Here is a 72,089-nt window from a genome sequence, read left to right as displayed (position 1 = left end):
AAGAACAATGAGGTGGGGAATCTTTGCAGACGACTTGGAGCTAAGAGATTGAGGGTTCTATTGAAAATTGAGATACATAGACAGATGTTTCCGTAATAGGGTTGGGTCTTCGGAATATAAACCCATGTCATGATCCATATTTATCAAGGAGTTTTTGGATTTTCTTTGCAGCAAATTTTGCATGTTGTTATGTTTCTTTCAGCAATGTATTGATTATACCAAGATGAAGCATTTGAAAGTCTATAATACTATTTTGTGCATGGGTAGGAAAAGATGAAGGGGAGATAGGGAATTATGCTCTAAATGTGGTCATATTTGGTGGGGTCTTGTGTGTAAATTGTACACACTACAGAAAATTGCATTTCAAGTGGTGTTCAATATTTATAACATGAATTGTTGCTCATATGTTTAGTCAATATTCGTGTTCCCTCATTTGTATAGGGATTTGAAGAATGAAGAAGTGGGACTTGATCAATGAGTTGGAGGTTGAGGACCCAGAAGGAATGACAGAGTTTTCAGTGGAAGATTTGACATGGATGGAAGTAGCAGGAGACCAAGTCGCAATTATTCCATATTGTCGACTTGAGGATTTTATAAGTGGGGAGAAATTGAGGGAAAGTACACCTACTCAATTTGTTGCTAAAACTCGACGAATTAAAGATGTGAAGGATATCAAGAAGACAAATTCTTCAACATATCTAGAATATGTTGTGTGAGTCCTATATATATATATAATTTTGATTTTAAGTTCACTATGTCAAACATGCATAAATATTTTATTTATTTTTTTGTAAATTCTTGATCACCAGATATTGGTGTGCCTATGGTCCAAATCATGTACAAACCAGCAATGTAGTTGAACCTCGATCTACAACTAAAAAACGTCTTCCACGTCACAACATTAAAGTTGGTTGTCATTGTCACTTTATTATGCGACAACTTGCTCTTAGACCAAATGATGATGTTCTAATATATACAGCATGTAGACATATTGATGACAAAAATGTGGTTTGTCATGGAAATGAGGCAAATGACATGCCCAAGAAATTCAATTATGTGCTGCATTTAACAGAGAATATACGAACCATTGTTGAAGATTTGATTCGTGATGGTTTTAATGTTACGATGATCTGGGACAAATTTATCTTTGATTTAAGGTATGGATCTAGTGAGTTCTTCACAGGGGCACCTCGAGATTCTTTTATGACAAGAAAGTATGTGTCAAACATGTACAATAATATCAAGAGGCTAGAGTATGTGAGACATGAAAGTGATCCAATGAGTGTGGATTGTTGGGTTAGTGAGTGCCTAGAGAAATTTTTCTTCTACCAACAACAAGATGTTGTTAAAAACATCCCTTTCATTATAGGCATACAAACTAAGTGGACGCTTTCAATGATGGTGAAACACTCACACAACAACATGTTATCAATGGACACCAATTTCAGCATTAATAAATATGGGGTAAACATATTTACCAAAACTTCATTTATTCAACTTCATTTCAATGTCGACCTCTTATATGCTTATAATCTTGTTTTCTTATTGTAATGCAGTATCAAATGTACACCATAATGGCTTTTGATGATCATCACAATGGGATTCCAGTGGCATGGGTAATATCATCACGGAATGGTACTCCTGATATTTGTAAATGTATGTCACAATTATTTGCAAATGGGAAAAAGGAAAACTTAGATTGGCATGTCCGAGCTGTCATCACAGATGATGCAGCAGCGGAAATCGAGGCATTAAGGTGAACCAGTTTTTTCTTTTTAGAAGAGATAAAAAGCAATAATGTTCAAGGATATTCTCTTATAATGTTATATTATTTCAGGACTTGCACAAACTCTACACTATTATTGTGCATATGGCATGTCCGTAGAGCATGGTTGAAAAATGTTGGAACTAAGGTCAGGGGAAAGGAAAATAAAGTTTGTATCTTCTGTGCTTTAGGATTAATCATGCATTCGTGTAAAGATGATGAATCTGTGCAACATGAAATTCAAAGTTTCTTTGATGAATTCAAAGAAGAAACTATTTTTTTGGATTATTTTGCGACCAACTGGTTAGGCAACAACAAATTATGTAAGTTCCTTAAAGTTGCATTTTATCAGTTTATTTTGTAATGGACCATTTTCTATTGTTTCTTTGCATCTAATATATGTTTTTTTCCAGATATGTGGGCAAAAGCATATAGGGACTTCCCACATTCCAACTAGGATACTAATAATTCTATCGAATCTTATCACCGGTATTTAAAGCAAAGGTACCTTTGTGAGAAGAACAATGCTCCCATAGAAGGGTGGATTGGTTGTTGCATCTGTTATTGAAAAAGGTTGAGTTGTATTACATTCACATGCAACGTCTAAAAAAAGTTGGTTTTGTCCGAGCTTCAAAAACTGAGCAACAAATAAATTTAAGTAAATGCAAAGCAAAGAATATCCTAGATGAAGATTGTGTGGCTGATGGAAACAATGAATGTGAGTATTTGGTTCGTAGCCAAACTATGGCGACTCGTGATACATGGTATCATGTTATCTATAAAGGGCTGAACCTAAACTTTTGTAATTGCAAATGGGCCCTAAATGGCAATATTTGTAAGCATATTTTAAAAGTTGAGATGGTAGTGACTAGCAATGTTTCGGGGGGCAATGAATTGCCTAATGTCTCTAGGTCTATTACAGAAAGACCTAGTTATTTACTTGATTTAAATGAATCATTTGTAATGACCCTAGAAATTGAAATGAACCTTCCACCTTCTCCTTACACTGATTCAACCATTGTAAGGCTAGATAGTGCCCTAATAATCGATGAGGAAATTAAACTTTTGATTTCATCAACTCATAATAAATTGAGGGGTTTATTACAAATAACACCCACAACTTTGGAGCAGGCATATGCACTAAATCAATTGGTAGAAAATGTAAGCCAAGAGTACAATAATCAGAAATTCGATGTTGTAACTCCATCCAAGGTCACTAGCAAGAGGCGACATAGTTTCTTGAGCCCAATAAAAAAAGGGGGCAAAGTGTTCCTACATTGAAATCAAGAAAAGATGAACCACAGTTTCTAAAGGTTGGACGGTGTCGTGGAAGGAAAAGAAGCATGAATGAACAATTGGAGATCTCTTCTACAAAAGAAATCAATCTGGACCACACATCTAGAAGGGTAGAAGGTTTTATTTTACGAAATACTGCTATGGAAATATCAATTGATGTATCATTTTATGTGAAATTCAAAATATAATTATCTTCATCGCCTTCAATGCAATTGTGTAACAATGTGTTTTTTTTTGTTACAACTGAAGATTCCACATCTCATAATACTTCAAGTTGTCAAGTTCATTTATTTGATGAGAATAATGTGGATCCAAATATGGGGAGTTCATTGATTCCTTTTCCATTTGATTCACCACATCCACCTCTCTCGTTTGATCATCGAACCCCCTAGTTGTTTCCACCATTTGCACCAAATTCATTCATTGGGCACCCTACCTCAACCCATAACATTTCGGTTCCACACCCTAGGGTGATGCCCCCTATTGTACAACCAGTCAAATTGTATCGTCGCTCGCACTCTATACCTTGTTCATTTATGACATCCAACATGCCTCAATCCATTGCCCCGAAACTACACAATTATTACACACTTCCAATCAACAATTTACCTACAGTTGCTCCATCTATAGAGGAGGGACAATCTACTCACATGCCTGCAAATTTTATGGTAAGAAAAGTTGGTTGATGAAAATGTTATAACTTTCATGAATGAAATTTTGTGTGAATGAAAATCTCTATTTATATTTTAAGTGAACCTATATTGGTAATTTGTTTTGTAATGGATTAACAAAAAACAATTGACAACATTCTTCTCAATTTGTTTTACAGGAAATAGCAGGTGAAAAGAACAATCAAAGTGCCAGCAATCAATGGCAAGATGACAAATATTCGAGCTGATGAGTATTCATGGATATAATATGGGCATAACCCTATAAAGGGTTCTCTTAATCCAAGAACATGTTGTGTGCATGATGGGTTGAACATGTCTCTGGATATGTACAACATTATGAAATTTCAATTTTGTACGGTTATCGTATTGAGCTATTGAAATCTTTTTGTTGAACTCAATGCATATAAAATCTCAGTGTAAATGTTGGCTAAACTCTCACAAACTCCAGAAAATGGTTATTTGCCTTTTTGCTACTATAAGCTTGATACATCCTTTTTGGATAACAGTATAGTGCATTGTATATAAAGGCAGAATTGGAACTCTTATATATATCAGGTTGTCTCATTATTGTAGATGTGATTTTGGCATGCTGCTTTAATACAAAATGAATTTCATTGAAAATTGGTCTTTTGTGAAAATTGGTGAAAATTATTGACATGCTCAAAGTCAGTCCTTTGGTGTCTGGAAATGATTGAAAATTGTGGAGTTGGAACCCATCTATGCATACTCAATGCTATGTCCTTCAAGTCCAATGTGTCATGACTCATGAAGGAAGGATGGACCTAGTAGGATGAAAACAATTATTGTAGAGCTATGTTGCAGTAAATGTACCCCCTGCGTACCAGCCACATTTCGGTACAAAAACTCCAAAACACGGTTGAAACACGCCTAAAATACATTTCAGTGGGGCTGAAACACATTTCACATTGTTGAAACATGTTTCATCCTAGGCTGAAACACATTTCAGTGCGGCTAAAACACATTTCACATTGTTGAAACATGTTTCATCCCAGGCTGAAACACATTTCACATTGTTGAAACGTCATTCACCAAGTTTCAAAATCCATATGACATATGTTAATGTTTGTACGTGCGTAGGGCCATCCAGTGCACTTGTGTGGCCTATTGTTTCACATTGTGGAAACACATTTCAGCCCAGCTGAAACATGTTTCAGGTGCTGTAGACCAAGTTTCAACATCTGTGTGATGTGTTTCAGCATCTATACAATGTGTGTTGGCCCATACAATGCGCTTATGTGTCCTATTTTTGGCCCACAACCCACTAAAATTCATTTTAAAGTAATTAAATATTAATTCTTTTAGTAATTAGGTTTTAATCACATTTTTTGGAGATCTCTAGAAGCCTCTAGAAATAAAAAAGTATCTTATTGCTTATTACTTTTGGAGTAAAAACTACGTGACCAGAATTTTGGATCTGAAATAAAAAAAAGTATCTTTTAAATCATGAATCTATATTCTAAACCATAATGTTAAAACTCAAAATTTCCTTGTTTCCTAATTTGAGGGGTCACATTTCCATTAATACAAAACATCAATACTTTATAATAAAAACATGATATGACCATTAAACTAACATTCAAGAATCTCATGAGGCCATAGAAAAACACCCCTTACAATGTGTAAAACTACAACACCCACAAATCAGTAGAGCTCCTCTTCAAATATCCGAGATTATTGCCATGCACATTCCAGACCCATGTAAATACACAAAAACAAATTCTCCATGCCTTTCTCAAACAGTGAATCGAACTTTCTTATTAAAAGAGTTTTATATTTTAATTCCCTCAATACAAATACTAAGCATGCCTTGGGGGACTTTATGGTGATCATTAAGCAGTGATAAAACTTGCAATAGTTGTTTTCCAAGCTACAGCAACTGAAGTTGTTTCCCACATCACAGAAACTCCTTTATGACACGGGCACAAAACTATATTGTCATAAGCTTTATTAAGTATGCATTTAAGTTCCTCTTTTACAACTAGTTGAGAAATGCCTTTGTCACTCAATTAAAATATTGCTCATATTTAAATGCTATCAGATCTAAAGTAACAGCCAAGGAGTGTGCCCTCTTGGCTGACATAACTCAAGTAAATAATGACTTTCCAGCAGGTCACCCTAATGTAACTCCTCATTGAGTGTGCCCTTCATGTAATCAGTAAAGTTAACTCCCTCATGAACCTCTAACACTGGTTGTAACTATTTATACCAACAAGACTGCAGACCGAAAAATAATTGAAATAACCATCTCAAGTACTGTGCCTTCCTCTGTTGTCATAAATGAATGTGGACAGGTCCAAAAGTAGCATCAAATCAGCACCTTTCCTCTGTTGTTAAGTTATCCCTGCTGCTGGTTATAACTCCCATCACAAGCACGCCCAATTTCTTGTTGTAGATACTATGTTTGGGCTTCAAAGGAGTGCCCCATATCTTGATATATCTCCTTAAAAGAACACTCAAACTTCTGAACATAACCCACAACCACATAAACATTTACTTTTACTGCAGTGCCCTATATTATGAAAATCTACCCTGGAAACAATGGGAAACATGCAGGAATGTGGCACAAATGTCCATGATTGAAGTGGCCACAAATCGACTTTGATTTAACTTGAGAGATATTATCATGAAACGTATTATGTCACTCGTATTAATTGTAAGAGTAGAATGAAGAATTATTTTCAATTTCTTCAACTCATCCTAATCTTTCTTGTTATTGATTTTAGAGACACTGGAAATTATATTCTTAAATAATTAGTTTGATCATGGTCCTAAGATTCATGGGATTTATATTAGAACAGGTCACATCCATAAAATAACTAGTTATCATCGTTTAGGATCTCTTTGATGAATTAGAGGCGTCCCAAAACATGTATGAGCTCTTACTATAGCATATATTTGATAGAAAAGTACATAATCCTCTAATTTAAAATGACCATACTCAAAAAATTATCTCTCTTCTTGCAAAATAGTATACCATCTAATACATTGTTTGGAGACAGAGTTTAGTCCAATTCCTAGCCTGTCCATTTTTTGGTTGGCAATGGCTAGGAGGCCAAAAATTTTGGCTCAAACAAAGGGTGTTAGAGCTAGCAATCTACACCTTTATATTGAAGAGGCAAGGATTCTCAGCCCAAGGCTAGGTCCTGAGTTTGATCCCTAGTCTACCCAATTTTGAAATACATCAAGGAGTTATCTCATGTTGCAAATCAAAGAGATATCAGATAAGGACCAAATATTCCACTTTATGATTATTGAAATCAATGACACATAATGAACTGTCAAGACAAGGAGTTAAGACTCTTACAATAGCTACCATGGAAGCATATAAACTCCTATATTCCAAGAGTGAAGCTAAGGGTGGACTAAGGGGTAATTGTGAGTATGCCAATACACTAGATGTAGCAAAAAGAGAAGAAGTTGCACCATGTTGGATCTGCGTGAAAGAGAAATATGCAAAGAATTGCATGTTCACACAGAGGATGGATTCCATTGAGCAAGTGGACAACCCATTGGTGGGAGTGATGTAGGTTTTGAGTATTATCGTGGAGTCAAGTTTGGTAACAACACAAAATGAAGATGTGATGAAACTAAGCTTTGTGCAGGAAAATGTCAACAAAGGCCCTTTCTTGTAATATTGGACAGTGGTTCGATGCATAAATTCATGAAGGAAGATGCAACAAGGAGACTCAGGTTGCATATTCAGTCAATCTCTTCATTTTCAAGGTATTCAATTTCAATAAGAAGAAGGTTATGTTCAAGCTCTATACAAGGTTCATATTCGAAGTATGAACTCTTTAGTTGGTCCGAGCTGCCAATTAGTTAATTGTCCATTTTCCAATGTGTAATATCACTGGTCCAAGTTATTCATAGTTTTTCCAATCTGAATGTTATGATCCTTCACAAAACATTGACCAAAGGAATTGCCCAAGGCTATAGCAGGTCTGAGTTTCAATGAGTCTCTAGTCTTCACAACAAATCTAAGCTCTTCAATAGGAAACTGATCACATGAATTGAGGTTAACATCTAAGCTTATATACTTTCCACTGTCTGAGATATGTAACATTTCTACAATTCCACAGTCCAAGCTTGATTAGGACTATCCGAGGGTATCACAGTGGCTTATCAAAACTTCTATTTCTCTTTCCAATCTAGGCTTCTCATGGATTTTGATCTTGAGATTCGGGCCTATAAAACTGATTTCTCTCAAGGTTATGAGGCTCACATATATTATTTCAATTCTATATCCGAGCTTCTAACAACAAGTCCTAGTTTGAAAGGATCATAATAGTATTTTCCCAAAAAAGTATTCGCTTTTATCTCCTCAGCTTATGTCATGCTTGAATCCCTCTTATCTATCTTCTTGTGATGTTCGCTCTTGAGGTTGATGGGAGGAATGACCAATTCCAACTTATATTTATACTAGTTTTTTTACCTTTAATGAAATGACACGTCACTTGGCCAAGGAACATGAGCCTACACAATTCATTTTACCAATATTGATTTTTTTAATTTATAAATTCAATTTCTCTCAATCTAAGAGGAGTTAGAAAGCGAGTAATAGCTCATTCAAAAGGGGAAAGTGTCCTCTACAAGATGGTGTCATTTTCATCCTTAACTAAGATCAGTATTCCATCAGTAAAATTATAGTTTGTGAACTGTAATCATTATTTTATCTGTGGCAGACTTTAGGATTTTATCATTATGTTTTCGACAATGTTTAGGGACTCCATATTTTTAATCTTTTAGGAAATTTTGAAAGATGAGCGTTTCTTCACTTGTGTTCTTTATTTATTAGGATTAGGGCATCTTCAAAGGAATCATGGGCATGTAGGGCTTCATTGATATATGCGTACATTGCATCATTCTAGGGCAAACCATGTACCTAAGAAAATTCACTTCATACTAGGTTAGAGTTTGTCATTATTATGCATCAATGTTCTTAGGAGGGTTTCATGGTATGAGCTTCTTCATCTCACATTAGATCATGCATCAACTATTTCCGGCTTGTCATCATATAGATATGGATATAGCTAGGGTTTGCATCAGAAATGACTTATACTTCTTAAATGTTGTGAAAACCAACAAACCAGATGTAAATAACCCTATTTTGTTACTTTCATTTATTCCCATGGCATCCATCCAGGTGGAAATCAAGACGGTATTAAAGAGGCAGCATCTGAAACTTGAAATTAAAATGAAATTCAAACAGAGCTACAATAATCTTGGTTGAACCACTAGTAGGTTAAGAATAATTAGTTCACCTCAAATATAATGTATATAATTGAACACATGAATTCAGTTATAACATGAGTAGACATTTAAGGTGAATGATATTACAAAAAAAAAAAAAAGTACATCAATAGGTTCTTTACTGAAAGAACCACGGTATGAGAATCCCAAGAAAAATGACAACCATGGTGTATACACATAGTCGAGACCTATACTGATGCTGATCAATGTTTTCCAGTGGAATGAATGGTGATCCTAAATCATCTCTGGCACCTACATCTACACTTGAGATTGCTCCAACCATTAGATCAATAGACATTTTATGGATCTTCGCAAGGTGCTTTATCATAAAAGAATTAAATCGAGCACTCCATATTTTTGCCTCTCTGTAGAGGGGCTTCAAATTGTCTACGCAAACATTGTAGATGCTTTCCATGTGATTACAGATTAAATTTGAGTTTGTCAGTACTGTTATGTAATTCACCCCATTGTGTTTTGCCTCTTTTAACCCTGTAACAAGTGTAATGTAGTATGCTTCGTTATTGGTTGTCTTTCCCTGCACTTCCCATATTCTATAAACCACATGATTTTTTGCCCCATTGTGAAGGACAAATTTTAAATATGCTCGACCTGGATTTGGGCGACATGATACTTCAATACACAGTGTCCACTTTTCCACCATTCTGTGAGCTTAGAAGCACTGCATAGTGACAACAACAAAATAGATTCATGTTAGAATACTTTAATATGATAAAATATCCTGATTGAAATTGATTATTTTTATTCTACCTCAAGTTTGAATGCACATCCTTGAAAAATAATAGAAAATCAAATATCAGTGATAAGACTTTGGGCATAAAGAGAGCATCTTTATTTTTCTATTAGCATAAAGAGTTAATAATGCACGCTCATGTTAATAATGCATGCATGCTCATGAAAATGAGGATGTAGCATGACAAGAAGAAATGAACCATTTAAAGCAAACCTTGTCATGCTATCAAGGATTCTAAGGATTTCAAAATATCATCTTTTAGTAAGATTGACTAAAGAAACCCTGGAAAATGGTTTTTCCTATTACATTTTCAAAAACATTGCTATATTCAGCGATTCTGATTGCAATTCATTGTTAGTGTTTTCCAGAGCTACTGCTCACATCTTGAAAGAGAGATTGCATTGGGTGGAGGGTTCCGAATAGAGAGAACACTCCTATGCTTATCCAGATCTCCATCAACAAGAGGCAATATCCAGGAAGTCAAATCATGTGTGCTAAATGTTTCCTCCTATGGCCACACAGTGTGAATCATCAACTGGTATACTTATTTGACAGGATTGCATCTATGATTTCAACAAACATTTTTGGTTGAAGTGATTCTAATGTCTCCACAAATAGTTAACACAACTTTCTCTTCTTCCTTTTGATTCTAGCCATTCCAACCTATGGATGGTCTCCATATTTTTTAATTCTAGCCATTCCAACTTATCAGTGCTCCTTCTGCTAGCTAATGCTCTTATATGATGGACGAAAAATAGTAATCCTTCTGCTCCAGGGTGCTGAACCAACATCTCTTGCAACAACCCTAAACCCAAGTGAGTTTAGTTGATTGTGTTTTTCAAAATGCCCTCTAGTATGTTGGAATCTCTTGCTTATAACCTCTACTTTTCATGGAATTGGTAAGAATTTTCTTATTTCTTTCATCTAGTTAATCAGAATAAGATCTCTATTGGATCTAAGTAATAAGGTCTCAACAATCAATTTGATTTGAGGAGTCAGTGTGATCAATCAATGAGATCTAAGATGGAATGAGTTACATTTATTTAATGTATAAATCTGTGATTCTGAATTAATAAAAAATGAGAGTGTGTGTTTGGTGTTCTCCATTTTTAAACTCTGTCCTTCAGTATTCATGTTTTTGTTTTTCAGCTCTTCATTTTTACATCGTATCAGTGCATATTCTGACCATGCTTCCACTACAGTGGTGGTACCAACATTAGCAACATTAACATCAATTTCTCCTTTTATCTTTTTTTTGGATGAGTGAGCATCTATGGTTAGAAGTATGTCCAACTCATACATGTTTGCTGCAGCTTTTTGGAGGTGATGCTTTCAGCTTATGAAGCTACAAGCTGTCAATGTTGCTCAAGGAAAATGGGTCATGGAGCATTGCAAGTAGTACTAAGCCCAAGCCTTTACCACCACAAGATGTTGTAGAAACTGAAAGGTTAAGAAGTGAAAAGCCCATGCAACTACTGTATTGAATATTGAAAATTCGATTGTAGCTCAAGTAAAAGGGCAAAAGCAGCATATGACAAATTGAAAACTTTCTATGAGAACAAAGATTGGCCCGTTAATTTTTCAAGTAAAAATGGTAGTAGAGAGCATGTTGGCAGATGTCATTGAGAAACTAGTAGATGCTAGGTCCAAATATGAGCAACTAGTAGATGCTGGGACCAAATATGAGAAGGAATATAAAATTTTAATTCCACTTTTCATGGAATTTGTAAGAATTTTCTTATTTCTTTCATCTAGTTAATCAGAATAAGATTTCTATTGGATCTAAGTAATAAGGTCTCAACAATCAATTTGATTTGAGGAGTCAGTGTGATCAATCAATGAGATTTAAGATGGAATGAGTTACATTTATTTAATGTATAAATCTGTGATTCTGAATTAATAAAAAAAAAGAGTGTGTGTTTAGTGTTCTCCATTTTTAAACTCTGTCCTTTAGTATTCATGTTTTTGTTTTTCATGTCTTCATTTTTACATCATATCAGTGCATATTCTGACCATGCTTCCACTACAGTGGTGGTAGCAACATTAGCAACATTAACATCAATTTCTCCTTTTATCTTTTTTTTAGATGAGTGAGCATCTATGGTTGGAAGTATGTCCAACTCATACAAGTCTGCTGCAGCTTTTTGGAGGTGATGCTTTCAGCTTATGAAGCTACAAGCAGTCAATGTTACTCAAGGAAAATGGGTCATGGAGCATTGCAAGTAGTACTAAGCCCAAGCCTTTACCACCACAAGATGTTGTAGAAACTGAAAGGTTAAGAAGTGAAAAGCCCATGCAACTACTGTATTGAATATTGAAAATTCGATTGTAGCTCAAGTAAAAGGGAAAAAGAAGCATATGACAAATTGAAAACTTTCTATGAGAACAAAGATTGGCCCGTTAATTTTTCAAGTAAAAATGCTAGTAGAGAGCATGTTGGTAGATGTCATTAAGCAACTAGTAGATGCTGGGTCCAAATATGAGCAACTAGTAGATGTTGGGTCCAAATATGAGAAGGAATATAAAATTTTAATCCTCCCAGATAGTCCAATACATACAAAGCGAAAGAATGGATATCAAATGCAACACATACAATGAATTGGGAATTTAGTATTGGCAGTTACAATCTCACAAGAATGTAAAATGCAATCATTTTGTCATATTAAGTCGACATCTAGACAAGGATTGTAGGAAAAAGTGTACATGAGAAGTAATGCCAAAGCGAATCAAATTAAAATGCAAATTTTACTCAACTCATGGAAACAACTTTCCCTTTTGCTGGATGCATTGGAACCTATAAAAGCTATATTGTTCTATAGGTTCTTTTTAATGCTAAAGTATTCTTTATGTATGATTACTAATTAGCAAGGCATCAAGTTTTGTATCGCGACTCTGTTCCCGAGTGCCATTCTGCCCTTGTAGCTGATTTCTTTTCTGTTACAAAATCCCCCTTGAATTGACCCTTAGCTGATGACGCGTTGAACCTGTTGAGTGAAAAACTCGCAGACTAAACAAAGAACGGAAGCCGCACTCTAGAGGCAATAACAAGACATATGTTGATAGTTGATCGTAGGCCAAAGTGATTTAGAAATCTATTAGTTCGTAAATGGTAAACAGAATTATTTTCGTGTGAGTTTTGACAAAAACATTAAATTATTTACAGTGGAGGGCCTCCATTCAGTGAAATATTTGAATTTCTGAACATTTGATTTGGCTCAAAAGTTTGGCACCATTTCGTTTGCAACTATCTTAACCTCAAGCCCACGCCTATATCTTAGGGCAACGATTCTTCTCCCAGCGCACAACAAAACTTTCTTTGTCGCTACCATGGCTTCTTCACCCTTTTGATCCAAATCAATCAGCTGAAGCTCCGAGGAAAACGCGCGAGTCTGTCGAATATCGATTAGCGTCGCCCTCAAACATATCTCTAATTGTGGTCTGGCTAAGAAACCATGTTTTGTATTTAAGAAATATGTTTATTTTTTTTAGTAAAATAAATTTGATATAATAGGTTATGATTTTTTTGGATTTTACCAGTAAAAAATTGGTGGCTAAATCTTGATTTGTGGTTGGAAAATCTAAAATCTAAAATCTGATCATGGTATGCGTAATAGATTAATGCACATTGTCACAGTTTTGTTTCGAATGGTTCAACAGTTCAAGTCTCATAAGCCGAAGGGTTCTTTTGTTCGATGCATAAATTCATAAATTCAGACGAATTTAATTTAAGCACAGAGGTTAATTTACCTTACGCCTGGGGACGCACAGCCTGTCGAGATTGAGCATCGTGAGCGAACCTGCAAGGTGAGCCAACACCGTGAGCAGGAGCGGTGTATGCTCGAGAGGGGTTGCAGAGGAGCTTCTTCGACGGGAGCGCGAATGGAGCAAATGGCTCTTTTGGCGCGAGCGCTGGTTTGAAAATGCGCCGGCACAACGGGTGCCAGCTTGGAGGTGGTGGGTCACCCATTCCCGGAAAAGGTATGATGCAATGGGTTGTCCCGCTGCTGGATAAACGATGGATGCGGGTATGAAAGGCATGGGCATGCATGGTAAAGGGGGCCTCCATACGGGCATTTAATGCCCTATGGTAGGCTAGTTAGCTCTTGCCCTTAACAGGCACACACTTAACACTCTGAAAACTTACAGGTGTGCCTTTCACACCACTGTCGCATCGTAGATGATGTCCTTCAGTCTTATCAGTCACAAACCTAACACTATGAAAACTTGAAATCTGTTAATCCAACAGTGTACAGTCACATCAAATACAATAGGGTACTTCACCAATTGTCAATACAATACAGTGTACAGTCACATCAAATACAATAGGGTACTTCACCAATTGTCAATACAATACAGTGTATAGTCACATCAAATCATGTTATAAAACTCAGTACAGTGCCAGCATTAAATATTTTAGAGCCGCCACTGATTGTCCTTGGGTCGGCCCAATTCAAGTTATTCTGAATTGTCGGAGGTTTCTCGGCCATTTGTGTAACGACCTGCAGTTCGGTTGATATGCGACCGCGGGTGAAGGCTGAACGAGCGCGCGGGTGAAGGCTAAACGAGCTGCGGTTTAGTGAAAGGTGCGAGCTCCTTGGGTGTGCGATAGTATGTTATGCGCATATGAGGAGTGGGCGAGCATGTATATATGCGTGGAAACATGGGTTTGAACGTATGGAGGCCGACCTACGAACATGAGCAAGGCCGACACATAGTAGAGGCATTTGCGATGGAGTAGGGGCATTGGGCAAGTCGGCTGGGTAGCCAAGACTTCGCCCTGCCTTGCATATATATTGAGGAGCGTTGAAGCTCATTTGATCATCACACAACCATCGCTCAACATGTGAGAAGTGTGCAGAACAAGGTGAGGACACAGCAAGAAGAAGGAAAGGCGCAGTTTGGGTAATGCGCCTGTTCTTGGGCGAGGCCGCACGGAGGTGAACGCGTTTCTTGGTTTGGGTGAAGGGCGCGGGTAGAGGAGCGCCCGTCGGTTGGAGTAGGGCATGCATGGGTGTGTGGCGCCCGGGTTATGCGACGGAGCGCCCGACGGTGAAACGTTGGTGGGCGCCCGGTTTGTGCGACGACTTGGCACGGGTTCTTGGGTGACTCGGGTGAGTGCTCGCCCGTCGTGCAAGTGTGCACGGTGTGACTTTTGGTGAAGTGTTGAGATTGTGAACGGAGGTGTGTCTCGGGTAGAGGCGCCCGTGTGTGGCGACTTGGAGGCGCGCCCGAGTTTGGAAAACAACACGATTGTGCGACAAGGTGAACGAAGGGTTGGTGAGTCGTGCGGCGACCGTGTGGAGGTGCCGACGAGCTGGGCAACCGAGTTTGCCGAAGTTGTGAAAATTGGCTAAGTGTAAATTTGGGGTTTCCCAAGATTTAACTTGTAAAGCTTTGTAACATTGAAGATTGTATAATATATTGATTTGGGCAGACTCATATTGCAGGGAGTTGCCCCTCCCTTTATACTGTTATGCATTTCTCTTATATAATGATGTTTATGTGAATGTTATGGGCTTTCACTTGTATAAAGGAACACATTAATAATACTTGGTAACAAGAAATAAAACTAAGTATGGAATGTTAGGCGTAGTCTACAATCTAAGTATTGGTGAAAAGAAAACGATTGGTAGTGCCGCACCTCGCTATAAGCGGTTGAAAGACTACCGCAGATGTAGGGGCGTGACAGGTGGTATCAGAGCAGGTTCACAGTGGGTGAAGCCGGTGCATGACGAAGAGCTAGTGCCGGGGAGCTGGTGCTGGTGTTGAAGCGGTGAAGCTGATACACACCTGCACTTTGTGACAGTTGGTATCAGAGCTGGTGAACTAAATCAAGGAGCTGATTCTACGAAGACCGAAGACTTGGCAGGGAGCTCAAGTTTTGCAGGTAACAGGTGGAATATCAGGGTGATTCAGGTGAATGGTGAAACAGGTTTAGCAGAGGAGAAGCTTAGTGCTTGGACCAAGCTGAACGACAAGGCATGGCAAGTTTGGAAGAATGCGAAGGGAAGCTCTTGCTTACCTTATACAGGTTGAAGCGGATGAAAGAAGAGAACCCCCGAATTCGAAAGGAACTTGAAGTCTTGGAAAAGAATGTTGAAGACGAACTTCTTCAACTTGGTTGGACAATGGAGCAGGATGAAGTTGCAGATTGTGCTGACAAGGAAGAGGAAGTCGTGATGACCAAGGATGTTGCAGATGTGACAACGATGGAGGATGAAATTGAGATTGATCAAGTTGAACCAGGATCGTGCAGTTTGCAGACATGGATGGATGAGGATACTCACATGGAGGAACCTCATGATGATGATGTAAGTATTGTTGATACTTGTGTTTCACTTGAGCATTTGGTAGATGGACCATATGCAGGGAAGGGCAAAGTCAGTTTGCCAATGCAGGGGAGCATCTTACCATGGATGCCTATGATGAGACCTTGTATGGAGAAGCAAGGATTGTTGATTGTTGCAGGACTTGTTGGGGTTGTTTGTGACCTTATGCTAGAAGGTGCAAAGGCCCGTGACAAGGGAGGAACATGATGATCATTGTGGAGGATTGGGTCATGCTTTAGCCACATAGAGAATTGGCTAAGTGTCCGGCATGACTCATGAGCAGATTGAAGGGCACACACTCGAGGTATGATGATACTTGGGTGGACTTCTCATGGCCGAGACCAAGAGAGATAGTCTTGGTGGAACCTTTAGTGGGGGAACTATGATGGAGAAACTCATGTGATGATGATATGGTTGGGTGACCGAGTTCACTAGACCGAAGATTGCAGACTTGGATGGGGATGACCGATTGTTGTGATGGGTCTACTTGGTTGGACTACATGGGCAACTTAGTCATGGACATCAGGTTGGAGACATGGAGCATGGCAGTCTTATGCAGGGACATTGTGCAGGAGCACTTGTAGAGGTGTCACTTATGGGCATCCAATGAGGAGTGCCAAGGCAGGGATGTTGTGCAGGTAGATTTGCTGATGTGACATGGAGATGTTTACTTATGAGCCGATGGAGAGGTTGTGCACTCTTTTACAACAAGGCCATGGACTTGGATGGAGTTGTGAGCAGACTATGGAGCATTCCTGCTACATGGAGAGCAGAGGCATCTTGCAGAGACCTTTGGGCCAAGACTTGTATGCTTGCTGAGATGTTGGTTGGAGATGACTCATGGAGCTCATGATGACCTGAGGTTGTGACTTCCAGGGAGACTTCATATATGGTGGAATTAGAGGATCTGATGCATTGAGGAGCTGAGGTCAGAGACTTTGATGCAGGATGGGGTGCATACTTTCAAGTACATGTATGGGTATGGCTTGAAAGAGTGACTTGATGTGGAGGATCGATATGAGACACTTTGGAGTAATGGAGTTACAACGATGATGATGCCTTGGTGGCAACACTTGGGCATGGGTTGAGCCGAGACTTAACCACTTTTGGACACATGGGAGCTAATTGATCTATGATCAGGGACAGCACATGGATAGATGAGACAGGTGTATACTTGTTTCTATGGCAGACTTGAGGGGTGGCACATTGCAGATATGATGGAGGTTGCTTCATGGACTTGGATGTGGCACAACGAGAGTCGAGAGATGATCTCTTCACTTTGAGGAGATGGATGTTTTGCAGATGGAAGATGATGTTGGGGTAGATGTAGCTGATTTCATGCAGCACATTAGTACCAGACATCATGGACAGCATGTTGCAGATGAGATGAGGACTACTTCATGGACCTGAGCATGGATTACACTTATATGGAGATGGATTCTTGATCGAGTTGAGGATGTGACGGGATGTTCTGAGAAACAACTGATGGTGGCATGAGGATGTGCATTCTCATGGTTTGAGTGTGACAGTTGGACTGATCACCCGACTAGTTCATACATGGGGGTCGACAATGTGCAGAGATGTGTTAGCATTATGTTGGAGTATCATAGCAGTAGTTCACATGAGGACAACACATGATGAGGTCGACACGGGAGGTTGCAGGAAGCATGTAGCTTGAGATGGAGGGGCCAGCCTTCCACGATGGAGAGCAGCATGTGGAGATTGTGACAGGGTGGTCGATGGTCATGGATTGAGATGATTTCCGATGTATGACATACCGATGGAGTGTATACCTTGGTATGGTGATCTTGGTGACAGATGGTTGCCGGGACGAGACATGATGGAGACGGTGGTTCTACATATGATGCAGAGATGTTTGCAGTATGTGGAGGAGTTGACATCATGGATGAGACAGACATTGATGTTGATCTTGGTGGATGGCTACCAGGATGGTATGTTGTCGAGGACGACAACGATTTCAGGTGGAGGAGGATGTAACGACCTGCAGTTCGGTTGATATGCGACCGCGGGTGAAGGCTGAACGAGCGCGCGGGTGAAGGCTGAACGAGCTGCGGTTCGGTGAAAGGTGCGAGCTCCTTGGGTGTGCGATAGTATGTTATGCGCATATGAGGAGTGGGCGAGCATGTATATATGCGTGGAAACATGGGTTTGAACGTATGGAGGCTGACCTACGAACATGAGCAAGGCCGACACATAGTAGAGGCATTTGCGATGGAGTAGGGGCGTTGGGCAAGTCGGCTGGGTAGCCAAGACTTCGCCCTGCCTTGCATATATATTGAGGAGCGTTGAAGCTCATTCGATCATCACACAACCATCGCTCAACATGTGAGAAGTGCGCAGAACAAGGTGAGGACGCAGCAAGAAGAAGGAAAGGCGCAGTTTGGGTAATGCGCCCGTTCTTGGGCGAGGCCGCACGGAGGTGAACGCGTTTCTTGGTTTGGGTGAAGGGCGCGGGTAGAGGAGCGCCCGCCGGTTGGAGTAGGGCGTGCACGGGTGTGTGGCGCCCGGGTTATGCGATGGAGCGCCCGACGGTGAAACGTTGGTGGGCGCCCGGTTTGTGCGACGACTTGGCACGGGTTCTTGGGTGACTCGGGTGAGCGCCCGCCCGTCGTGCAAGTGTGCACGGTGTGACTTTTGGTGAAGTGTTGAGATTGTGAACGGAGGTGTGTCTCGGGCAGAGGCGCCCGTGTGTGGCGACTTGGAGGCACGCCCGAGTTGGGAAAACAACACGATTGTGCGACGAGGTGAACGAAGGGTTGGTGAGTCATGCGGCGACCGTCCGGAGGTGCCGACGAGCTGGGAAACCAAGTTTGCCGAAGTTGTGAAAATTGGCTAAGTGTAAATTTGGGGTTTCCCAAGATTTAACTTGTAAAGCTTTGTAACATTGAAGATTGTATAATATATTGATTCGGGCAGACTCATATTGCAGGGAGTTGCCCCTCCCTTTATACTGTTATGCATTTCTCTTGTATAATGTTGTTTATGTGAATGTTATGGGCTTTCACTTGTATAAAGGAACACATTAATAATACTTGGTAACAAGAAATAAAACTAAGTATGGAATGTTAGGCGTAGTCTACAATCATAAGTATTGGTGAAAAGAAAACGATTGGTAGTGCCGCACCTCGCTATAAGCGGTTGAAAGACTACCGCAGATGTAGGGGCGTGACAATTTGTGTCTACAATATGTGTCATTTTGTTTTTTGTGTCCCCCGCCCCGCGAAATCCCTCACTAATGTGACATGCACTCTTGAGTGCAGGGGCCACGAGGTCGAGCTCAACAACATGATCTTCAAAGCGAATTTAGTGTCAAGGTTCTTGGTATTGATGTATGGTATCAAAGATTGCAACTAATATTTATATTTGTGTGTAGTTCTAGTTCCATTAATGTCTTGGATGTGGTATATTGGATTTTATATTTGGTTAAATTTAATAGATAATATATATTGTTTTAGTATATTAATAGAATTATATGTTCATTAATATTGATAGTTATTTTTATTTTTTAATTCATAGTTGTACTTTTTATTAAACAATTAGTTGGCATGCACTACCTTGGATATATATATATATATATAAAAGGGTGTTGCACGCCTTTTGTCTGGATTTTGAAAATGGAGTATGACTATGCAGAGGCTTACCATTTAGATTGTTTTATGTGGATGATAATACAATTTATAACTAATAAAATTAATAATTAATAATATTTAATTTCTTTTTTTGGGTTGGGTTTGAGTTTAAATTGTGATTTGATATTTGGAATCAAGCTGCTGTTAAATACTTATTAAACAAACAAATGATCTTATTTAAGGTTAAGATATTAGCATTACCTAAATATTATTTAAGTTTTTACTATCTCAATTTTTTGTTGCATTTATCACTGTGAAAATTTATTTGTTGTTGTTGTTTTTTTTTCACAGATATAATAATACTTATTTTACATAAGTAATATAAGTATATTGTTAATATTGTCAATATTTATTATATCTATCGATAAAATTAAATTTGAATGGGAAGAATCTCATTCCTTTCTCTCCAATCACTTAAAATAACCCAAACTAATTTCACAAATGAAAATTTATTTATTTACACACTAATAATATTTTTTTTAAATAATATATATTTTTTATAACAATAATAAATTAATCTATATTTATAATAATAATATAATAATTATTTTTTACCATAAATTATAATAAATTTTACTATTTCCCAATAATTTAAACAAATATTATTTACACTAATAATATTAAATAATATATATATTTTTATAACAATAATAAATTAATCCATATTTATAATAAATAATATAATAATTATTTTTACCATAAATTATAATAAATTTTACTATTTCCCAATAATTTAAACAAATCAATTATAAATTAAAACTAACGCATTATATATTCTTCTAAGTTTATAAAAACATCATTTATGCCCTAACAATTTTAATATGTGATTTTACAAAATCGTTCAGACTTTCTATTTTATAAGGTTTGACCATTATAATTACCATAAACAACCATTCGGAAGCTTTGTACCCAAGCATTTAACTCGGCAATGATCACCCGTGACCCAAGTGCTTACGTATGTGATCAACTTCATTCATTCCTTACAATTTTAATTATAAGAAACCTTCCAAGCACGGATGCCACGTGGATGAGGATGACACCTATAGTTTCACGTTCTAATTTAATATTCACGGTATATCTGCCCATTCCATTGAGCCAAGTCCTTTCTTTCAATAATTTTTTGTTTGAAAATATATAATGAAATTTGCATTATATATGAAAGGTTATCAACCTCAAATCAAATTATTTTTAAACAAATCTAAAAAAAACACTAATTCCCTCAAATTTACAACATCAACTTAAAAAGAAGGGCCACTAAAATGAAGAAGGAATTTTCATTTTTAATTTATGGAAACTTATGATTCGCTATGTTAATAAATCCAAAACATTGTTAATGTAAATACACATTTAGATGAAAAGGATTTACATTAAGAATGTTTTGGATTTATTAACATAGCAAATCATAAGTTTCCATAAATTAAAAATGAAAATTCCTTCTTCATTTTAGTGGCGCTTCTTCTTAATTTGATGTTGTAAATTTGAGGGAGTTAGTGTTTTTTTAAGGTTTGTTTAAAAATAATTTGATTTGAGGTTGATAACCTTTCATATATAATGCAAATTTCATTATATATTTTCAAACAAAAAATTATATTATGTCAAATTGTAAGAGGCAGATGTTTTTAAATAAAAAAACCACATTAACATGAACAAAACAACCATGATAATTAACAATCTTACACATGTAGGACATTTATACAAAGAACAAAACAACCATGATAATTAACAATCTTACACATGTAGGATATCTATACAACTAGTGTTCACAAATTCTAGTAAGTGATGATACTTACCATGATATTACACCAAGTAAATGATCTCATAAATGTCCAAATGATCATTACCAATTGTAATAGGGTGTATTGCAAATCATTAAATAATCATCGTCAGTTGTATTATGGTATATTGCAACTCATTTTAATTTATGAGTAAAGTGCTCAATCCTTATTACAAAATGGGACTAGATTTATGTCATTAAACTTAGAAATCCCTCTCATCTATATTTTAGTAATTCACAAAACTAAAAAAATTCCTTCTCATCTATATTTAAGTAATTCATCCAGTCGAAGAAAACAAGGTTTTCCACAAACCAATTAAGCCTTTCAACCTTTTCGGCTTATTTCTTATATCAAACATTTGTGCAGGGTTTCAACCAATTAACATTTCATTGAGTATATATCTACAAATCAGTGATTTTGGGATCAAATCCCACAAAGCAATTCTATACCTGCTCTTCAAATTCCTTCAAGCTTTTGAAAGTAAAACCAATGAATTATCAATATAATTTTACAATAATAAAAAGCAATCATCCGTTAGGCTTGAACCAACATCTCTTCTAGAGAAATTCAACAATTCTAATTTAATAATCCTATCGGCCTCTCTTTGTACCTTTTGGGACAATTGCTAGTATTTATTTGTTCAATTCTATTGTGGATGATAGTTTACATAATCCAACTCTACTTTAGAAGACAGCCACAACCATGATATTTTTGAATGTGAATTCCTTTCGATGTATTTTCTTTGGAGTAGGAAGATTCCAAACCTCCAAATGTATAATTAATGTTAGATATAATTCCATCAATTACTTATTTATATAATAAAATATATTTTTATAAACATAAAATGGTTTAGAATTATAATTATAATTTTATACAATACATTTGACTTTTTTATACATTTAATAAATACATTAAACAATCAGTGTTTTGCAATTTTGAATCTTTCATAATCTATTTTTTCTAGTTCTAATTTAACTATAAATAACTTTCTACAAACATTTAAAATATAAAACTAAAATAAAATAGATTAACCATCTTAATTCAAATAGCTAAATATAAGTTTAGAATATTAATAATAATGATCCAATAACCAATTAGTTATTGATTTAATCGAGAGTGTAATGTTCTTATCCTCACACTGAGAGTACAAAAAACCAGAGGAATTCTCTGCTAATCCACTAATTGATTTGTGTTTACTGTTCAAAAATGTAAGTTCAATTTAAATTCATACTCCCCGGAAATACACACTGAGTACTCGATAGTTGGAGTTTAGTGCACTTGAATTCCATCTTTGAAAGGGCTTGGGTTGAATTACACTTGAATTTTTGTGTTTACTGGTGATAACTATATTTTCAGTTTATATTCATACTTCCTGAAAACACACACTGAGTATTCTACAGTTGGAGATTATTACACTTGAATTACAATTGGAGATTATTACAATTGAATTTCAATTTTGACAGGGTTTGGGTTGAATTACACTTAAACTATAGAGCTTAATGGGAGGCTTCCAAGAGCGTTACCATTTGCATGTTGTGATAGGCACATGCCACTATGGAAGGGTTTTTTTTGTTTTGCACCCTCAGCAAAATAGTGAAAAAAATATGGAGGGAGAGATGGCCAAATGGAAAACATGAACCCTACCTTTATGTACTAAAAGCATAATACCTAGACCTTGGCTACTCTACAAGGTTGAAAGCAAACATAAGTTCAAGAACGAACCAACAGAACCATAAGTGCACAATCCCACCCTGTAACATAAATGATAAAGAAATATCTTCTAAGCTCTGATTCTCCATATGGCCACTTTCTTGAGACTCAAATAACTCCCTCATGTCTCCATCAATGGACTCTGAATTAGAACTTGGCTTCAGTCCCACATTCTCCTCAGAAACAGGGCAAGAATTTGGGTCTGGATCAATGGTGTCACAATGTTGCAAGCCTTGAGCCACATCTAGTCCTTGATGATCCCTTGCAGCCTACACAACAGTCATTCATGTAATAGCTTCTGATAACGTACATGAAAAATATGCCCTCAACCTGCACAAGTCAAGATTGTTCTTTAAAAGAAGACCTACTAAAGACCGATGGCTTCTTACCATGTGCTTCCTTGGCTTCGGGACCTTCTATAGAAGGATCATTACCTTACCCATAAAGCCTTCAACAACATGCCCAATCCCCGAGACTGGTCTCAGCTTCGATTAGACCAGGAGCTTGTTCGAGGATGGGGAAGCCATAATGACCCAACTCACCTTATGAAAGGCCACACACTAAGTAGTCAGCTCATTGCCTTAATTTATTTTTTCTTGAGCTAGATTGAACCTAGACCAAGGGCATAACTTCTTTTTTTCCAATGTGAAAACACAGGAATAACTATGTAATAACCAAAAATATCACAATCTTCAATTCATCCTTTTTCAAATTTTCCAACCTTAAGTTCATTTTTTTTCTATTTAAATTTGTTAACGTTACAACCATCAATAAAGTGGATATTCCTTTACCCAAAAGCGTAAGAGGGCAGATCAATCATATTTAAATTAAATTCTCGTGTAATTTGTACAATTCACGTGTTTACACAACCTTGAGTAATGAAATACAAGTTGTAACAAGCAAACCCCAATGGTGGAAGAAAACCAAAAAAAAATGTGACTTTTACTTCACATGCAGATGGTATGGCCATGCTACTTTATGTTAATTATATAGGAGCCATGATCTCTGAGAATATGGCCCAACTTTAAAGCAGCATGAAGGGTCATGATTTTCCACTTACAGTTAGGTCATGTTTTTCCATTCTACCACTACTGCAAATTATGATTTTGTTCTCCAAAAGAATGCCCCCTGGATCACGGGGCATGTGTTAAGTAAAAGGAACTCTTATCAGTAGATATTTTTGTTGTTTATGAGATTAATTTAACAATCCACCTCCCATTTTGTGGGGTGTGGTACCAGGGAAACAAATTTTACACCATCCAGAAATGTAGGTTACTCAATAATGTTATCCCTTTTTCATTAATGTGCTCATATCTATTTCATATCCACTGGCAAGCAGGTAGCCATAAAGAAGATGATTTCATGTATCCGAGACACCGGGTAGACACCAATGGTTGCAATCTTTCTTGTGGAGTGGATCTAGTCCATGCCCATTCCCCAAATAGTATAATGAGGAATGACCATCCTTTCTGAATTCGATCAAATATGTTATGTTTAATGATTGCACATTCTTCTTGCCATTGAGTTGTCTGATTGCTTCAAACATGATCTGGTTACTTACTGGCTCCCATTGAAACCAAGTAGAAATAAACTCTATCCAAGTTTCCTTATGACACTTCCCTCTAGTTTTCCAGGACCCTCCTATGAATTTTAAGATGTTGAAAGACACATATATGAGATTAAGCTTTTAAATACAAGTATACCCTTAAAAATCTTCAAATCCTACCATTTAAGAGGAAAGCATGTTGCAATATTTGAGTCATGAGCTTGTGACCAATTCAAAATAAAAATCACATAGAAGAATTGTTCTATTTTCTTTTCTCACATCTAGTACATAGATGTTTCATCCTATGAATTGAAAGCATTTTCCATGGACTAGTGAGGCCAAAATTATTTGTAGTGAATAGGAGCATAGCTACGCAAAATAGATGGGTTTTCTCAGATTTGACATGTTGGAGAAACCATTCAACCCATGTCTTCATTACTCTCTGGAATGTGGTTTCAACATCCATCTTCATGTCCACTGTATTTCCCTCTTGGAAATAACAACCCCTACAAAAAACTTCTGTCAAAACATTACATTCCTTAAACTTACATGGTTTTTTTATCCTAAAAAATGAAATATCAAAAACCATACATACCCTTTAATTGTATTTCCATAGTTCCACCAGTGTCCTATGTTGAACATGAGCACATCCCCATTAGACCATAAATGTGAAGTATAATCTAGGGTGTCGACTATCAGCGTGGTTTATACCTCATGAGGAACTCCTCTAGGTGGGCGGCCATGGAAAACTAGAAATGGCGCCCTGTAATACTCTATTGTACAATTGTAATCTACAAATCTGAAGGACAGAAATCCCATGTGTTTTTTTATGGGATTTCCATTGACTTCATAAATATGTTTCTTGTTCGGAATTGCTTCTACAAGCATGCAAATCAGAGACTCCCATTGGTTCCTCCCAGTGGAATCACCCACAAAAACCACATGTATGTTGTATATCCTCTTCAAGAAACCGCTTATATTGAACCTGAAGTTCAATTCAAACTGGACATTAAATCTATTTAATGAATGTTGAGAAGAATATACGTTCAGAAAAATACAGAGACAAACAAATCAATGTTTTCAAACTTATAACCACTCAACATTTATCAACATTGTATATTGGTGCTAAACCTTTTTTCCCATTGAGCATTTTATGAACAATTATCAGATCAATGGCAATTGGTAAACTGGGTGCAAATTTGATGAACGCGCATGAACTCTCGATGACAATGGAATCTAAAAAACATCATATTATTTGCAAAATTCTATTGCTCTCAATGGGGTTGGAGTTTGACGATCAAGGCGGTGGGATGTGATGCCACCCACCAAGGTTCAATTCCCTTAGAGAAAGGAATAACCATTGAGATTGGGTGCAAGTTCTGGGTGATTTCAATGGAATAGTGCACTCTATTCTAAAAGCTTAGCTAAACAAAAGCTAAACAGAAGATCCTTGTGTTCAGTGGTTTGTTGCACTTCAAAAACAAAAAGAATCATTTGTCCATAACTTCTAAAATCACCTATATCCTAGAAAGAAAAAAAAATGATACTTTTACTTTGAGCTAGCAAAACTCAGAGCTCCAACCAACAAAGCCTGCCTTGCTAAACATCCTGAAATCCCAAGAGAAGCTTAGTCAATCCTAAAATCCTTGGATTATCAAAATATTCACATTTTTCGTTCAGTGGGAAGGAAAATAACCACGTTATCACAGTGGCAGACAAAGCTTAGGGTTCAAATAAAACACCCACAATAGTTCGATGGCTTAGCAGGTCACACCAGTGACTTACAAATAAAAGGGCTACAGTAAGATTATTTCAGTCTAGAATTTCATTGAATTGGTAATTTTCGTAGAAATCAAACACGAGAAGGAAAGATTGTTATAATTGGTGTTGGCCTAATAGGGTTTTATAAGCACTAGAGGTCTCTTAGGTGGATGAAAGTGGTCCATTGTTGTGGGTTTAGTATTCAAGGAAAATGGCCATTGGGTCACTCTGTAAATCTATGTAACATGAATAAATAGAACAAATGGACATATGTCTCACAAATTTAATAGAGTCCCTATGGAGAGTGGATCCACGGACAATTTAATGTTCAGAAAAGGGTATTAGAGGGTGGTTGATACATTGTTGCATAGAAAACAATAATTTCATTTTTTTCCAAAATTACAATTTTTTTTAAATTGCAATTTTGAAAAGTTCATAAAAGCAGAATGTTAAGCCTTAGTTACTAGATTTTGAATTGGATTTTACACTAAGGCTAACTGCGAGAAGCTCTACACTGAGCAAGGTAGTCATCTATGGTCGTGAATTTTATAGACAATGAAATTAACATGCTCAAATTCTTCGAGTCAGTTTCAAGTACTGATGGGATCAATTGCTCGTGTCTGGAATACATTTCTCTAATGAAAAACTTCATAGAAACAACTAGAGGTGTTGTAAGAATTACGAGCAAGAACCCACAAAAATGTGTGAGAGAACAATTATGTGATTTCTAGTGATGTTGCAGGCGAGAAAATAAACCGCCATGATGATTGTTATAACATTGAAAGTAGAGAAGCTTTGAGCTTCTTCTATTTCTTCTCTTTCATCGGTGGAACAACGAATAGGGTGTAGGAATATCATGGAAGTCATGCACACGATGCCCGGTGAGCATGAGCACAAAAGATGTGATGAAAATTGGCCTGACCATTTTCAAGAAGAGAAGCCTATCAGTTTAATTATTGAAATTATATTTTTATATAAATAAATATAATGTTTAAATCTTTTGAAATATTAATATTAAAATTACAATTATAAAAAAAAATTGCAAGGTGATAATTTTATAGTCAGTGCAACCAACATTGCCTCTCCAATGATCCTCGAGAGCAAGGGAGGTCAATTCGGCATTAAATTCCATTCCGTGGATGTAAAGTTTTTTCTCTCTTCCATTGTAAACTTTTGTACAAAAAAGTGGTCGTCTGGACGGGCAAAAAGAACAGGCCAGTGTCATGGACTACAAAATTGGTTGTCAATAGGATAAAAATTTGGTGCTAAAAGGTGAGGACGAATTCTTTATTTGGTCTATAAATGTTACAATCATTTACCGCGTGATGCTAAGTTCCAAGGGGAATCTCTTGATATATAATCGAATTGGCGGGCTACTCTGACAGAGTTTTGAGAATCGCCTGGATACACTCGTGTCGCAGCTTTTACCATATGGTGTTTTGGAGCTTAATATGTTCAGGAAATATAACGATAGGTGTTTATTAAATCAATGGAATTGGGTGTTATGATTTTTTTGGGGGGAATTTTGTGGATTTTAATTTTAAATTAAATATTTTAATCTATAATTAAATTTAATTATTTAAATTCATTGTTTTGGAAGAATTCGTACAATATTTAAATTATATAAAATTAATAATTAATGATTAATTTTTTATCAACTTACTTAGAAAATAATATATATATATATATATATATATATATATATATGTATGTGGAACATTTAATTTGAATTTTACAATTTTAACGATGATCAACATGACAAATGTTTATTCAACCTCACAATTTTAGTTATAATCATACAATTTAGCTTACTCTAATTCTAGAAGGGTCCAACAACTCAAACTATGGATTGTTATGCAAATTGTTGTTCAAATCCCGATCAAAGAAAAATAGAACACAAAAATTCATGAGAAAAACCTGAAGCAATCTTTGTCATCAACATAACCTGATTGTAGGTTATATTCAAGTCAATGGAAAGATAAGCACCCAAGGTCAACCATTGAATTTGAAATTGGACCCTCTGATCCAACGAACCCTGGCCCCGTATGGGGATGTTGTACGAGTTCTCTATCATGGTTTTCTCCAATTTCTAGAAGGCTTCCGATATATCATAATGGAGCTCAACGCGAACATAAAGCTTTATTTGCATACCTCGTTGAGATTGACAGTAGAAAATAATTTCTTCATCGATTTCTTCAATGGTATATGTTTCTTTCCCAACTACTGTGTCCCTTACGATATTGATGCAGCTACGAGGAATCAATTATTTTTCAAGCAGGTATTTGTGTCTGCCTCAAGCAAGCTTGGATGAATGCAAGAGCCTCTGCGTGTCCAACTACTATTATGTAGCTGAGTTTTATTGGCAATCTTCTGGATCTTTTTTGCGTTACGAAGAGATTTTATCTATGAGAATCATCTAGGATCGAACCTAGGTAGCGTTCATAAAGGTCATGGATGATTTAGCCTAGCCAATAGAAAAACTTGGAGGTATTGTTTCTGGAAGCAGGCACGGAACATCGTCCGCATCAGTTTGGGGGCTCGTCTGTTGTTTATAATAATTTTTTATTTTCTCTTTTCCCTACTGTGACACAAGCAAAGGATGAGAAAGGCGACGACGGATTGTTGAAGACACTAGAAATCTATTGGCATAGAAATATGTGGAGACCACGATCATGCAGCATGGGGAAAGTTCACAACTGAGAATAAATGTCTTTCACACACCACGGGACATATGTCATCACAGGACAAAAAGGGTAGATGAAGGTTGGGCTCACCATTTTCAAGAAGAGGCGCCTATCAGCGTAAATATAATTTTGTATATAAATGTATAATGAATGTTTGATATAATTTTATCAATAATCAAGTTGTGTATAAAATCAATCAAACAATAGATCTCATTGACAATGACTTTTCACATAGCTTGTGCCACATTAATAAGTTAATTGGACAAACACGATTACCATACCACATATGAACGTAACTACATGTTGTTGATAATATCTTTAATAATCATCTCGTTGCAAAGTAGAGTGTTATTAATGTGTACATTAATAATTATCCTCTACTTGCATATATGTATATGCAATATAACTTATAGAAGAAGTCGTCTTTTTGGGACATTTTTTCTATTTAATTTTAACTAAAATCCAACAGAGATTTTTAAAAACTTAGGTTTAAGTTGTTTAATATGTAGAATTTGAGTGTCACGAGGGGGTTTCAGGGTGTTGAATCTATTTATGCATTCAAAAAAACATTTTAAATAACAAAAATCACATTCTTTATTGAAATTATTTTGTCAAATTTCAGTGAAAAAATCTATTCCATCCATAAGTTAGACTACGCATATATATAAACTAAGAATGCGTAAAAGTGCAAGCATGTCGCATTATATAATGCAATGGTCAATTTTCTTGCTATTTTAATTGTGAGTAGTTTTTAAGTGCGACTTTTTGAAAAGTTTTCCGATCTAATTTGTTTAGAATCTGGGAGGGATTCATTGAATCAAAAGTTTTACTGGTGAATTCTTCACAATCGAAGTGTCTGAGGGGTTTTTGAGGGCTTGAAACGATATATCCAGTAAAAAATCTAGTTTAAACAACACAAATAAAGATTTGGACGCAATTTGTTTTGCCGAATTCCGACCAAAAATCCACCGAAAACTCCAAAAAGTTGCACTTAAAGACAACTTCTAATTGTAATTTTTATTAATATAAAGTTGTATTTTTTTTTATTGCTTTTGACTCTAATTTTAATTATATTTAAACTAAGCGAGAGTAGGTACATTGTATCCCTTGTTAAAATTTGATAGCTAGTTCATATCTTTCAAAGTTTATTAATTAAACTAAGCAGCAGCGAACGCTAGCTAGCCGGCCTTGTTGTGAGGCTGCGAGGGTGCTCTCTAAATTTGAAAATGATGTTGAATAGATTAGTTTAACTATTTGATGGTTTTTGTTTGTGGATTTTGTTTAAATTTATGAGAAAATTGTTGAAATTATAATTTTGAATTGTACTCAAGTATAATTTGAGCGTTTTTAAAGAGTGAAAAAATATATATATTAAAATTATATTATAAATAATTTAAAAATACATTTTTTATAAAATTATATTATAAACAATAGAAAAAAAAAAAAAAAAAAAAAACATTTTTTTATTGAAAATTATATTTTCAAATGAAAAAAGTAAAAATCAAATAACTAAATTGGGCATATAGACAAATATAGATCTCATTAAAACACAGTGAGCTGATACCCTGAGATCATGTAAGAATTAAAACACAACCAACTCAGACCCCAAGATCATGTCAGATTGGAATATAATTTTCAAATTAAAAAAAAAAATCAAATAGCTAAGTTGGGAAAATACACAAATCTAGATCTCATTAAAACATAGCTAGTTGAGACCCCAAGCTCATGTAAGAATTAAAACACAGCAAGCTCAGACCCCGATATCATGTCATATTGCAATGTAATTAAGGACATCTTGTTGTAGAAACTCAAAAGAACAAATGCACATAAGTTTTCATAGCATAAGCGATATAAAACCCACCAGAAGATGGGAAAACTCAAACAAGAGGCCATATATGAAAGCAATTCTTAAGGGTGGTGCACTAATCCAATCATTAGCTTAATGCATGGGCATGGTGATGTATACCATGGATGAAGCTTTTACATTCCCCAATTACTTCAGTGAATTTTCTGGTGTCTAGATTTCTGACGGATGTGACTTGCTAGTTGTAGATGGGACGACGACTAGTTGTTCGAGGGATGGGGAACAATGTTCAATTAAGCCAAGTTACTGTTGAATTAACTCACCCATGTCAAGTAGTAACTGGAGCGTGCCCTGTTGAGCAGAGAGCAGGAGTGTAATTCGTTGTGAACGAAAATTTAATACCAACATAAAAGATTCGTAGAGGGCATTAGTGGAAATTTCTTGTGTTAGTCTATCCAATACTTCGCACGCCCAAGTCACAAGTAATTTTCTCACAAACTAACCATTAAGAAAAGCTTCCATTTTTTATGTGGTCATGCCTGCTTATTTGTGCAAGACCTTGAGAGTTAGTAAACAATAAACACTAAATAACAAAGCATTAAGATCACATTTTTTATGTGCATACATTTAAGGTTGTCGGTTAATTCATATTTTTATATTGTTGTTCACATGGTTTTCCATATCCCATGCAAAATACTCGAATGGTTAGCCATATTAATGATGATAAATTAGTAATGTAGTGTAACCGTTGGCATATTTTCTTGGTATTTTTATTGGTTCAATTTTTCTAGAAATCAAACAATAATTTTTTTGAAAATGTGTTAAATTATTATTATTTTTAATTTTTTTGGTGCAATAAATTAATACATAGGGCCAAATTAATGAACATTGGTATTTATTTACAGAACGAACTTTCAATAATCCAATATAGGTGTTTCGAACTCATTATGCATCAGAATTTGGGAGAAGTTGAATTATTGGATAAAATAACCACACTCAAAAATCTTAATTGAAAACTTTATTGCCTCTCGAAAATGTTAAACCTTACCAATAATCTATTTCTTTGTCCCTATATGTATTTCAACTCTTGTATATTCTAATTGTTGTGTATGTATTACAAACTCCTCAATTCTACCCTTATTGCTCCTCAATATTTTTGTTTATTGTCACCCATATCAAAGCCATGACCCACAAGTTTTACTAGTTTTACTTGCCATCCTTCAAATTTGGGAACAGGGAAACTCTTCATGAAAACAATTTCAGGGTCATACATAGCACGATCTTATTTTTATAATGTCTCAGTAATTACAAAAAGAAAAGAAACAACAAATTATACACAGTGGTGAAAGTATTAACAAGGTGTATTTCCATATTGGAGTACATATAAGTTAAAAAAAAATATTGAAGTCGAGGTTTACCATGATCACAGTCAGTTGAATTGTCTTGCATTCTAAAATTGCAATTCCTAGTAATATTACGATAAGTATAATTGTTACAGTTGCCAAGTTGTCATAATAATTGTCCATAACTACATTTCTCACCTTCAATAATATTATTCTTTTACATATGTAAATGTGTATCTAAATCATTTGCATTAATAGAAACTAAAATTATAGAAAGAAGGGTTTACCATGAATATTTTCATATTTATAAATGGTTTAAACTTTCCTTTGTTGCACTCATATTTTTTTTAGTAAGTCGTGGGACATAATGTCTTGTATAAACAAACAAATTAAGATTTTTTAACATGAATTTTGCAGTTGAAAACATAATGGGAAGTGTGAATTATTGTTCCCAATTATCTTAGATAAATCCAATCAAAATTTTGTGTTTTCCACTGGCACTTTAAAATTCTGTCATACACTTTAATTTGATGATTAAAGACTAAGGTAGACAACATTTTACAATAATTAAATTTGTATTATTTCAAGATTTTACATTTTAATTCAGAATTTCAAGATTTTTGTCTATTGTCACCCGTATCAAAGCCATGCCCCGCTCCTAATTTAGAGCGACTCCTCACCCGTATAGCTCTCGCTAGTAAAATACACTTTCATGTGTATACTGAGGAAACCTTTCAAACTAAATGATTGGAAAAGGAGGAAAAGATATAATTATGATCAATGTATTTTTGCAATAACTTTATATAACTAAGTAGATGGATAAAAATACCAGTTCGTTTGTCTCCAATGTCTTTTAAATTTGAGCTCGTGTTTGTATAAGAATATCCCACTCTTGCACGTGAGTGCATGTTGCAACGGTCGGGGCGGTTGGTTTGCTCACCCCCCGCCGTGATCGAATCCGCGGAGCTGCATGCTGCAGCATATTCAGACCCATGGCAAATTATCAAAAACTGATATGACGGTTGTCAGCTGAGTTCTAACACGTATTTGTAATATATGTATAAAAAAAGAGGGCCCATGATGCTTCTGTAGGGAACTAACCCCGCCCATTAAAAATAAAAAAATAAAAAAATATATATATCCCACTCCAGCAAGAGACTCCAAAAAAAGTAAATTAGCCACTGCTAATTTTTTAATTTACCCAAACGAATGGTTATGTGAACGAACAATATAACAAGGTGAAGATTATCCAAGCAAAATTTTATTGGGGATCTTGGGAACATTTAGAATTTGATGAAAATGAGTGAAGTTAATTGTTTGACTTTGTTTTTTATTTTATCTATTGAATTTTGAAACATTACTTTTGATTTTATCTATTTAAGTTTGAAATATTCTTGAAACTTAGAAAAGTTAATTATTTGATGTTGACTTTGCCTTTGTTGTTATATATTTAATTTTGAAACATTCTTAAAATCTATGATCAAAAAATTAATATTTCTAATATTCATAATTCCATAGTACTCATCATTCAAAAAAGTGGGTCAATTTCCTAACATAATTTCAATAATTTCCATTTATTTCATGTAAAAGGATTCAAGTGCAAACCAACGCTTCTCTTATTTAATCAAAATGGGCCTATCTCTTTCGATTCTCCATAGGCTATTGATGAGCATCTTGGACCTACAATTAAACAATATTATAATTATTATTGTCATACTTTAATAACTCATGCTATGTTTGCATGCTAATCATTTTTTGATCATTTGGAGATATAAAAAAAAAAAAAAAATAAAAATTATACATGGCTCATGAAACAACATGTTTTATTTTTTAAATTTCCATTGTAAATAATAGGAACAACATGGCTCATTTATGATTAACAAGAAAGAAATAGATATGAATATTGATTCTTATTTGAAAATGTTTTTATGATGGTTTTAACATCACTATTGTTTACATGTCAATTTATAATGGATACAAGATATGCTTTTGGAAACCCTTTCGGGAGAAAACCCACCTGGAAAGTGAGGTTTCTTCACTCTCTTTCTCTGTCTATAAATTTGCTGCAAGTACAAAGAAGTTAGTCTTGTGGCTCGTAGGCTTCTACGGTGCACAAAACCTCCCTGTGTTCTCTACCTACTATCCCTCTTGGCTACCTTTGCTCAGTTATGGAACAAAATGTTCTCGAAAGGATGTAATGCCTCTTCCTCCTAGTGGCCCGATTATAAGACAACCTAATAGCCTACTAATGGTTAAGTTTGACTACATTAACTCTTAACGAGAGTTACAATATAGACTCTTCTAGAGTCTTTTACATCAAAAACACCTGGCTAGTCCCTTTTCTATGAATAATGGGGGTTGACGTGGCATCCTCCCGAATTATAGGTGTGAAAACTGGAAGGTCAACTTCTAATTGGCATAACCTTTGCATACAGACTCTGACTGATGTGCTTCTTGCGTCATTGGAAATATTTGTGTGTAGAATAGCATAAAAACGTTTGGGGCTAAAGTGACAAAGTTTTAAACCCCAAAAAATGTTGTTTGATGCCTCAAAACGCTCCTGGAAGGTTTCAGACACTGTTTCGCCAAAATGGATCTCGCCGGTAAAAACAGTCGCATGAGCTGATTCCTCCACTTTTTCCACTTCGAATGCATCGAGATGGATGAAAAACAATATAATGATCCAATCTAGATCATTTATATTGTTATAATTTTATCATATTTTTACATTTAATTCTATTTGAGTCACATACTTATATCTATGTATAATCTAACGTTCAAAGTAATGAATATACATCTCCCAAAAGACCTTTGCACATATATGTCGGTGGACGTGATAATCAATGTGTGTGTGAGGTTATTTTGTTGTTATCTATTTTTCTGCATAATTTTCATTTGCATGCATACACTAATTACAGTTAAATTTACAAATCTAGAGTTTTAATAAAACTGTAATAGTATAGAAATTCAGAATTTTAATATATTATTATCATATATGTTGTGACGAACTGTCTAGCGAAATATCCATGACAATTTAAGAATCAATATATAAATATAAACGTATTTTGCAATATGACATTAGATGTGAAGATGGTTGTAGCATTTGAACCATTTCATTTCCATATTTCTTAAGACTTTGACCATCTTGTGGGGTTTTCATTGATTCCACTAGTTCAAAAGGCAACACCTGCACCATAAATAAGAAACGACATATAGATTTAAAAAAATTAAATATATATAATCAAAACAAATCAAAGATAACAATATAAAATATAGAACATCCATTTCTCATCCCATCGTTATAGTAAAACATACCAATTTATATATTAATGCTTTTGTGGAATAAGTTATATGGATTAAAAAATTACTGGCCCAATAACCCCTTGAAATCTTGGTGAGCGTCATAATGGTTGGTAGCTTGAAGTTTGTTGTATATCCAAGTCTATGGATCTATATTTAGCAACCAAACTATGTGGAGATCTCTCTAGGGAATTTTGTTGATTAGGCTATGCATATCAATAACAATGGGAAATTAGTATACAATTTATAATAAAAGTAAATATGATTTAATGTTAAAATGTCTTGAAAAGTAATACATGCAAAAAAATGGACTGAACTGTGTAGTCATTGTTATTATTAGTTTCATCAAAGTTTAATATATGGGTATGACCATCTAATCCTTCTTCCCCTACATCATCAGGAACCTTCGTCCTTACTTTCCGTTTTAAAACATTATCTATGCACTTCATTGTGCCATACGTCTACGAGGTAGACTCTGATCCCAACAATGAATTTTTTCACAAAGTTTTTGCTTTGAAGTATCACTGAGTTGATCAAATGTAGCAACTGACTGTGAAAACAAGTTTCAATGAATTTAGACCATAACAATAAATTTATATTATTAAAAAGCATATGCACATAAATACCAATAAATACTTACAACTAAAACAATTTCTACATTGACAAATGTTTTATATGCTTGTTGGCGTGCACGACATAACCTTGCATCTAAATCATATTGTATTTTTTCATTTTTCATTTTAACTGCACTTGTTGATTTGGCAGCGCATTTAGCATTTGCATCTCTTACCCAACATCTTTGACATGGAGGAATTGGAGGGATATTGTGTATGATAGCACGATGGTGATTAAGGCCAGATAATTTATATTGAATCAGGATCCCAACACAATCATCAACAAGACAAGTGAACACTTGCTTGGTGCCTTTGATAGCTACATCCCATTCATGTCTATTTTCCTCCATTTTCTAAATTCCTTGGGTGAAAATGTGAAGTTGGGTTACAATTTTTATGTTTAGAATTTCATTTTACAATAAAAAGAAACTTGTCAGAAATTTTAGCTTTCTATTACTTATTGGAAATTTTTTATTCACATTTGATATGTCAACTTAGCAATTCTTTACTGTGTGTTCTTTAAAAACCAAGGGATTCATAAAAATTCATGTTTTTTGGCACTAATGTATTTTTTGTTAACTTGGCGTTTTTGAAAAAAAAAGTGTTGCAACAATCTAGACAGACTCTACTTTGATATTGTTATATTTACGAAACCAACTAATGCACATCATAATTACTAGAATTTTTTGAATTGAACCAATACGAAAAACTGCATATTTTGAAGATGTTTAGCATGGTGTCAAGTTTCTCAACATATTAGTTAAAAACTAAAAATCTAAAAATTAGCAGAAATTTCTGGGGACTTCTTGCATAAATTGAATTATATTGGGGTCCATGCTCATAGAGAAAAAAATTGTACATTATTGGTCAATTCCATTTTGATGCCTCTGTTGTCATGGCACGGGACCTTTGATGACATACTGAGCAAATAGCCACTCGAGAGCGGCTCGATATCTGGACTCCACCTATGTTGTTGGGAGATGAGAATACATTCTGGCTCATTCCACTATTCTAAATGATAGGATGAATACTCTCACTTTTGCAAATATCAATTCAAATGTCTCTCTCCATCCAAAATCCCCTCCTCTAAGAAGCAATCCCATTACACTCTCCGCCTCACCACTAAACAATCACTCCTCTCAACCTTCCCCCAATAATAACATTCTAACGATACCTTGCCCCACACCCTCTATTACATGCCTCATCTCGAACAACATCCATAGCTTTATCTCAAACCCCCAAACTATACCCCCAATTACACGTCGTAACCCAATCATCAAATCTTCCTCATCAATCATACATAAGCCCCTATCAGCACCCTCAAACACAATACCATGCACCCCCCCCCAGCCCCATATAGTGAATCTTGAAAGGAAATATGTGTCCCCAACAATGACTTAATCACCTGTTGATCAATTTTTCTCTTCCCCTATCAAATTTGGGGCTCCCTCAGGTCGAACATTCTCCCCTTTCTCAGAAGACATGGAGCTAGAAGTCCTAGTTCGGGAGACGCAATTTTCTCTAGAACCACTAACAATTAAAAAATCTTTCTTTGATTTGGATGACTCCGATCCCTATCGTGTTGCCCATAAAAACGTCACCATTCGATGAAAGAAAGGTCCCAAACTCAAAAAAATATCAAACTACACCATTGCCCCATTCAATCTGTTGGAACAATTTCAACAGTCTCCAGTCAACCTTGCATAAATCAGTGCCCCTTCATCCTCCCAGACTAGTCACTGGGATCTGATTACCCCAAAAACTCGGGTCCTTAGAGCAGATCCCCCCGAACATGACCTTCCATAATGACCATAATGTCACTGAATGTTAGGGGTTTGGGGTCATAGCAAAAATGAAGATCCTTGAAAAGACGATTCCTGAAAATCCTAATTGGCATTCACAATCTTGATATTGTTCTACTACAAGAAACAATGAATAGCAAAGATAGGATGTGGGGATACTTACTGCAGGATTGTCCAAATTGGAATATATGTGCAATCACTGCAACTAGATTATCTAGGTGAATGGACACAATGTGAAATCCAGAAACCTAGAAATTTAAGGCTTTCAACACAATAGTGGGTTTACTCATCACGAGGGGTTGAAGAGGCTCCAAAATCCACTTCAAATCATCAATATATATGCACCCTACTCAAATAGAAAGGTGTTATGGAACAACATGGATCACAATGGTTTCCTTGAGCTCAACTCATTGATGCTAGTTGGGGATTTCAACTTCTCCACTGATTCTTCAGAAATATGGGGTTCCCACTATAGGCCTGACTCGTTGGGGACATTCTTCAAGGAATTATTCAATCAGAAAAGCCTCCAAGACATCAAACCAGACCCTATTGGACCCACATGGAAAAATTTGCAATGGGGCCCACAAGGAATTGCAAAACAACTTCACTGATTCTATGTACAATAATTGACTGTAAAAAAATTACAGGAATTGAATTTGACGATCCTCTAAATCAAAATCTCAGATCATTTTCCCATTTTGCTAAAATGATCTTGGGGGACAACAACCAAAAACTCCACCTTTCAAATTTAAGCACTTATGGCTGAAGGATTCAGACTTCATCGTCCTTGTCCAGACCTTATGGCAAACACCTTTTGGAGACCATGGCTCCCAGAAAATGGATAAGATCAATTGTAAATTGAGAGCTCTAAAAGAAAGGGTCAGACGATGGGCTCAGAAGAAGAAAAGGGATCTGACTAGAGAGTTAATCTAGATTTAACATCAGGTTAAAAAACTGGAGGACACTTCTAACCTAGCTTACTTCTCTGAACCCATAAAGCAAGAGGTCCTACAACTGGAGATTCGCAGATCATAAATCTTGATAAGACATAGTGAAGAAATGCAACAAAATAGTCATATTATGTGGGTCGAGGAAGGAGATAAGAACAACAAGTTTTTCCATAAACAAATCAAAATGAGGCAACAAAGAAACTCTATATGGAGCATCAAATCAGAATCAAGTGAACAAATTTCAACACAGTAGGAAATCGAAAGGGAGGCAATGAGACACTTTTGCAACATATTCCGCTCCCAAGAACAAGTCCCACTAAACAAGCAGCGGGAAACATGCGACCTATTTCCTTTTTCGCCTAGCATGGGGGACATTAGGAAAATGGACCACCCCATTACACAAGATGAAGTTCTTTCAATCTTAAAATAAATTTCGCAAGGAAAAAGTCCATGTCCAAATGGCTAGACAATGCAACTGTTCATTCATTTTCAAGAGATCATGATTATTGATCTCACTGAGATGGTGGAGGAATCACGTAGCCTTGGTTTGGTCTCCAGTGCTACAAACACTATGTTCATCACCCTGATCCCGAAGGTCCCTCACTCTAGCACCTTCTCTGATTATCGTCCCATCTCTTTGTGCAACACTATCTACAAACTGATCTTGAAAACCATCGCGAACCGACTCAATTTGTTTTTGTCAAAACATATTTATGCTTAATAGTTTGGCTTCCTATAGCATCGACATATCCATGATGTTGTAGTAATCGCACAGGAATGAATTCATTCTATCAAGACCTACCATCTAGACTCCTGCCTCATGAATATTGATCTTACCAAGGCTTTTGACTGTGCCGATTGGGAACTACTCTAAATGATCCTACAAAAAAATTGTCTTGGGTTCACTATGATAAATTGGATAAAAGCATGCATCAAGACTACCTTCCTTGCAATAATAATAAATGACTCACCCACATATTTTTTCACAATCTCCATAGGACTCAGACAAGGCTGCAATTTGTCTCCTTTAATGTTCCTCATCATTATTGATGGTTTGTCTAGAAAACTCGCTCATGCTCATGATGATGGTCTCATATATGGATGCAGAATCATTGATAGGGTCTCCCTATCCCATCTAATGTTTGTGGACGAACTGATTACAATTGGAAAATCAGACTCTTTTGAATGGAAGGTTCTCTTCAATACCCTCTCTGATTTTGGACTCACCTCGGGCCTTCTCACGAACCAATTAAAGTCCAATCTGATCTCGAGTGAACCTGATGCAGACCGGACCAAGGAGATTGGCAATATCTTCGAGGGTAAAAGTCACTCACTTGGATAATGGTTTCACTTACTTGGGCTTCTTCCTAAAGCCGGATGGATATAAAAGCAAGGATTGGGATTGGCTTCTTAACAAAATTGGTAAGCGACTAAAAAAGTGGTCTCATCGTTGGATCTCTTTGGGAGGGCGTCTCATTCTTATCAAGTTTGTACTACACAACATTCCCATCTACTGGATGCACATATTCAGACCTCCAAAAGGAGTTGTTTGTAATCTCAACGCTAGCATCTCAAGTTTCACATGGGTTGGCACACAACCGAAACGCAAATTTCATCTTTCCAATTCAGAGATCCTCAACCTTACGATCAAAAAAGGTTGTTGGGGACTCTTAAGCAAATCCTCTTTCAACTTGGCTTTGCTTCTTAAAAACCTTTGGAGAGTATTTTTGCAATGATGGTCTATGGAAACAAATTATCAAGTCAAAATACCTCTAGAACAAAGATCTCATCGAATGGCTTCGTGTTGGTGCCCTGGACCCTCCCAACTACTCGATTTCATGGTGCAACCTCCTACTCACTAATCACTGGTTTTTTGGGAACCTAAAATGGGATGTTGGTATGGGATCCACTCCAAAGATTGGCTTGGACCCCCTCTCAGGGTTAACAGGTCCACATATATTATCCCCTGCTCTCATTATTTTTTTGCACAATCAAGGCCTTTTGTGATGAATGACATAGAAAATGAATATCTCTCCTCTCCTACAACTACACATTGGAAAGACACTACAGAGCTAGAAATTTTAGTCCCTCTGATTCGGGAATGGTCAACATACATTTCAAATCTTAAACTCTCTGGGATTGTCCTATCCACAAAAGCAGACAAGTTTATCTAGTTCAGTGGCTCACAACAGAGAAAGGTAATCATAAATGAAGCATATCGGATAATCTTCCAACCTTCAAGGAATATATCACTCCTCTCTTCATTGGCTCTGTGTTGGAAATGGAATTTTTCTCTCAAAATCAAGTGTTTCTCCTGGTTGGTGGCACACAACCAGATTCTAACCTAGGAAATACTCTGCAAGAGAGGCTACCAAGGCCCGAGAATATGATTCCTTTGCTTATCAGCTGGAGAGGACATCAACCACCTCTTCCTCCATTGCCCATTTGCCTCTTCTATCTGGACACATGCACTACAACTGACAAACTCCCCTACAGACTGGGACTCCTTTGACATTGTCTCTTGTCTTGGCAGTTGGATTGTGGATCACCCTCAACACAAAACGCTAGCCTTCTTTATCATCTGAGGGATTTTGCGCTCCAGAAATTCTCTCATCTTTAAGCATATGAAGCCCGACATCTTGAAAACCAGTTGTAGAATCTTCTCTTTCTATCTTCAGTACTCTCCATTTAAGTCATCAGTCTCTAAATATCCCTCTCCTCCTCAAAACATCTGGCCCTCTTACCTAGTCGACTTCTTTGACGGGGCCTCCTCTTTTGACATTTGTGGTTGTGGCATGGCCATCCATTTAGGACCTGTGAGTTTCTATAGGTTTCACTGGCACTGTGGAATTGGAACTAATACGTGTGTTGAATTACTAGCTCTTTGGAGGGTCCTACACTGCGCTTCTTGGCTTGACATTAGAATTTATATAGTTTTTGGAGACTCCAAATCTATCATCAACTGGGAAAACGACCGAGGCTCCCTAGACTCTCCTAACCTCAACACCCGAAAATGCATAATCAAAACCCTGCTCATGGAGTTCCACTCTATCTCCATAACACACATTTATTGGAGTGAAAATGGTGAAGTGGATCGCCTCTCCAAAGAAGGATGCAACTCGAACACTTCTAAGATAAAATTCAAGTTTTTTGCCTCTGGAACTTATCATAGGTCGGGGTATATTTTGATCTAACTTCTGGCATTTTATTGTACAGCTTGCACTCTGTTCCCTTTCTGTGCAAAATACCTCTATTTTATGATCATTGTAACCAGGCAACTCTCTACAGTTTTCATCTCTCTATAATGTATCCTATTACATATTAGAGATCAAATGCATTAGATACAGTGCTTGGTTGTTGATTTATCTTTCACAAGCGATCAGTGAGATTTCCTCTCTGTCAATGTACTTTCTCTTATTATCAATAGAAAGCCTTTTTTTGAAAAAATAAAATATTAATATGAAAGAAAATCAACAATCATTACATTATTTAAAAACTAATTTTAATAATTGAAAATTAATTACAATAATAAAATAAATTAGATAATATTTAGTTTGATTTAAATAATCTAATATTGATTTATTAGTTTTTTTTTTTGTATATCTTCGATTTACTAGCTATCCTTTTATAAATTTTGAATTAAATTATTTGATGTTTTTTCTCTCCTAATTTTTCATACATTTTATTTTGAATTTTTTGGTTTTTTTTTTCAAACCTAATTAAAATTGTCTTGCCACCAAATTAGAATTGTCCTATATAAATTGGTTTGCCTTAAAAAAAATAATTTAAAGTTATATTGTTTTAGGAAAATTTAATATAAGGTTATTTCTAAAACTATGATTTAGTTAGTGTATATGATCTTTATTTTGTACATGATTGTATTTTTCTTTCATATAAATCTTTTGGAGTTGATATTGATCATAGATTTAACTTGACTTATAGTATTGGAAAAAAATAATGGAAGATGGAAAACTTAGTTTGCTCTTAGAAAACAACTTAGTTTTGTCATAATTACTTGCATAATAACTTACTTATGGCTTATGAAGATCGATAAAAGATCAAGATATAAAATCTTACGATTATCTTTTTATTATGGTAATTTAATAAGGATGATTTGTTAGATATTTAAAGATGACATGTTCGATATCTAAAGATGATGTGCTTGATACTTAAGGATAACTTGTTTGATATTTGCATGATATGGTTGTGTTAATTGTTAATTGTTGCATTAACAATTAAGGCAAAATAAGTACATCAATAAATTTGAAATATACAAAAAATTAACAATAATAAATAAAAAAATATTTATAATAAAATTTGGACCAATTCAATTTGATTTTGCGTTAAGATAGTTTGTGTTATGAGTGACAAAACTTTCTAGAGCAACCCCTTTTGTTTCTTATCACAATTACAACACTCACCATTATATTTATCCTCAAGTTCAAAAGAAAAAAATCAAATAAATTCTAGAGCTACCACTTACCATGCATGTTTTGTGTTTTTACATGTGTACATTTTCTTTGGTGCACTCTCACTATGCATGCATATTTATTTTTTGTATTCTCACCATACATACTTTTTGGGTTCTTACTCTCTTATTCCCACCATAGATAAATAAAAGAATTTTAAAATATATATAAAAGAAAACGAAAAAGAAATATATATATATATATATATATATATATCTTAAATTATATTGGAGCAACTTACCAAATAAAGTTTCATCCTTAAATGTTAGTATTGAAATGGTAAAGGCTCAAACCTTTATCTATTTTTGCAAATTTTATTATAAGACATGTATATTGTACTTTAGAACTTTAGTCATCTTTTTGATAAATTCAAAATTAAAATAAATCTAAATTTACACACACACACACATATATACACTTCATGTACATGAGACATCTATTATTATCACTAAGAAAAGTTCCATGGTAATGATATGTTAGTCCATGCATGCAACATCGAGTAAGATATAAATATATAAGTAACTTGTAGATTTGATAATTTGTAAATAAAAATAAATAAATCCATTCTCACTACATTTATCAAAAGTAATGTAACATTTATAGAATATAACATCAAATCCACATCATGAATTTAAAAGTCAATTAAGACATTGTCATATACACAAGTCCAAATTCATGTATTTGTATTCAAAATTGGTTCAACTATAAATTTTTCTTTTCTACAAAATGGATCTTCATTCCCAACATGGATAATGAAAGTTCATGCCCATATAGATGACATAATGGAAAAATGGCATCATCGTTGATCTAGAAAATGGGTCTACAAGTCACTCTTGCCACTCTTAGCACTCCCAAGTGCATTTCCAAATTGAAATTGCTACAAAAATTACATTATAGCAAATATCATGGGTATCCTTATTTTGGCTATGAACTCAATAATCATCGTTACTCTTTTCATCAGGCACACAATCTTCATTTGAGATTTGGTTAACTCTACACTTGAATGAATTCAATTGTTCCTCAATTTTTCTGGGTCGTACAAAACCAACTTCTTTTAAATGTTGCATATGATTGTAATATAATACAACCTTTGTTAACAACACATAAATTAACCAATCAACCCGTCTATGGCATGCATTGTTCTTCTCACTTAGGTACATTTCCTTGATATACCAATGGTAAGATTTAATTGCATTGTTTGTATCTTGATTGGAGCGTGGAAAATTTATGTACGCTTTTGCTCACATATCTGTAGAAAGAAATTTATTAGTTATGCATTAACAACCATACATATGACATTAAAAATAGAGTCATTAAAACCACTTACAAGAAACTTGCATATTTTGATGTTGACTAACCAAGTGGTTTTAAAATATTCCAAAAGCTCTTTATGTTCACTGAATTCTTAAAAGAAATTTTCAAATGTCTTTCTTACAAATTCATCATTTTGACATGTGCGCATAACTTCTCTTAAAGCACAAAAAAAGCAGATTTGGTTTTCCCTTGGACTTTATTTCTAACATTCTCCAACCATGCACGACAAACATGCCACACACATAATAATATTATACACTTGATTGAAGACTTGGAATAACATAAATTTTAGAGAGAATATACATTAATAATATTTTTTCTCTTATAAAAAGAATAAACACATCATCTTAACGGTTCAATTTCAGCAGTAGCATCATCTATCATGAAGGCTTGAACATGCCAATTTGGCCGCTCTTTCTTTCCAATGACAAGTTTGGTCGACATCCATTTCGAAATATTAGTTATCGTATTGTGCGATGATATCACCCAAGCTATTGAATAAAGCTCAAAAAGAGGAAATAAAAAATAATAACTTATTCATGAGTAGAAAGGTTAAATTTCTTCTCTATATGATAAGTTAGAGGCAATTTTCTATTGACAATGTCACTCAAGCTAAGAGATGACAGGGGGATAAAGCATTGGGATTGATCTTTCTTTCTATGCTTGGGTGATTGTTATGCCATCACTTCAACAAGTTATAAATGAACCCATCCACCTAATTGAGTGAATGAATAACATTGACCCCAACTCAACAAACATAATATATTTTCTTCTCAACCATCCAATTAACATTCAACTGCTTTATACAATGAATGGGAGGAACGAAATCAAGCCCATCAACTAATTTTTTGAGGTCAAAGAAGCCCTCTAGTGAAATGATAAAGGTCAAAGAAGGCACAACCAATAAGATTTTTCGTCAAGTGCATAAATGTGAGGGAACAACAATTAAATCTAGTCAAGTAGTCTTAAGAGGGATTGATCTCTCATCACTTTTGATTGAGTGAGAAGTTCCCAATGGGGGGGCCTTATTTTTAACCTATCCAACTAACCATATTAGTTAACATCTATTGGAGAAAAGAGTAAAAAAAAAAATTAAAAAGACCCACACAATACCATCCGTATTTGCCTATTTTATTAAAACAACAATAGGTTGAAGCATCCTTCATTTAAAAACAATTTCAATCAAGATAGTAATAAGAACTCAAAATATTTTAAAGAGAATGATTACCTCAATGCTAGGGTTGTCAATGAAGAGGGGAGAATCTCAATGATGTGGTTGGTCATTTGTGGTTTGCTAACAACAATAGACCCCTTGTTCACACTCAATTGTTGTTATTCTTGTGTCATAGCTTTGGAACAAATCAATGCAATGGACCAATGAGAATGGGGGGTTTTCAATAATAAATAAGGCAGAGAGAAAAGAAGAAAACAAAAAGACGCTCAATCAAGTTTTGGCTAAAAAGAATGTCAAATAATATTACATGTTTTATATGGCTTATTCATTGGCTACCCACCACCCACAAATACCTATTTAAATACTAACCACTAAAAACACTCAACATTTTTACCATACAACATATATTTTCCTATATTATTCCTTTTTAATTACTCCTTATAAATAAACATTATAATACCATTAAAAATGTAAATTTCAAAAGCATCAAAATTCTTTATTATAACCATAAAATCTATAACCTCATTTTTCTTTCTATACAAGGACAAACATCATTTATAATCCTCCTTAGAGGACCAACAACGACCAACCAAAGTTACGGACAACCCAATAAAACACAATACCATCTTTGAAAATGGTTGACTTGAAACAAAAAAACCTTATTGGTCCTAGTCTTCGCCTAAGACCAATACAATAAGCTAGCTTGTGTTAAGATTGAAAAAAAAATATTGTTATTGTCCCTTTTTCCATTATTTTTATCTAAGCTATTTTTCTTAATGCAACTTATTTTTTTAGCAAAAGGGATACTTCCTTCGGTTAATTCAAATGCAATGTAATTCATTTGCCACAAAGGTTGAATAATACATTGTGCGAGGGATATATACCCTACAAAACTATGGATTGGTGAAAATTGTAAGGGATGGATTGAACTCTTTATAAACCATTTTTCTAATAGTTTTCCTTTGGAGATCGAGTTTTTTACTCAAATTGCTCTGATGGACGAAAGGTTAAAATCAATTCATGGGCCCTCTAACTCATAGTTCAGTTCACCAAATGAATTGAAAAAATTGAATATTGGAGCAAAACAATCCTCCAACATATTGTTCATTGGCATATATTATGGAAACAATTTACAAATCTCTACCACTCAAATAACAAAATTTGAGGAAGCTACCAATTCTTACATATTGGGATCTCTATTTCAACTGCTTGGATGTGGACAAGACAAATTCCATCTAATTTAGGTGATTTAAAAACGGAGGCACTTCAATTTCCGTATGATATATAATAAACATATAAAGTTCACCCTTATCTTTGGAGTTCGAAAATGTAGTAGCCATGTTTATTGTTCACTCGGTTTTTACAGATCCTCTGTGCCAAATTCCTTAGATTTGGACGATGCTTTATGCTTTTGCGAGTAATTTAACTATACAATCTTCGATTATAATGGATCCTGTTGACTATCTACTCACTCACATTTATGCAAATTCTAACTTTCATTTTATAAAGAACACTTGATGAAGCGTTGTTAAAATGAGAAACTAACTTTGCCTTACTTGATCAAGCTAAACCTTAAACTAGATCTAGTTGCTTAGGTTTTCATATGGAACATGGTAACTAAGTCCACAATGCGCCTTTTCCTTCTACCGCAAGAAAACTACTCACACAATGCCCCTTATCTACACTCAAATGTTGCCATTCTTATGTCATAACTTTGAAAGAAATCAATGCATGTACCAGTAAGGCATGTACCAGTAAGGTGGGTTTTTAGTAGTGAAAATGGCAAAGAAAAAGAAAGCTCCAAGTAAAATTTTGAATAATAATAGGTATTTCAACACAAATTGGGAGGTGGAAGCAAAAAGCACATCACATAATATTATATATTTTATATCCCTTATGCATTCCCTACCCACCTTCTCACTCACAAATACCTATATAGATGCTAACTAAAAACACTACATTTTTAACATACAATAAATATTTTCCTATATTTTTCCTTTTGAATTACTCCTTTCTAAATAAACAAAAAAAGAAAAATTGAGTAATAATGAGTGTTCCAACACAAATTGGAAGGTAGAAGAAAAAAAAACATTAAAGGCCAATTGTAAGAATTCAATCGACCACTATTTTTAGAGGCCCAACTCATCTCGGGTTCGACGATGACCAACCAACTTGCCGACCCAATAAGACGTACATAATAGCATCTTTGAAAATTGTTGACTCGAAACGAAACACCCTACCAAATTGTTTTGGTATTGGCCTAGAACTAATCCAGTAAGCTAGCTCAGAAATCATGGTCTCCCATGAAGATTGGCTCAAAATTCATGGTCTCAAGTTACGATTGAAAAATGTCTTGTTATCTTGTTATTGTCCTATTGTCCTTTTTTTTTAACATTATTTTTATCTAAGAGATTCTTTTGAAATGCAACTATATTTTGTCAAAAAAATAAACAAAAAATATTTCCTTAGGTTAATTTGTATGTAATGTACTCCATTAACTACAAAGGTTGAATACATTGTACGAGGGATATGTTGGATTATTGTGTGAATCTCACTCCTTATAAACCATTTTTCTAGCTGCTTACCTTCCCAGATCGGTTTATTGCCTCAAGTTGCTCTAATGGACTGAAGGCTAAAATCAATTCATGGGTTCTTTGCCTCATAGCTTGGTTCACTAAATGAATTGAAAATATTGAATATTGGAGCAAAACAATCCTCTAGCAGAGTCTTCCATTGACCTAAATCAATTTGCCAATCTTTATCACTCAAACAACAAATTTTCAAGGTTTAATTCTACAGATCTAGGAAGCTACCAATCCTTTCATATTTGGATCTCTATTTCAACTCCTTGGATGTTGAGAAGATAAATTCCATCTGATTTGGATGATCTATTGATTTACTACTAAAAATGAAAAAAAAGGCACTTCCAAACAAAACAAAAAAGGCACTTCCAATTTGTGTTTGATATATAACCAAACTATAGAATGCACCCTAATTTTGGTAGTTGCTTTTTTTTTATCCAATGCTTTGTTGTTCACCCATTTTTTTTTAAATCCATTGTACCAATTTCCCTAGATTTCGCTGACACTTTATGCTTTTGCGAGTAATTAACAATGAATCCTATGAGTTGCTTATAAATATACGTTGTTGAGAAGGTCCTACGATGGGCAAAGTATAGTTTATACAGAGAATAGAATACTCTAGAAGCGCAGGATCTGGTAGAATTCACCAAGGACTTCCAAATATAGCAATTTTATATTCAAATGGCGATTCAGCACATGTTTGAGTTACAATGGCCGTATGACTATTTCTGCAGTTTTTAAAGAGCGGAAATACAATTTCATATGAAAGTGAGTGCTTAGATTTTCGAATCAAACATAATAACTGGGACCCCAATATGCCCATTTTTCCTTGTGAGGCAAGGCAACTACTCACACAATTGGTGACTTACATACACTAATATTACATAGTTTGCAGAAATAATGGTTCCTTCTTAGATTTTCACAAGACCATGGTGGTTTGACAAAATATTTGGTCAAAAACTATTTTTGGAAATCCCAAGTCAGCAACGACAAAGATTTTAAATGACCATTCATTGTCTTCTCACAAAATATTTACATGAAAACATAGAACGACCATTCATTCTACCTGCCATTCAGTGGTTTTTTTCTTAGTCTCTAGACAAAAGTGTAAACATGGTAGATAAACACAATTTTTTTTTAATCTGTAAAAAGAAGTGTAAACATGGGTAGATAAACACATACCGTTGTGTTTTTTTCTTTTCAATTCTACCCATTCCATTCACAGCGTTGTACTGTGCAGTTTCCAATATTTTGGCCTCCACTAACTGTTCAACGATAATAAATATCTAATACACAAAAGGCTGATAGAACAACTAATTTTTCTATGAGAAAACACTCTAGGTTTCCTTACCTGAATCCCAAAAGTCCCTGGTGAAAATCGCCACGGCGCCATGGATTTCAAAAATGGAACGGTGAAGAGTTTTTACTTTGAAACCTGTAAAAGTCACTCACTTGGATGATGGTTTCACTTACTTGGGCTTCTTCCTAAAGCCGAATGGCTACAAAAGCAAGGATTGGGATTGGCTTCTTAACAAAATTGGTAAGCGACTAAAACAGTGGTCTCACCATTGGATCTCTTTGGGAGGGCATCTCATTCTTATCAAGTCTATACTACACAACATTCCCATCTACTGGATGCACATATTCAGACTTCCCAAAGGAGTTTCTTGTAATCTCAATGCCAGTATCTCAAGTTTCATATGGGTTGGCACACAACCAAAACGCAAATTTCATCTTGACAATATAGAGATCCTCAACCTTACGGTCAAAAAAGGCGGTCGGGGACTCATAGACATAACCTCTTTCAACTTGGCTTTGCTTCTTAAAAACCTTTGGAGAATAGTGTGCAATGATGGTCTATGGAACCAAATTATCAAGTCAAAATACCTCTAGAACAGAGATCTTATCGAATGGCTTCGTGTTGGTGCTTCGGACCCTCCCAACTTTTCGATTTCGTGGCGCAACCTCCTCCTCACTAAGCACTGGTTTTTTGGGAACCTGAAATGGGATGTTGGTATGGGATCCACTTCAAATATTGGCCTAGACCCCCTCTCAAGCATAACAAGTCCACATCTATTATCTCAACTCCTCATTATTTTTTTTCAAAATCAAGGCATTTTTGTGATGAATGACAAATAAAATGAAAATCTATCCTCTCCTATCACTGCACGTTAGAGAGACGATACAGAGCTAGAAAGTTCAGTCCCTCTGATTCGAGAATGGTCAGCATACATTTCAAATCTTAAACTATCTGGGATTGTCCTATCCACAAAAGCAAACAAGTTTATCTAGTTCCTTGGCTCACAACAGAGAAAGGTAATCGTAAATGAATCATATCAGATAATCTTCCAACCTGCAAGCAATATATCACTCCTCTCTTCATTGGCCTTTCCTTATCAGCTGGAGAGGACATCAACCACCTCTTCCTCCACTGCCCATTTGGCTCTTCTATCTGGACACATGCACTACAACTGACAAAATCCTCTGCAGATTGGGACTCCTTTGACGTTCATCTTGATCACCCTCAACACAAAACACTAGCCTTCTTTATCATCCTGAGGGATTTTGCGCCCCAGAAAGTCTCTCATCTTTAAGCATGTGAAGCTTGACATCTCAAAAACCAGTTGTAGAATCTTCTCTTTCTATCTTTAGTACTCTCCATTGAAGTCATTGGTCTCTAAATGTCCCTCTCCACCTCAAAAAAGTTGGTCCTCTTACCCAGTTGGTGTCTTTGACAAGGCCTCCTCTTTTGACATTTGTGGTTGTGGCGTGGTCATCCATTCATGACCTTGGAGTTTCTATAGGTTTCATTGGCACTGTGGAATTGGAACTAATACCTGCGTTGAATTACTAACTCTTTGGGGGTCTTACACTAAGCTTCTTGGCTTGACATTAGAGTTTTTACAATTTTTGGAAACTCCAAATCTATCATCAACTAGGAAAATGATTGAGGCTCCCTAGAATCTCCTAACCTCCACACCTTGAAATGCATAATCAACAACCCGCTCATGGAGTTCCACTATGTCTCCACCACACTCCTTTACCGAAGTGAAAATGGTGAAGTGGATCACCTCTCCAAGGAAGAATGAATTTCTAACACTCTTGAGATAAAATTCCATTTTTTTTAGCCTCTGAAACTTATCATAGGTCTTGGTATATTTTGATCTATCTTTTGGCATTTTATTGTACATCTTGCACTCTGTTGCCTTTTTGTGCAAAATACCTCTATGTTATGATCATTGTAACCAAACAACTCTCTACAGTTTTCATCTCTCTATAATGTATCCTATTACATATTAGAGATCAAATGTATTAGATACAGTGCTTGATTGTTGCTTTAGCTTTCACAAAGCCATCAATGAGATTTCCTCTCTATCAATGTACGTTCTCTGATTATTAATAGAAAGTGTTTTTTTCTTTTGAAAAAAATACGGTATATTTTAATCTAACTTTTGGCATTTTATTGTACATCTTGCACTTTGTTCCCTTTTTGTGCAAAATACCTCTATGTTATGATCATTGTAACCAAACAACTCTCCACAATTTTCATCTCTCTATAATGTATCCTATTACATACTAGAAATCAAATGTATTAGATACAGTTCTTGATTGTTGCTTTAGCTTTCACAAATCCATCAATGAGATTTCCTCTCTGTCAATGTATGTTCTCTGATTATTAATAATATGAAAGAAAATCAACCATCATTACATTACTTTCTTTTCTTTTTTTTTCCGAAGGTGGCAAAACCTATCAAACTCGGGTGTCAAACCAACAGTGAGGACAGCCATCTCTGGCTGCTATCCGCGAATGTCGGTTTGACTCATCACTGTTATCAAAGAAAACCACGCCCCCTGTAATAACCCGCTGGTGGTCCGTAAGGGAGCAGGCTTTCACTCCTGCCAGATGCCTCTGGGTCTTGGGCCGTTAACCTGTTTCCTTACGTCCGAGGAAGACGAGCTCTTAGCCAAGCAGAAGCAGTTTTACAGCATACACCAGGCCGAAACCATCATTACATTACTTAAAAACTAATTTTAATAATTGAAAATTAATTACAATAATAAAATAAATTAGATAATATTTGCTTTGATTTAAATAATCTATTTTTTTTTCACCAAATTAGAATTTTCCTATGTAAATTAGTTTGCCTTAATTTTTTTTAAAGTCATATTGTTTTAAGAAAATTTAATATAGGGTTAATTATGAAACTTTTGTTTAGTTAGTGTCTATGATCTTTATTGTGTGCATGATTGTATTTTTCTTTCATATAAATATTTTGGAGTCGACATTAATCATAGATTTAACTTGGCTTGTAGTATTTGAAAAAATATAATAGAATATGGAAAACCTAGTTTGCTCTCAAAAAACAACTTAGTTTTGTCATAATTACATGCCCAATATCATACTTATGACTTTAGTTTTGTCATAATTACTTGCCCAATATCTTACTTATGGCTTATGATGGTCGATAAAAGATCAAGATATAGAATCTTCCGATTATTTTTTTATTACAGTAATTTAATAAGGATGATTTGTTAGATATTTAAAGATGACATGGTAATTTAATAAGGATGATTTGTTAGATATTTAAAGATTAGCACGTTCGATAAAGATGATGTGCTTGATACTTAAGGATAACTTGTTTGATATTGCATGATATGGTTGTGTTAAATGTTAATTGTTGTATTAACACTAAAAGGCAAACGAAGTACATCCATAAATTTGAAATATACAAAAAAAAAGAGTGAAAAAACTTACTAATCAACCCCTTTTGTTTCTTATCACAATTAAAACACTTTAACATTATATTTATGCTCAAGTTCAAAAGAAAAAATCAAATAAATTATAAAGCTACCACACTTAAATGCATGTTTTGTGTTTTTACACGCGTACATTTTCTTTGTTGCACTCTACCTATGCATACATATTTAATTTTTGTATTCTCACTATACATACTTTTTGTGCTCTTATTCTTTACTTCCCCCCATAGATAAATAAAGGAATTTTAAAATATATATAAAATAAAGAATATATATATATATATATATATATATATATATATATATATCTTAAATAATAAATAAATTTCCATCCTTAAATGTTAGTATTGAAATGGTAAAAGCTCAAACCTTTATCTATTTTTGCAAATTTTATTATAAGACATGTATATTGTACTTTAAAACTTTAGTCCTTTTTTGATAAATTCAAAATATATATATATATATATATATATATATATATACACACACAAAATTCATGTACTTCATCTATTATTATAACTACACAAAGTTCCATGGTAATGATATGTTAGTCCATGCATGCAACATCCAATAAAATATAAATATATAAGTACCTTAACTTGCAGATTTGATAATTTGTAAATAAAAATAAATAAATCCATTCTCACTACATTTATAAAAAATAATGTAACATTAATAGAATATAACATCAAATCCACATCATGAATTTAAAAGTCAATTAAAACATTGTCATATACACAAGTCCAAATTCATGTATTTGTAATCAAGAATTTAAAAGTCAATTAAAACATTGTCATATACACAAGTCCAAATTCATGTATTTGTATTCAAAATTGGTTCAACTATAAATTTTTCTTTTCTACAAAATGGATCTTCATTCCCAACATAGATAATGAAAATTCATGCCCATAGAGATGACATAATGGAAAAATAGCATCATCGTTGATGTAGAAAATTGGTCTACAAGTCACTTTTAGCACACCCAAGTGCATTTCCAAATTGAAATTGCTAGAAAAATTACATTATAGAAAATATCATGGGTATCCTTATTTTGGCTATGAACCCAATAATCATCATTACTCTTTTCATCAGGCACACAATCTTCATTTGAAATTTGGTTAGCTCTACACTTGAATGAATTCAATTGTTTCTCAATTTTTCTGGGTCGTACAAAACCAGCTTCCTTTAAATGTTGCATACACAATCTTCATTTGAGCTTTGGTTAGCTCTACACTTGAATGAATTCAATTGTTCCTCAATTTTTCTAGGTCGTACAAAACCAACTTCTTTTAAATGTTGCATATGATTGTAATATAATACCACTTTTGTTAACACAGATAAATTAACCAATCAACCCATCTATGGCATGCGTTGTTCTTTTCACTTAGGTACCTTTCCTTGATATGCCAATGGTAAGATTCAATTGCATTGACGCTTTTGCTCACATATCTATAGAAAGAAATTTATTAGTTATGCATTAACAACCATAAATATGACATGAAAAATAGTAATTAAAGCCCATTACAAGAAACTTGCATATTTTGTTGTTGACTAACCAAGTGGTTTTAAAATATTCCAAAAACTCTTTATGTTCACTAAATTCTTAAAAGAACTTTTCAACTTTCTTACAAATTCATTATCTTGACATGTGCACATAATTTCTCTTAAAACACAAAAAATGTGGATTGGGTTTTCCCTTACTTGGACTTTATTTCTAACATTCTCCAACCATGCACGCAAGACATGCCACAGATAATAATATTATACACTTGATTGAAGACCTAGAATAACATAATTTTTAGAGAGGAGATACATTAACAATATTTTTTGTCTTACAAAAATAACAAACACATCATCTTAATGCTTCAATTTCGGCAGTATCATCATCTTTGATGAAGGCTTGAACATGCCAATATGGTCGCTCTTTCTTTCCAATGGCAAGTTTGGCCGACATCCATTTAGAAATGATCGCTATAGTATTGTGGGATGATATCACCCAAGCTATTGAATAAAGCTCAAAAAGGGGGAATAAAAAATAATATATTATTCATCAGTAGAAAGGTTAAATTTCTTCTCTCTATGATAAGTTAGAGGCAAAATTTTCTATTGACAATGTCACTCAAGCTAAGAGATGAGTGAGATGACTGGGGGATAAAACATTGGAATTGATCGTTCTTTCTATGGATTGAGTGGATGAATGACATTGACCCCCAACTCAACCAACGTAGTATATTTGCTTCTCTAACATCCAATTAACATTCAACGACTTTATACAATGAATGGGAGGAACAAGGTCAAGCCCATCAACTAATTTTTTGAGGTCAAAGAAGCCTTTTAGTGAAATGACAAAGGTCAAAGAAGGCACAACCAATCAAATTTTTCGTCAAGTGCATAAATGTGAGCGAATAATAGTTAAATCTAGTCCAGTAGTCTTAAGAGCGATTTATCTCTCATGACTTTTGATTGAATGAGAAATTCCTAATGGGGGGACCTTATTTTTAACCTATCCAACTAACCAAATTAGTTAACATCTATTGGAGAAAAGAGAAAAAAAAAATTAAAAAGACCCACACAATACCATCCGTATTTGCCTATTTTATTAAAACAACAATAGGTTGAAGCATCCTTCATTTAAAAAAACTTTCAATCAAGATAGTAATAAGAACTCAAAATATTTTAAAGAGAATGATTACCTCAATGCTAGGGTTATCAATGAAAAGCGGAGAATCTCAATGATGTGGTTGGTTATTTGTGGTTCGCTAACAACAATAGACCCTTGTTTACACTAAAACACAATACCATCTTTGAAAATGGTTGACTCGAAAAAAAAAACCTCACTGGTCCTAGTCTTGGCCTACGACCAATTCAATAAGCTAGCTCGCATTAAGATTGAAAAAAAATATATTGTTATTGTCCCTTTTTCCATTATTTTAATCTAAGATATTTTTTTAAATGCAACTTATTTTGTTAGCAAAAGGGATACTTCCTTCGGTTAATTCAAATGCAATGTGATTCATTTTCCACAAAAGTTGAATAATACATTGTGCGAGGGATATATTCCCTACAAAACTTTCGATTGGTGAAAATTGTAAGGGATGGATTGAACTCCTTATAAACCATTTTTCTAACAATTTTCCTTCGAAGATTGAGTTGTTTACTCAAATTTCTCTAATGGACGAAAGGTTAAAATCAATTCATGGGCCCTCTGCCTCGTAAGCCCAGTTCACTGAATGAATTGAAAAAATTGAATATTGAAGCAAAACAATCCTCTAACATATTGTTCATTGGCATATATTATGGAAACAATTTACAAATCTCTACCACTCAAAGAAAAATACTCTAGAGAAAGCTCTGAATCACAAGAAATCGAGCAAGAAAGAAACAACTCTCAAGACAAGCAGGGAGAAAGTCCCGCCCAACAAATCAATAGTTATGACGATTCAAACACTGCACAAAATAAATCTTCATTTAACAGCAAAGTAGATCTCCTAGACCAAACTTCTTCTCTGACTATCTTTAAAAGCACAAACACAATAGATCGTGAAGCTAAGACACCAATGTCCCAAGAACCAGAAGAGATGAAAGAGATGCAAGATAAAGGAAGTTGGAAGACCGTAGAAAAAAAAAAGAGAGCTACAGAACCAATCTCGCCAAGAAAGACGAGGAGCCAGATAATTAAAACTAAGAAAATTGTAGGTCCGATAGACCAATTTGGTCTCAGTGGACGTTAACCATCATCATCATCATCATCAACAACAAAATTTGAGGAAGCTACCAATTCTTGCATATTTGGATCTCTATTTCAACTACTTTGTGGACAAGACAAATTCCATCTAATTTAGGTCATTTAAAAACGGAGGCACTTCAATTTCCATATGATATATAATTAACATATAGAGTTCACCCTAATCTTTGGAGTTCGAAAAGGTAGTAGCCATGTTTGTTGTTCACTCGGTTTTTGACATATCCATTGTACCAAATTCCTTAGATTTGGTCGATGCTTTTTGCTTTCGCTAGTAATTTAACTATACAATCTTCGATTAGAATGGATCCTGTTGACTACTTATAACTATAAGTTATTGCAAAGGTCCTACCATGTGCAAAGTTGAGTGATCTTTTCTAGGTGTTTGACTACTATCCACTCACTCACATTTATGCAAATTATAACTTTCATTTTATAAAGAACCTTTGAGGAAGCGTTGTTAAAATGAGAAACTAACTTTGCCTTAAACTAATCTGGTTTCTTACGTTTTTGTATGGAACATGGTAACTAAGCCCACAATGCCCCTTTTCCTTCTAAGGCAAGACAACTACCCACACAATGCCCCTTATCTACACTCAAATGTTGCCATTCACATGTCATAACATTGAAGCAAATCAATGCATGGACCAGTGAGTAAGGTGGGTTTTTAGTAGTGAAAATGGCAAAGAAAAAGAAAGCTCCAAGTAAAATTTTGAATAATAATAGGTATTTCAACACAAATTGGGAGGTGGAAGCAAAACCCACATCACATAATTTATTATATATTTTATATCCCTTATGCATTCTCTACCCACCTTCTCACTCACAAATACCTATATAGATGTTAGCTAAAAACACTACATTTTTAACATACAACAAATATTTTCTTATATTTTTCCTTTTGAAGTACTCCTTTCTATAAAACACAAAAAAGAAAGCGAAAAGAAAAATTGAGTAATAATGAGTGTTCCCACACAAATTGGAAGGTAGAAGAAAAAAAACCATTAAAGGCCAATTGTAAGAATTCAATCAACCACTATTTTTAGAGGCCCAACCCATCTCGGGTCCGACGTTGCCGACCCAATAAGACGCACATGATACCATATTTGAAAATAGTTAACTCGAAACGAAACACCTACCAAACTGTTTTGGTATTGGCCTAGAACCAATCCAGTGAGATAGCTCAGAAATCATAGTCTCCCGTGAAGATTGGCTCAAAATTCATGGTCTCAAGTTACGATTGAAAAATTTCTTGTTATCTTGTTATTGTCATTTTTATTTTTTAACATTATGTTTATCTAAAGAGTTTCTTTTGAAATGCAACTATACTTCGTCAAAAAAAAAAACAAAAAATATTTCCTTAGGTTAATTTGTATGTAATGTACTCCATTAGCTACAAAGGTACGAGGGATATGTTGGATTATCGTGTGAATCTCACTCCTTGTAAACCATTTTTCTAACTGCTTACCTTCCTAGATTGGTTTATTGCCTCAAGTTGCTCTAATGGACTAAAGACTAAAATCAATTCATGGGTTCTCTGCCTCGTAAGCCTGGTTCACTAAATGAATTGAAAATATTGAATATTGGAGCAAAACAATCCTCTAGCAGCTTGTTCCATTGACCTAATCAATTTGCCAATCTTTTTCACTAAAACAACAAATTTTCAAGGCTTAATTCTATAGATCTAGGAAGCTACCAATTCCAATTCTTTCCTTTAAATGGTCAACACAAACTTAATGCTAAATTTTTAGACAATTGAATCTTGATTATTTAATATTTGTAATATTTAATATTTAATATTTTAAATATTTTTTTAATAATTTTTATATATTATTAAAGTTTTAGTATTTAATATTTGCAGTGTTTGTAATATTTAAATGTTTCACTCTTCATTATTTAATATTAAAAATGATTTTAATGTTTAGTTATGTTTATTAGTACTGATCGAACCCACTAATGTTTGGAAAATTCCCTTCAAATTCAAGGAGGGCCTTTTCAAATGGCTAGTCATGTTTTTCAGGCTAACAAATTCCCTCGCAACCTTCATGAGGTTGATGGACGACATCTTACGAGTCTTCACCACCTCATTCATGGGGGGTGTATTTGGATGAAATTATGATCTTCAACCATAGTTGGAAAGAGCACCTCCACCATATTCGACAGGTCCTCCAAACCCTGCGGCAACACAAGTTGTGCACCAATTTGGAGAAATTCACTTTTGGTATGACTCAGGTTCAATATCTGGGATACAATATTGATGAGCGAGGCGTGTATATGGACTCAGCGAAGTTACAAGTCATTCGATATTGGCCACCCCTAACCACTCTAACATAGCCCTGCAACTTTTTGGGCCTTGCCAACTTCTACCACAAGTTTGTGTTGGGGTTCACGTTACCTGCAACAACCATTTGAGATTGAGACAAATTCCTCCGATTATGTTATTGGTACAGTTCTTACTCAGCAGGGGCATTTAGTGGCATATCATAGTGAGACACTTTCAGACATAGTCTTAATGTATCCCACCTATGACAAAGAGATGTATTCCATTGTGCAAGCCTGCCGACAATGGAAGCATTACATTATGGGGATGGAAATATCCATACACACAAACTAACGACCCCTGCAGTGCATACAGACACAAGGGAAGTTGTAGAATGATCACCATCAGAAATGGTCCACATACCTGCAACAATTCCATTTGAACATTAAGTACAAAAAGAGAAGCACCAACAACATTGTAGACTTCCTCAGTTGACCACCGATCACAGAGCTAACTAATGTGCTCGACTCTTGTGGGAATGTTAGGCCCCTATACTACTAGTGTAACCCCTTATTGTTATTAGTACAACCCACTTATTATATTGATGTACCCATGTAGTGCCCATATTGTTACTATTATGCCCCATAGAAGCCCACTATTGTTTTTATTGTGCCTTTATATTATTATTGTTAGGTCGGCTAGATTATATTGTGACTCCTTAGACTCCTATATATAGAAAGGAGGTTTTGTCATTTGAATCATCGAAGAATTGTTCATTTACGTAATGTAAAGGAGGTTTCCCCCTTGAAGAGGCTGAATTCTAAGGCGTGGATCTCTCTTTTCTATCTTTTTGTGAGCTGGTTTCATAACATTTGGTATCAGAGCTTTGGGATTCTAGGGTTTCGCTACTCCAAACAGGTCATCGTGGCATTTTCACTATAACTTTTTTTCTGTGATGTTTCCGAAGTCGTAAAAAAAACTCATTTGAGAAGAAATCGCGCTGAACCTTGGCTGCGAATTTCAGAGCTTTTCGCACGATATTTTTGGAGATATGATCTGAGGAAGTTGGTCTTTTTGCAGACTCCTGAATTACATTTAAAACAGGTGACCTGGGGAAAATCATCATAACTTTCTCTCTGAGGATCGGATTGAAATTCCGTAAGAAGGTACAGAAAGAGGACAGACTTTAGTTTTTTGTATATCATTTTCAGAGCCAAAGGTCGAAAAATTGACACGTGGCACTTCATACAAGTTCGCTCTTCTAGAAAGGTCTATAATCAGAGCATCTTGGGAGATTGTGCATAACTCTTTTTTGGAGAATCCAATTTGGATCACACTGGTGGCATTGGAAAGAGGACATAGAGGGCTACTACAGGTAGAAATTTCAAAACTTAAAGATCCAGAAGTACAGAGTTACAGTTGTTTCAAGGTCGAGCTCTTAAAATCAAGAAAAATCAAGATGAGGAAGTTTGATGGCAAGGATCCGGTAAATTGGATACTTCAGATGGAGCAATATTTTGATATACATGGTGTACAATTGTTACAAAAGGTATGTATTGCATCTTCATATTTAGAACCAGATCAATTTTTATGGTACAAAGGGCTCTGTTCTCGTAAAAAACTTGTTACGTGGTCAATTCTCACGGAGGAAATGATAGTACGTTATGAGGATACAAAGAGCAACACCTTCTTTAGAGCAACACCACAACAATTGGAAAGAGTAAAAGGGCCTTCTGACATATTTGAAAGTAAAATTATGGCAACAAGGAAGTCTACCCCTCACAAATATAAAGATGGACGTGTTGTTCCTCCTAGCCTTCCACAACCTACAAGGGTTACACCACAACAATTGGAAGAAAAAAGAGAAAAAGAGCTTTGTTACAATTGTGATAGCAAATGCACTAAAGGTCATAAGTGTGCTGAGAAGAAATTATTTTACATAGAGTATGAAGAGGAGGAAGAAAAGGATCAAGAAACATCAAAAGAAGAGGATATATGCCAGGACCCGACCCCAGAGAAAGAAGAAATGAATCAGAACATATCTTGTAAACTATTGGCAAGAATGACCACTCCTCAAACTCTCAAGATAGAAGGAAATATCAAAAAGAAAAAGGTGCAAGAAGTGAAAGATCACATCAAGAAAGAAGAAACGATTCCAAACATATCTTGTAATTCACTGGTTAGAATTAGCACTCCTCAAACTAGCGAGACAGAAGGACATATCAAGAAGAAAAATGTTCAAGAAGTGAAAGATCCCATCGAGCGTCAAGAAATGAATCCGACCATATCTTGTAAAGCATTGGAAGAAATTACCACTCCTCAAAATCTAAAGATAGAAGGACATATCAAGAAGAAAAAGGTCCAAGCAGTGAAAGATCACATCAAGCATCAACAACAAGTTCTCCAACTTTTAAAGGATAGCGCCACTTCGGTGCAAAATCAAATGAAACAACAGGTAGATCAACATCATAGTGAAAAATGTTTTGATGTAGGCGATTGGGTATTTTTACTGCTACATCTAAAGCAAGCTATTTATGAGAAGGAAACGTTGGCAATACTACATGCACTTAAAAAATGGCGACCTTACCGAATGGGAAGACTCTTCAAGGATGAGGATGTGGAAGCATTGTTTTGTGCTATTTCTATTATCCAACCAGATTGGATAAACGAAGCAAGGGATGAATGGAAGAAGGACAAAGAAATATGGCCACTTATTAAAAACTTGCAAAAGATCCCAATTCAAACAATATTGCCAGATATTGAAAAGGAAGGAAAAATCATATTGGAACCTAGAGCAATCACAGAAACAAGAACCCGACAGCTACGAAATCGATCAATTTCGGAGTATCTCATCAAGTGGAAGAACTTACTCGCTCAAGATTCCACATGGGAGGACAAGAATTTTATACAGAAGCATCAAGAACTACTCAAGCGTTGAGGACAACGCTTTTTGAAGAAGAGGGGCATGTTAAGCCCCTATACTACTAGTGTAACCCCTTATTGTTATTAGTACAACCCACTTATTATATTCATGTACCCATGTAGTGCCCATATTGTTACTATTGTGCCCCATAGAAGCCCACTATTGTTATTATTGTGCCTTTATATTATTATTGTTAGGTCGGCTGGATTATATTGTGACTCCTTAGACTCCTATATATAGAAAGGAGGTTTTGTCATTTGAATCATTGAAGAATTGTTCATTTATGTAATGTAAAGGAGGTTGCCCCCTCGAAGAGGCTGAATTCTAAGGCGTGGATCTCTCTTTTCTATCTTTTTGTGCGCTGGTTTCATAACAGGGAACGACACGACGAGGTGGTCGCATATTTACAAGAGCGATCCAGAAATAAATAGCACATACCAAATGCTCCTAGAAGGCAAGCAAATTAGAAATTTTCACCTCCAAGATGCACTGTTATGCGACCCTTTTAGTCTTCCCCTACCCCGGAGCTCTTTTTATTACGGTAATAAGGAGAAATATTCCCACCCTGCCCTACAGAGGGTACCTACTTATAGTAGGGGAATCCAAACTGTAGAAGCACAATGTCGTTCTATAGCTATATGGTAGGTCATTTTACTAATGGATACCAGTGAAGGGAGGATACATAAGTGTAGGGCTACGGATCAGCGGGACCAGCATTCTTTGGTATATTTACTGAGTACGGGGGGATCTCACATAACCTACTATAGATGGTATACCGGATAGACCGCATACCTGATCTCGGGATGGGTTGGCACATCTCAACTATGATCTGCGCCTTTCGATGAAGCTGCCTCTTTCACTCACCATACAATATCTCCCCAAGGATGCGTAAGCAGGCTCGACTGTTAAGGAGAGGATTTATTCCCATATCCTCCTTGATATGGACCTAGGGGATTAGGATTCTCTATTTGGAGAATCCATTAGTATGTGTAAGTCATCCATCATTCATACCCAGACCTGGATATAAAAACTAGCATATTCCATACGCACAGGGTGACGGACTGGAGGCTATCCCATGTGTAATGCGATGCTACACCTCAATGTAATGTGACGCTACATCTATGACCCATTCCGGAATGTTTCAAAGACTTGTATGGGTACCTATAGATATAATACATTATTGATTCGATAAAAGTCCATCTATAGTCTACACGAATCACCCTTATATGATGCCTTTGAGTAGCCCACGGAGCCCCCAGAAGGAGGCGGGGCACCGGTTCCACTGGTAGAACTAGGAGCATTAGAAGTTCTGCCATCTGGTGCATTACCCTATTCTATCGGATTCATTCTATTGCGTGACTGACTACCACCGATACTACGATTGGTCAGAGTGGAGACGCGTACGGAGTACACGCGCGAAGTTTCGATTGCGCTTGAAGTGATTGCACTAGATGCTCGGATGGGTACGAATGACTTGGGGGTGAGAGATATAGTAGTATACTTGGTCTCGCAAAGCAATCAACAGTGTCGGATCCGGTGTGAAAGACTATATAGTCAAATAGAACGGGATTGGATAGCTTTAGGAGCAGCGGGGTGGGGCGGAAAGCAATTTCATTCTTAAACCAATGAGTGGGAGGGCTAGGGCTGGTGGAAGGAGGGGAGCCAGCCCCTATTCTTCTCTATGCTATGTGGGAAACAAGCATTTTGAGACTATCTTAGTCCAGAATTAGTCCCCGCCCGGAGCCCCCCCTATGGACACTAGCTTCTTTAGTCGCCTTGGTCCAAGCAGCAGAGAAACAAGCTGCCTTCAGATACTCTAGTTTAGCCCAAGCAGTTTTTTAGTCCCATGGATGGACTGCCTGGAGCCCTATGGACAACACTTGCTTTAGTCTTCTTGGTCCAGATCAAAAGCCTTAAGAGAGAGTCTCTTAGTCCAAGCAGCAGAGAAACAAGCCCTAAGAGAGTCTTCTCCAGCGTATTTCAAGATTTCACTTATGAATGATTCTTCCACTCTTTGTAACCGGCTAGTTCCCCCGTTAGTGGTGGTCTCCCATCAAACCCCCAAACTGGATATGTTTCTATAAATCAAACCCGCCAATGATACTGATACTTAGTGTTTGAATCTGCTGTTCCCGAACGTTTCACCATTCTTTTTTCTACTCAATGAGCTTTCTTTCTTGCCTTTAAGAGAGTCTTGTCCGTCCATTGGAGTGAAGATCGTCTTAAGCTGAATAGACAGAATACTTACAAGTCTTGGAGAAGAGTCTTATGGATTGATTGATCACTGGATTTCTAGATTTCACTTCAGAATGCATTCTTCTATAAGGTATTGAAGGTCTTGCCTTGGTCCTGTGCTGGGAAACTCGCCCAAAGAGACAAGCTTATTAGTCCAAGCAGTTAGTCTTAGCCCTACGAACTTACTGCTGCCTTTCAAATCTTGCCTTAGCCGAGCCTACCGTTCCGAGTGCCTTAGTTTCATGTTAAGCCTTTGTCCAGAGTTTCAGTGACACGCCACCTTTCCTTCCTCAATTTACCACTTATCAGAAGGCCAGGTTCATACTCTCTATTGGATATGCCACCTTTTGTTGCTTAATTTACCATCCCCACAGGCCACCTTTACTTCCAATTTCCATCAATGAGGACTAGGCAGGCTCTTATGCTCGACATAGGACACCTCTATGTTCCTTCAAGCAGGCGTTCCAAGATGATTTGGGAGGCACACTACAGCGGGTTTACTGGATATTTCAAGGTAGACAAAACATTGGCAGTGCTACATAAGTATTTTTATTGGCTGAACCTCCGATATGATGTTGGGAAGTACATCAGACCCTACACACTGCCTGTGCCATTCCCAAACCGACCATCAAGAAGAAAGGTCTATATACTCCTCTGCCTACTCCTATTCGAACTTGGGAATACATCTCCATGGATTACATGTTGGGCCTTCCTTCTACTAAGCATGGCTGCCAACAACTGTGATTTCATGGTCGTCGACAAATTCTCTAAGATGGCCATTCTGACACCCTGCAAGAAGAGTATCACAGCAGAAACCACTACTAAGCTCTTCTTTGAATGGGTGTGCCTACACTTTGGGATACCACAGTCCATTATCTCAGATCGGGACAACAATTTCCTAAGTACATTTTGGTCAAGTCTCTCTTTGATGTCAATACCAAGCTCACTAATTCCACGACTTTCCACCCCCAAACTAATGGCCAAAAAAAGGTCGTCAACAAGACAATGGTACGCATTTTGCGCATGTACAACTTGAAACATCCACGCACATGGAATGAAATCCTCCTTTATGTCCAGCGCAACTACAACAGAGCTCTCCATAGCTCAATTGATCATAGCCCTTTCCAAGTGGGATTGGGATTCCATTCACTATGTCCCATTGATGTGCCATACAATCTGTGGCTACTCCAGCAGATTCGGCTCATGTCCAATATGAAGCTAACAAGGTTAACGACTTCATTTAGAGAATTCAACACATCCGTCGGCAGGTACATGACATATTGGACAGAGCCAATGCTAAGTACAAGTAGCGTCATGATCAGCGTCAAGTGCAACACAAGTTCCAAGTGGGCGACAAAGTTTGGTTACATTGGCAGAAGGAGCGCCTCGCTGGACCCCACCGTAAGCTTCACCTACTCTGATATTGTCCTTACACCATCACTAAGGTTGCAGGGGAAAATTATTTCAAGCTCAGCATTCCACCATTCCTTGACTTGCACCCAGTGTTCAATGTGGACCGCCTTTCATTCTCATTGCAAATAAACCTCCCAACCATCTTTTAATATCATCTATGGTATTGCATGAAGAAATCACCCAAGCCACAAGGACACCATTACAATGTTTGTCGAATACCATTAAAGTATAAAGTTGATACTACATTCAAATCACATAATCATAAGTATTATGTTCAACAAAAAAAAATCATTTTTATCACTCTAGAAATCAAAAGAGTGATAATATGCACCCATGTGGGCCTATTTTCCATGATTCTTCCACAAACATGTTTCGCTAATTTCCATTTTTTATAAAAATGATTCGCCTAAATTTTACAATATAAAATTAATTTACCTTAAAAATTGCCAACATTATATAGATACTATATATAAAACCATTATAAATTTGAATAATTTACAAATATATCAATAAACATTTTATATTTTTCATATTAGGGACTAGTGAGATTCCCCAATGTTTTTAAACTTCAAGATAATTTTTCATCCTTAAAATTTTCCTTGTACACACCCCATACATATTTGTAATAAATATAGAATCCATTGACATAACATTGTTTTGTGAATGTGTCACCATCATGGAATGCATCCAATGTGTTTGTATGCCTATAATAAATGGTATTTTTTGCACAATAACCTGTTTTTTTATAGAAAAAGAAATTATCTGGAAACTTATTGTACCAACACTCGACACTTGTTGGATCACTGTTATCCTTCATATATTATTTTTTGTCTAATATTATTGTAGATGTTAGAAATATCCATCCTTGTCATTAAAGTAACCTAATCCACCCCTATGAATAACGCACCAGGTTGGTTCTCCACATTAGAGATTAATTTGTCCCAAACCATTGTGACATTAAAACCATCTTCAACCATCCTTTTGAAACTAGCTCGTAAATCCAAGGATATATGTGGCACATACTTGAACATTTGAGTTCTGCCCACTAGACTCTTCCCCTAAAAGAAAACACTAGATTGATCAAAATATCTACACTCAATGTATGTTATAATAACATCATTTAGAAGCACATAAAGATGGTGCAAGATGAAGTGACATCTACAACCAACGTTCATGCTTTCGCGTGGAATGTGTTTTTGTTGTTGTTGATCCTCTTGGATTATTTATATTTACATCACGTCTTTATTTACATGTCGACCCAGGACCATATGCACACCAATAACTAAAGAAGAGAAATGATAAGAAATTAGAAAACATGTCTACACATTTCGACTTCATTTGAATTTGAATAAGATGTATCTGATTAATTGAACAAATAAAGACTCACATGGCATATTTCATATATGTCTTAATGTGAGCACATACAACATCCTCCACTTTTTAAGATCTAATTGTATTAACAACAAATTGAGTGGGAGCATCTTCATCTAATTTCTCTCCATTTATAAAATCTTTTGGTTGACTACAAGGAATAATAGCAACTTGATCCCCTTCAATTTATGTCTATGTTAGATGTTTAGTAGAAAATTCTATCATAGCTTACGAGTATTGCGCGTCGAGTTCCATAATTTCATCCCACTTTCCCATAAGCTTTTATAAATATTTTCCTATTTTCATATATTGTATATATATGCATGTTGTTATATATATGCGTTTACAAAAGTCACCCATATACAAATTTCAAAAGTGCATTTATGAAAGTTGATTCTCTATATTTGTTTGCATATCTATATGCATATACATAAGTGCTTGCATACACAAATGGCTTCTTGCATTGAAAGGAATTGATTTTGGGGGAGTTGTTTTCATCTGCTGCGCTTTCCTGGTGGAGACTGACATAGGGCAAGAGGTATGACAATGGAAAGCACATGGGTGAATTTTCTGTGGGGCTTCTTCCTTAAAGACACCATAAATTCTCTTTGGGGCTTCTTCCTTAAAGACAAAATAAATTGTCAGAGGCACCTCATCCATAAGGCGCATGATGCATAGGACCACCACTAACAAGATAACCACCGGAAGGAAAAAGATCAATCAACGAAGGGCTTGATTGTACCACAAGAGGTATAGGGTCAAGAATTCCCCCAGTAGGTATGTGCATACTAGAAACATTGCCCCAATTGGAAACTATCTAGGGGTTACAACTAAGAAGAGGGTTCCAACCAAACAGATTGTTGAAGGTAGTCGAACTAATAGCACCGAAATGGGTGATAACTGAAGGTCAAGGAGATGATATGAAAAAAGTAAGGACATGAAAATGTTGAACACCACCCATAATAGGTGTAAACTATCTAGGGGTTACAACTAAGAAGAGGGTTCCAACCAAACAGATTGTTGAAGGTAGTCGAACTAATAGCACCGAAATGGGTGATAACTGAAGGTCAAGGAGATGAAATGAAAAAAGTAAGGACATGAAAATGTTGAACACCACCCATAATAGGTGTAGATGGGATTATTAGACTAGACATAGTTTGAATAGTAGGATAATCAATCAACAATGTTTCACTGGTTGTAAGAGGGGTAAGTAACAGTGGAGAAAAGGTTTCCATAAATACCATGACTCACAATGCATCGATGGATGGTGATGTTCCAGATAGTGATAGGGATCTAGAAAGAAACTAAAGATGGAAGTCATGGTGTAGTATTATCCAAATCAAATGCCATAAAATGCAAGTCGGTAATGTCAATTGCACCTAATGTGGAAAGATGCGCTTTCCTTTGGGTTTGGCAGGTTTTCGAAACCTCCAATGCTAACATAGCTAATGCAAATTGAGGTAGAACATTAACAATGTTGTAGTTGTGAGCTGCTTTTGAATTATGTCTTACACGACATAGTGACATTTCGATCATTCGTCTGATGGTTTCTACAACAAGTCGAGTCAATGTCAAAGGTGGCATCGCTGTAGCGTCAGTTGATGTGCAAGGATTGGTTTCTGGAGGGGTTTCGTAATCCTAGTTTCGAGTTTGTAGGAGAACATCTTCTTTGACCATGAAAATGTCACGATTGGTTAGGTCACTGGAACTATCCTCGGTTGGGATTTGATACAATGGTGGAAGGTGCTCGTGTTGGGTTCGCACAACTCCTTAGTATGGGAAAAGATTATGAATGACTACAGGTTGTTGGTTCGTCCTTGTCTACCTTCCTACTTCTCTCATCCTCTTCAACTCTTGGAGTTGTGGCAAATTATGGGTGTAAAGCCCATATTCCCCACAAGTAGCACAAGAGTGATTAGTCCTTAGTCTATTATTCTTACTCTAATTTTGTGGTTTATTATTGTTGTGACACTAGTTCTTTGTTTTTTTTTTTTTTTTTTAAGGGGGATTTCCCCTATCCGATGTCCGCGGAGGTTGGTTTTGGTTGTTACCCCCTAGGTTCCCCTTTTTGTTTGTTCTTTCCTTTATTCTTATTAGCATTTGAAGGGTTTGTTGTTCTCAACTGTTTAAATGACTGTCATTGTCGTGGGAAAGAAGGCTACACAAAATTGACCTCCACTAGGTTGAGCCTTGGGGTTGGTCTGTTGGAGTGTTCAGAAAAGGATGGTAAGTGTTCCCTTGTCTCGAGTTAGGGGAAGTTCCTTTGCGACACATGGCGGGTACTGGCCACCCTACCTGGGAGAATGTTGGTTACCCTAAAGAGTATTGAGAGAGTAAGTTGATTAGGCTAATATCCCGTGTTGGGTGAAATTTGAGTTGCAAGTGGATCACCATATGATGGGAAATAGGTTTGTCCAATGTACACATTTCCAGTTTGTTGGAAAGTGTTTCCAGGTTCATTTTGGGTGATGGTTTTAATCAAACCGTCTGTAGAATTTGATGCTCCTAGTAAATTTGGCAACATATATATATATATAATTTAATTTTATAAAACAATTTATTTCATTTTTTTTATAATATTAAAAAACCCAATAATTAAATTAAATATCACAATAAACATTTTCAATCAATTTAAAAAAAAAAAAACACAAACGTGCCCCTAGTCCATCCCTCTACCCATCCCTTCCCACACATCCATCGTCTACCTTTCCACCCTCTCATCTAGCGGTCTCCACTCCCCTGTGTCGGTTGACCTTCCTACCACCCCTACCCTCCCCACCCCCTTGTGTCATTTGCGACGTTTTCCTGAGCAGATAAAGCAGTTCATCCAACAGAGGGGTGGGGTCTCCCTACATGTAACCCGCGTTGTTGTTGAGCTCTATTGTTCCGGGGCACTGCCTTCACATGAGACAACCAGGGTTTTTTCGCCCCTCACCAGACACTGCCATGATTTCGCCTCCTATGGACATTGTTCCAGCTTCTCTCCTAGGGGGGCACAGAGGAGGTAAACATGTCGCACGAGCCCCATTTTTTGAAGGTTTTTTCCCTGTGGATCCTTTCCGGCATCCACGTTTCCTGAACTCTAATGGATTTTGGCTTTTGATCTTTTTACAGAGGAGAAATGCGGCAGGCGACACAAATCTCGATAGTACTGGACCGCTACCATATTATATGTCGCCTACCATGTTTTTCTATGTTTGCATTGGCTGCTTTGAAGAGCTTGGGTCCGTAGCTCAAGGGTTGGCTTTTTCAGTTTACTCCTCGCTGTCTCTTGCCACAGGTTTACAAGTTAGGGTTTTGTCCTCGTTGTTTCTCTGCATGGGCGCTTTCTCCTTAGGGTTTCCATACTTGGGGTTTGTTGATGCTACGGTTTGCGTGCTTAGGGTTTTTTGCTTCAAGAAACATAGTGTTTGTTTCTTTCAACTACTTGCATGTCGAAGGTTGCAGACCTTATTTGGGTTTTTAAAAAAACGTTTATGACATATCTTGAAATTTCTGTGTTAGACAGGATAAAAAATGAACACTCATGCCATCTATTGCCCTTGCCACAAAGAGAAAATTTTACTTTGAAATGTTATTTCCCCTGTCTGATTTCTCGCCCCATGAAATTATTTTATGAATGTTTTTTAATTTCCTCGAAAGCAAAAAATTGTGTTTTATTCATGTGTCAAAGAGAATTTTTTTTTGCGAAATGAAAACTAATGTTCAAATTTTTCCTAAGTTTGGAAAAATAACTCTGGAAGTTTTTTACTCCTCTGCTGGCCTAAATGTTTTTAACCAACAACAATTTTTTGGGGTAATCAAGCTCAATTCTTTTACTGATTTCTATTTCATTTATGTATTAATATCTATTTCCAACTGCTAAATTTTTTTGTCTCTATTCCTACATTTTTTCCAAGCCCGGGAAATAAAATCACTAGTTCTGTTGCCCCCAAAAGAAAGGCTTTCCCTCTCAAATAAATGTCTTTCATCGTCATAAACTTTTTTATCAATGTTTTCCGACTGAAAGGTAAATTCTACTCCTATAACACGCTTAATTTTTTACCTCACAAGAAATATTTTAGGCAATGGAACTAATTTTATCTCACCAAGCTTTTTTCCCTTTTTTTGAATATCTATTTCCCACTGGTAATTTTTTGTGTCTCATTTTTTAAATATATATTTCCAACTACTAATTTTTTTTGTTTCAATTGCTACATTTTTCCCAAGCTCGGGGAAAAACCCGCTAGTTTTTGTTCCCACAAAAAAAAAGGCTTCCAATCTAAAATAAATGTCTTTCACCATCATAAATTTTTTTATTACTATTTTCCATCTGAAAGGTAAATTATACTCCTCTAACATGCTTAATTTTTTAACTCGGGGAATATTTTAGGCAATGGAACTAATTTTATCTCACCATTTTTTCCTTTTTTTAATATCTATTTCCAACTGGTAATTTTTTGTCTCTCCGGTTGTTAAATTGCACGCCTTTTGAACACCATATTTTTTTCTCTCTCAGAAAAAAGAGGCGTTTTTTTCCCTCTGATGCAAAGAAGTGTTCTTTTAAAGGAACACTCATGCCATCTCTCACCCTTCTTTTTTTTTGGTGAAAAACACTCATTATATTATTATAGCATACGTGTCAACAAAATACATCACCACTACAACAAAACACAGCATCACAAGCTTAAGAGTTTGCACAAGCCTTGCTCTAAACTCTAAGTGTCTTTTGTTATTGTCGGCACAAAAAGAGCAAAATTACATGTCTCAGAATTACACATTAAGGAGGGGGATTGGGAGGAGAAACGGGAGGTGCACAAAAGAGAGCAACACATTCATGCATATGG

At 35.7% G+C, this 72,089-nt stretch overlaps 1 pseudogene; it reads right to left on the bottom strand.

The window, feature by feature from the left end:
• Window positions 1-24,503: 24,503 nt before the first annotated feature.
• On the bottom strand, window positions 24,504-49,954 carry LOC149253282 (protein trichome birefringence-like 11; annotated as a pseudogene).
• Between the last annotated feature and the right edge of the window lie 22,135 nt (window positions 49,955-72,089).

The sequence above is a fragment of the Pinus tabuliformis genome, chromosome 7, assembly GCF_031772625.1.
Source record: "Pinus tabuliformis cultivar Carrire ecotype Pingquan chromosome 7, CPIR1, whole genome shotgun sequence".
Classification (NCBI taxonomy): Eukaryota; Viridiplantae; Streptophyta; class Pinopsida; order Pinales; family Pinaceae; genus Pinus; species Pinus tabuliformis.
Note: the sequence above shows the minus strand (reverse complement) of the source record. Positions and strands in the feature narration are given on the sequence as shown.